The 72,089-nt window shown below is 49.3% G+C and overlaps 1 protein-coding gene across 1 annotated transcript; it reads left to right on the forward strand.

Annotated features, from left to right (window-relative positions):
- Positions 1 to 12,823: 12,823 nt before the first annotated feature.
- On the forward strand, positions 12,824 to 50,287 carry LOC138663097 (axin-2-like). Its single transcript, XM_069749188.1, has 6 exons — positions 12,824 to 13,172; positions 14,355 to 14,791; positions 14,892 to 15,032; positions 26,032 to 26,244; positions 33,124 to 33,291; positions 49,287 to 50,287. Exons 1-6 carry the CDS (start codon positions 13,056 to 13,058, stop codon positions 49,411 to 49,413), a joined length of 1,203 nt encoding a protein of 400 aa, XP_069605289.1. The 5' UTR covers positions 12,824 to 13,055; the 3' UTR covers positions 49,414 to 50,287.
- The last annotated feature ends 21,802 nt before the right edge of the window (positions 50,288 to 72,089 follow it).

Genomic DNA, 72,089 nt, shown 5'->3' on the forward strand with positions numbered 1-72,089 from the left:
AGTTTGAACCAGCCTTTGTCTGACTCTCTTATCCGGTACCAATGCTCTTATTCTGATTTGGAATGACTGGTGAAGGAAGGGTATTGTCGTGACGACCCCGACAATTTGGCGCAACCAACGTGGGGCGTGGCCCGCGATCCGAGACCCCCTGGACCCATGCCTGGACGTCCGTGGATGACACACGTAGTGGCTGACCTCGAGGACTGATCACCCTCTAAACACGGTAAGTGGAGATCACATACTATGTATGTGTCACACTTGCTAGTGTTTCAGCCGTTATTGGTTGGTCTGTGGTCTCCTTGGGTCTGGGGAGTGACCGGTCGAGTGGTGAGACCGTGAGCGATCCCGTGCCACGCTTCGAACCAGCAACTGAGAGACGTCGCATTCTGCGCGTCCTCGTGTACACCACACCTCCTCCACCGGTCATTGTACTCCATTCAACCACCCTACCCGTGACTATTGTCTAGTAGTGATAGAGTGAAAGATTGAAGAAGTTGTAGATTGGGGGCGGCTTAGAGAAAGGGATAGGAGACGCAGCCTCTGTGATATTGCACACATTGGTAATTAAGACGTCCCAAGAGGGGGACCACCAGAATCACTTGCACACATTGGTAATTAAGACGTCCCAAGAGGGGGACCACCAGAATCACTTGCACACATTGGTAATTAAGACGTCCCAAGAGGGGGACCACCAAAATCACTTGCACACATTGGTAATTAAGACGTCCCAAGAGGGGGACCACCAGAATCACTTGCACACATTGGTAATTAAGACGTCCCAAGAGGGGGACCACCAGAATCACTTGCACACATTGGTAATTAAGACGTCCCAAGAGGGGGACCACCAGAATCACTTGCACACATTGGTAATTAAGACGTCCCAAGAGGGGGACCACCAGAATCACAGTGGAGGGGTCTCACTAGGAGACCGCCTCCCAACGTTTAGAATATCGTGACAGGACAGACTGTAATCACTGGTGTTCAGGTTAGGGACAGGATATCGAGCGCGAGGCTCTTTATTCATAGCACGTTGAACGAGAAGCTCCGTGTTTAGGACCCAGTGTTGTTGTCGCTGTCAGCGGCCTGCTGCAGAAGGGCGTAGTATTCTGTGAGTCATGTTGCATCTCTTATAGAAGAAGTCCGTGCCCCACGAGTTAAGTGAGGATGCTGTGGAAGTCAAGACAATAGTAGAGTCACGGGAGGGCAAGAAGGCAGTCAAGAATGTTGAGAGGTTGTACGAGCATGTAGGATTGCCCTCGACAGGGAGATTGCAGCCGTCTACATGGCGCCATCTCATAGAGAACAAAAAGGGCATGTTGAAAGATAAAGGATTGTTAGAACAAGCGCAAGCTCATCTGCGAGTTGCGCGAGGCTTAAAGAACGAGGGATGGAAAGAGGTTGATGGAGAGGGAGGATGAGAGGATGCAGAGCCCGTGTTTGGTTATAAAATGTCTCAATTATTGGTTTTTCTAAGGTGTTCTGGCATATGAATTGTGTGAAGGTTTTGTAAAAATTAATTGAGTCTGAGAACTACTGTATTCTGTTTCTGTGTAGATTTCCAAGATGGGAGGGGTAGGTTAAACAGCTGCGCTGTGCCTTTCTTCTTTTGTGTTGAGGAATGCTGTAAATTCTTATCTCTGTGTTTCTGGTATGGAGGGGGCGAGTCGCTGCGTCCTCTCGGAATTTTCTATCCTTGTGTAGTATGTGCAATAGTACAAGATTTCCACTCCGGACGATGCATTGAAAAAAAAAAAAAAGTAGTACAAAGTTTTCAGAAGAACTTAACCCATTCTGTATCAGCAGTGAGATTAGAGGTTAAATCAGCAGCTGCGCTCTCTAGCCCCCACCGCAGCTTCAAGGAGCAGGAACAGCAGTTTCAAGGACGCAGCTCCATTCCTTATCAGTGGCCCACTAGACTCCAGCTCCAGCCCACCTCCCTTACACAAATCCAGTCTCATACTCCAATATTCGTTTTAACCCTGTCTCTGGAAATCTCCCTGGCTATGTTAATTCTCAGATCAAGAGCTTGTTTTAATTAGAGTAGATGGCAGACCCAATAAATATACTCTTACAAAACCCATCCCTGTGGGACCTTTCCCTGAAGTTACTGCTCAGTTCGTAATCTCTCCCTCATGTCCGGTAAATTTACTGGGGGCAGATTTATTATCACAGTTCCGCTCCAGAATATAATTCCAAGATGATGGTCAAATGGTGTTTCTGTTATATAACCCCTATGCAGATGAATATAATGAGATGTGTATCTTACACGCCCTTTCCCAATCAGTTTGAAAAAAAAAATGGGCAAGTGTCTTTAACCCTGGCAGTTAGAATATCCCTATGTCACGTTGCTTCAGTATGTGGGTAATCTTTTCTTGTGTGCACAGACAGAGCAGGAAGCCATTGTTGCCACTGTTAGTTTTCGCAAGTATCTGGCAGATCTGAACTGTCGGGTTTCGGCCTCGAAACTTCGGTTCTGCCTTGGTCAAGTGATATTTTTGGGTCACTGTCTCCTTCAGGGTGCCAGACACCTCACAGAAGAAAGAAAAATAGCCGTCAGCTCCCTTCCATTCCCAAAAGATGAGACTGAACTCCAGCGTTTTCTTGGACTATGTACTTGTTGTCAGTGGATACCGGACGCATCCCGCATAATGCAACCTCTCTACAAGGCCCTGAAAGACTGTTCAAGATATGGTGATGATTTTAGCAGATTCCACACCGGATACGCTGTTACTACGGAAGACACTGTAGTGCACGCAGCTGCACTCCCTCCCTCACTGTCAGGACAAGAAGCAGAATTTCGGGATCTGTCTACTGCATGTGTTCTGGCCAAAGACAGGCGGGCTAATATATACATGGACTCACAGTATGCATTTGGTATTGCTCATGATTTCGGAGCCCTATGGACCAATCGAGGGTTTGTTACTACCGCCGGGACTCAGTGAAGAATGTTGAAGCTGTTAAAGCCCTCATGGACTCAATCAAATTACCTACTCAGGTGGCCATTATCAAAGTTAAGGAGCACGGTCCTAGGAACAGTCTACAGACTGTTGGTAACGCCTTTACGGATATGCAAGCAAAAGCCGCTGCTCTTCTGCCTGTTGAACTAACCATACCAGCTATGGTGACCACACGCTCTCAGCGTAAACAGTTACAAGAAACACTGACTCTACAGGAACCTGATGATCCACGAAAGACTGAGGTTTTCTGCCGGACCCCGCGAGACCGCTTAATGACGATGCAGAGAATGTCTCCAAAGGAAGAAGTGAAGCACTGGAAAGCTGATGGAGCACATATGGACATGGTCTCTGGAAAAAGGACCAACTTGTGTGTCTCCCTAAGTGGATGTACCCTGCTATTGCCACGTGGGCGCGTGGGCCCACACATCGAGGTATCTGTCAGACCTGCAATCCCGGTCAACTTCAACGTGTACCCCAAAGCATCTTGCTAAGCCCGACTATCCTTTCCAAAGGCTCCAGGTGGACCACATCATGTTGCCTAAGTCTGGAAGGTATGAATATTGTCTGGTGGTTGTCGACATGTTCTCCAGTTGGCCAGAAGCATTCCCTGTTACCAACGTGACTGCAAAGACCACAGCAAAGAAACTGGTGATGGTTATATGCAGATATGGTGTTCCAGAAGTTGTTGAAAGTGACCAAGGCCCGGCCTTTTCTTCTCATGTGCATCAGGAGGTTCTGACAATGCTTGGATCCACTGTAGCTCTCCATACTCTGTACCATCCACAATCTAGTAGGAAAATTAAGAGGCTGAACGACACACTGAAGGGACAATTGACCAAATTGATGCAGGAGACTACGGCTCCATGGCCAGGGCTCTTACACATTCGTACTACCCCTATTGCAAAACATGGCCTGTCCCCATATGAGATATTGTTTGGTGCTAGGTTCTCAGTTGTAAATTTTCAGTCTCAGTAGTTGTCAGAAGAAACTGACCGTGCTGTTCAGTATGTTATTCAGTTTAGTAGAAATGTTGCTAACACCCATGTTTTAGTTTCTTCTTCCCTTCCAGATTTAGCAGAAACCGACACTTGTCACAATTTGAAGCCTGGTGGTTTTATGGTCGTGAAAAGCTATGTCAGAAAACACGGACTATAACCCTTGTATGACGGTCCCTACCAAGTCCTCCTCATTATTCCTATGTCAGTAAAGCTGGAAGGAAGGCCGACATGGATCCACGTTTCGCAGTGCAAGCTGGTCAAACAGACTAGTAGCAAATAAGGGGATATAATGTTTTTTTTTTTGTATTTCCATATAATAATATTGGTAACCGCATAGGACAGCCTAAATTCCACAATATCCTTGAATAATAAGTTTGTACAATATCATGAAAGATTAGTAGTACAGATGGGTATAGCCAATAAAATTGTCAGTTATACAAATGTGGGATAAATTGGTTAGGGCCACAGATTATCCAGATGATCAAATTTGGAATATATTGGATATACTTAATACTACTGCCTGTGTTATGAATCTGTTGAAGGGTCTAAAGTCCACTGATTGCTCAGATTATGTCCCACTAATTCATGAAGAACCCAAACTAAAGGTCCCAGGAGGGATAACCGTATTAGCTGATAATTATACCTGCTATAATTCCCACGACACTACAGGTACACCAGTAGGGGTCTTCGAGACAGGTTTCTGCAAAGAGAACAGTTCCCTAGATACTGACTTGCTAGTTAATCATACACAGTATATGTACGACATTTATTGATTATGTGGAGATGGTAAGCTCCGTCCTAGGTTGCCTAATGCCTGGACAGGTCAATGCACCCTTGTTAAACTAGCTGTGCAGTTCAAGATTTTACCTTGGGATCCAGAGACACCTGATGACTATACCAGAAAGAGGAGAAGTCTCGATCAGCTCCATATGAGTTATGAAGAAGATCCATTGGTATATGTCAATGGCATTGGAGTGCCAAGGGGGGTGCCTGACCAATTTAAAGCCCAGAACCAGATCTATGATAGCTTTGCTTCTTTAATCCACAAGTGCAGATTAATAAAAATGTTGATTGGATCAATTACATATATTACAGTGAACAAAGGTTTGTCAATTTTATCTGTGATGCTTTCCAGGGTATAGTTGAGGAATTGGGCCCTAATACTAGAATGACCCTCCAAAACCAACTAGCCCTTGATATGATCTTAGCTGAGAAAGGAGGAGTTTGTGGGATGGTGGGAGAGGAATGTTGTACCTATATCCCTCAGAACTCTGGGGTAAATGGAAAGACCATTATAGCTCTTAAAAAGATAAATGGGTTAGCAGCAGAATTAAAAACTAATGTTGGAGTAGATACATCTTTCTTTTCCGGATGATTGGGTGGGCTCAAAGGATTTCTTCAACAAGCTTGTCTAGTACTGATTGCTCTCCTTGTTGTTGGATCGATAATTCTCTGTTGTTATTCCCCTGTATAAAAAGATTATCACTGAAGCAACTCCGACTGGCACCTTCCTCAACCAAGTAGACCCACCAGAGTGCGATGGCACTGATCCAGGGGAGATCCCTAAGTATGCCCCCCCCTCAAGAAGTTAGACCATACCCCTTATTCTCAGATGACGCTAAGAGATTTAGTCTAGGGACAGTAGGAGAACTCCATGTGAAGCTAGTGAAGAGTTCAGCTGCCTGGAGGCGTCTCAAAAGGGGAGAGCTTCTGAGGTGTCTGGATGAAGAAATCCACCTCCCCTTTCCCCATCACATGGACAGTCTCGAAGGATCTTTCTTTTTAGGGAAAAACTTAGTGTTTAGGGGGGATTGTCAAGGTGAAAATATATTTTCTTTATACTCTTTTGTACTTTATGTATTCTTATGCTGTGAAACAATAAGTTTTTCCCCTTTATGCTTGCTAATGCAAATTTAACTGTATTTAACATGGCTGCCAGTATTCACCTTTGCCCTAAATTCTGATTCTGCTAAAGAAGCAAGTTACACATTTCTCTTGAAATGGAAACTTAAAGTGACGTGGAGGAAGGAGGATCCATCAGATGACGTCAGACCAACCAGAGGGACTGAATACTAGACATATTGCTTAAACCCCACCCTCTGCACACCTTCCCCCAATAGATCATATAATGTTGTGTATTAGAAAATAAAGTCAGTTGCTGTGACGTTGCTACACTATGTAGACACACGAGCATGCAATGAGTTTGAACCAGCCTTTGTCTGACTCATTCTTATCCGGTACCAATGCTCTTATTCTGATTTGGAATGACTGGTGAAGGAAGGGTATTGTCGTGACGACCCCGACAGCAGTCTCTTCCTCCGCCGTCTCTTCCTCTGCCGTCTCTAGCAGTCTCTTCCTCTGCCATCTCTTGCAGTCTCTTCCTCCGCCGTCTGTTGCAGTCTCTTCCTCCGCCGTCTTTTGCAGTCTCTTCCTCCGCCGTCTCTTGCAGTCTCTTCCTCCGCCGTCTCTAGCAGTCCCTTCCTCCGCCGTCTCTAGCAGTCTCTTCCTCTCCGCCATCTCTTGCAGCCTCTTCCTCCGCCGTCTCTAGCAGTCTCTTCCTCCGCCGTTTCTTCCTCCGCCATTTCTTGCAGTCTCTTCCTCCGCCGTCTCTTGTAGTCTCTTCCTCCGCCGTCTCTTGCAGTCCCTTCCTCCGCCGTCTCTAGCAGTCTCTTCCTCTCCGCCATCTCTTGCAGTTTCTTCCTCCGCTGTCTCTTCCTCTGCCGTCTCTTGCAGCCTCTTCCTCCGCCGTCTCTAGCAGTCTCTTCCTCCGCCGTTTCTTCCTCCGCCATTTCTTGCAGTCTCTTCCTCCGCCGTCTCTTGTAGTCTCTTCCTCCGCCGTCTCTAGCAGTCTCTTACTCCGCCGTCTCTTGCAGTCTCTTCCTCCGCCGTCTCTAGCAGTCTCTTCCTCCGCCGTCTCTTGCAGTCTCTTCCTCCGCCGTCTCTTGCAGTCTCTTCCTCTGCCGACTCTTACAGTCTCTTCCTCTGCCGTCTCTTGCAGTCTATTCCTCCGCCGTCTCTAGCAGTCTCTTCCTCCGCCGTCTCTAGCAGTCTCTTCCTCTCCGCCATCTCTTGCAGTCTCTTCCTCCGCCGTCTCTTCCTCTGCCGTCTCTAGCAGTCTCTTCCTTTGCCATCTCTTGCAGTCTCTTCCTCCGCCGTCTCATCCTCTGCCGTCTCTAGCAGTCTCTTCCTCTGCCATCTCTTGCAGTCTCTTCCTCCGCCGTCTCTTGCAGTCTCTTCCTCCGCCGTCTCTTGCAGTCTCTTCCTCCGCCGTCTCTTGCAGTCTCTTCCTCCGCCGTCTCTAGCAGTCTCTTCCTCTCCGCCATCTCTTGCAGTCTCTTCCTCCGCCGTCTCTTCCTCTGCCGTCTCTAGCAGTCTCTTCCTCTGCCATCTCTTGCAGTCTCTTCCTCCGCTGTCTCTTGCAGTCTCTTCCTCTGCCGTCTTTTGCAGTCTCTTCCTCCGCCGTCTCTTGCAGACTCTTCCTCCGCCGTCTCTTCCTCCGCCGTCTCTTGCAGCCTCTTCCTCCGCCGTCTCTTGCAGTCTCTTCCTCCGCCGTCTCTTGCAGTCTCTTCCTCTCCGCCGTCTCTTGCAGCCTCTTCCTCCGCCGTCTCTTGCAGTCTCTTCCTCCGCCGTCTCTTGCAGTCTCTTCCTCTCTGCCGTCTCTTGCAGCCTCTTCCTCCGCCGTCTCTTGCAGTCTCTTCCTCCGCCGTCTCTTGCAGTCTCTTCCTCCGCCGTCTCTTGCAGTCTCTTCCTCCGCCGTCTCTTACAGCCTCTTCCTCTCCGCCGTCTCTTGCAGCCTCTTCCTCCGCCGTCTCTAGCAGTCTCTTCCTCTCCGCCGTCTCTTGCAGTCTCTTCCTCCGCCGTCTCTTGCTGTCTCTTCCTCTCCGCCGTCTCTTGCAGTCTCTTCCTCCGCCGTCTCTTGCTGTCTCTTCCTCTCCGCCGTCTCTTGCAGTCTCTTCCTCCGCCGTCTCTTGCAGTCTCTTCCTCTCCGCCGTCTCTTGCAGCCTCTTCCTCCGCCGTCTCTTGCAGTCTCTTCCTTTGCCGTCTTATGCAGTCTCTTCCTCCGTCTCTTGCAGTCTCTTCCTCCGCCGTCTCTTGCAGCCTCTTCCTCCGCCGTCTCTAGCAGTCTCTTCCTCTCCGCCGTCCCTAGCAGTCTCTTCCTCCGCCGTCTCTTGCAGTCTCTTCCTCCGCCGTCTCTTCCTCCGCCGTCTCTTGCAGTCTCTTCCTCCGCCGTCTCTAGCAGTCTCTTCCTCCGCCGTCTCTAGAAGTCTCTTCCTCCGCCGTCTCTAGCAGTCTCTTCCTCCGCCGTCTCTAGCAGTCTCTTCCTCCGCCGTCTCTTGCAGTCTCTTCCTCTCCGCCGTCTCTTGCAGTCTCTTCCTCCGCCGTCTCTAGCAGTCTCTTCCTCCGCCGTCTCTAGCAGTCTCTTCCTCCGCCGTCTCTAGCAGTCTCTTCCTCCGCCGTCTCTTGCAGCCTCTTCCTCCGCCGTCTCTAGCAGTCTCTTCCTCCGCCGTCTCTTGCAGTCTCTTCCTCTCCGCCGTCTCTTGCAGTCTCTTCCTCCGCCGTCTCTAGCAGTCTCTTCCTCCGCCGTCTCTAGCAGTCTCTTCCTCCGCCGTCTCTAGCAGCCTCTTCCTCCGCCGTCTCTTGCAGCCTCTTCCTCCGCCGTCTCTAGCAGTCTCTTCCTCTCCGCCGTCTCTTGCAGCCTCTTCCTCCGCCGTCTCTAGCAGTCTCTTCCTCCGCCGTCTCTAGCAGTCTCTTCCTCCGCCGTCTCTTGCAGCCTCTTTCTCCGCCGTCTCTAGCGGTCTCTTCCTCTCCGCCGTCTCTTGCAGCCTCTTCCTCCGCCGTCTCTTGCAGCCTCTTCCTCCGCCGTCTCTTGCAGTCTCTTCCTCCGCCGTCTCTAGCAGTCTCTTCCTCCGCCGTCTCTAGCAGTCTCTTCCTCCGCCGTCTCTAGCAGTCTCTTCCTCTCCGCCGTCTCTAGCAGTCTCTTCCTCTCCGCCGTCTCTAGCAGTCTCTTCCTCTCCGCCGTCTCTTGCAGCCTCTTCCTCCGCCGTCTCTAGCAGTCTCTTCCTCTCCGCCGTCTCTAGCAGTCTCTTCCTCTCCGCCGTCTCTTGCAGCCTCTTCCTCCGCCGTCTCTTGCAGCCTCTTCCTCCGCCGTCTCTTGCAGACTCTTCCTCCGCCGTCTCTTCCTCCGCCGTCTCTTGCAGCCTCTTCCTCCGCCGTCTCTTGCAGTCTCTTCCTCCGCCGTCTCTTGCAGTCTCTTCCTCTCCGCCGTCTCTTGCAGCCTCTTCCTCCGCCGTCTCTTGCAGTCTCTTCCTCCGCCGTCTCTTGCAGTCTCTTCCTCTCTGCCGTCTCTTGCAGCCTCTTCCTCCGCCGTCTCTTGCAGTCTCTTCCTCCGCCGTCTCTTGCAGTCTCTTCCTCCGCCGTCTCTTGCAGTCTCTTCCTCCGCCGTCTCTTACAGCCTCTTCCTCTCCGCCGTCTCTTGCAGCCTCTTCCTCCGCCGTCTCTAGCAATCTCTTCCTCTCCGCCGTCTCTTGCAGTCTCTTCCTCCGCCGTCTCTTGCTGTCTCTTCCTCTCCGCCGTCTCTTGCAGTCTCTTCCTCCGCCGTCTCTTGCTGTCTCTTCCTCTCCGCCGTCTCTTGCAGTCTCTTCCTCCGCCGTCTCTTGCAGTCTCTTCCTCTCCGCCGTCTCTTGCAGCCTCTTCCTCCGCCGTCTCTTGCAGTCTCTTCCTTTGCCGTCTTATGCAGTCTCTTCCTCCGCCGTCTCTTGCAGTCTCTTCCTCCGCCGTCTCTTGCAGCCTCTTCCTCCGCCGTCTCTAGCAGTCTCTTCCTCTCCGCCGTCTCTAGCAGTCTCTTCCTCCGCCGTCTCTTGCAGTCTCTTCCTCCGCCGTCTCTTCCTCCGCCGTCTCTTGCAGTCTCTTCCTCCGCCGTCTCTAGCAGTCTCTTCCTCCGCCGTCTCTAGAAGTCTCTTCCTCCGCCGTCTCTAGCAGTCTCTTCCTCCGCCGTCTCTAGCAGTCTCTTCCTCCGTCGTCTCTTGCAGTCTCTTCCTCTCCGCCGTCTCTTGCAGTCTCTTCCTCCGCCGTCTCTAGCAGTCTCTTCCTCCGCCGTCTCTAGCAGTCTCTTCCTCCGCCGTCTCTAGCAGTCTCTTCCTCCGCCGTCTCTTGCAGCCTCTTCCTCCGCCGTCTCTAGCAGTCTCTTCCTCCGCCGTCTCTTGCAGTCTCTTCCTCTCCGCCGTCTCTTGCAGTCTCTTCCTCCGCCGTCTCTAGCAGTCTCTTCCTCCGCCGTCTCTAGCAGTCTCTTCCTCCGCCGTCTCTAGCAGTCTCTTCCTCCGCCGTCTCTTGCAGCCTCTTCCTCCGCCGTCTCTAGCAGTCTCTTCCTCTCCGCCGTCTCTTGCAGCCTCTTCCTCCGCCGTCTCTAGCAGTCTCTTCCTCCGCCGTCTCTAGCAGTCTCTTCCTCCGCCGTCTCTTGCAGTCTCTTCCTCTCCGCCGTCTCTTCCTCCGCCGTCTCTAGCAGTCTCTTCCTCCGCCGTCTCTAGCAGTCTCTTCCTCTGCCGTCTCTAGCAGTCTCTTCCTCCGCCGTCTCTTGCAGCCTCTTCCTCCGCCGTCTCTAGCAGTCTCTTCCTCCGCCGTCTCTTGCAGTCTCTTCCTCTCCGCCGTCTCTTGCAGTCTCTTCCTCCGCCGTCTCTAGCAGTCTCTTCCTCCGCCGTCTCTAGCAGTCTCTTCCTCCGCCGTCTCTAGCAGTCTCTTCCTCCGCCGTCTCTTGCAGCCTCTTCCTCCGCCGTCTCTAGCAGTCTCTTCCTCTCCGCCGTCTCTTGCAGCCTCTTCCTCCGCCGTCTCTTGCAGCCTCTTCCTCCGCCGTCTCTAGCAGTCTCTTCCTCCGCCGTCTCTTGCAGTCTCTTCCTCTCCGCCGTCTCTTGCAGTCTCTTCCTCCGCCGTCTCTAGCAGTCTCTTCCTCCGCCGTCTCTAGCAGTCTCTTCCTCCGCCGTCTCTAGCAGTCTCTTCCTCCGCCGTCTCTTGCAGCCTCTTCCTCCGCCGTCTCTAGCGGTCTCTTCCTCTCCGCCGTCTCTTGCAGCCTCTTCCTCCGCCGTCTCTTGCAGCCTCTTCCTCCGCCGTCTCTTGCAGTCTCTTCCTCCGCCGTCTCTAGCAGTCTCTTCCTCCGCCGTCTCTAGCAGTCTCTTCCTCCGCCGTCTCTTGCAGTCTCTTCCTCTCCGCCGTCTCTAGCAGTCTCTTCCTCTCCGCCGTCTCTTGCAGCCTCTTCCTCCGCCGTCTCTTGCAGTCTCTTCCTCCGCCGTCTCTAGCAGTCTCTTCCTCTCCGCCGTCTCTTGCAGCCTCTTCCTCCGCCGTCTCTTGCAGTCTCTTCCTCCGCCGTCTCTAGCAGTCTCTTCCTCCGCCGTCTCTAGCAGTCTCTTCCTCCGCCGTCTCTTGCAGTCTCTTCCTCTCCGCCGTCTCTAGCAGTCTCTTCCTCTCCGCCGTCTCTTGCAGTCTCTTCCTCTCCGCCGTCTCTAGCAGTCTCTTCCTCTCCGCCGTCTCTTGCAGTCTCTTCCTCTCCGCCGTCTCTTGCAGTCTCTTCCTCCGCCGTCTCTTGCAGTCTCTTCCTCTCCGCCGTCTCTAGCAGTCTCTTCCTCTCCGCCGTCTCTTGCAGTCTCTTCCTCTCCGCCGTCTCTAGCAGTCTCTTCCTCTCCGCCGTCTCTTGCAGCCTCTTCCTCCGCCGTCTCTAGCAGTCTCTTCCTCTCCGCCGTCTCTTGCAGCCTCTTCCTCCGCCGTCTCTAGCAGTCTCTTCCTCTCCGCCGTCTCTTGCAGTCTCTTCCTCCGCCGTCTCTAGCAGTCTCTTCCTCTCCGCCGTCTCTTGCAGCCTCTTCCTCCGCCGTCTCTAGCAGTCTCTTCCTCTCCGCCGTCTCTTGCAGTCTCTTCCTCCGCCGTCTCTTGCAGTCTCTTCCTCCGCCGTCTCTAGCAGTCTCTTCCTCTCCGCCGTCTCTTGCAGTCTCTTCCTCCGCCGTCTCTAGCAGTCTCTTCCTCCGCCGTCTCTTGCAGTCTCTTCCTCCGCCGTCTCTAGCAGTCTCTTCCTCTCCGCCGTCTCTTGCAGTCTCTTCCTCCGCCGTCTCTTGCAGCCTCTTCCTCCGCCGTCTCTAGCAGTCTCTTCCTCTCCGCCGTCTCTTGCAGCCTCTTCCTCCGCCGTCTCTAGCAGTCTCTTCCTCTCCGCCGTCTCTTGCAGTCTCTTCCTCCGCCGTCTCTAGCAGTCTCTTCCTCTCCGCCGTCTCTTGCAGCCTCTTCCTCCGCCGTCTCTAGCAGTCTCTTCCTCTCCGCCGTCTCTTGCAGTCTCTTCCTCCGCCGTCTCTTGCAGTCTCTTCCTCCGCCGTCTCTAGCAGTCTCTTCCTCCGCCGTCTCTAGCAGTCTCTTCCTCCGCCGTCTCTTGCAGTCTCTTCCTCCGCCGTCTCTAGCAGTCTCTTCCTCTCCGCCGTCTCTTGCAGTCTCTTCCTCCGCCGTCTCTAGCAGTCTCTTCCTCTCCGCCGTCTCTTGCAGTCTCTTCCTCCGCCGTCTCTTGCTGTCTCTTCCTCTCCGCCGTCTCTTGCAGTCTCTTCCTCCGCCGTCTCTAGCAGTCTCTTCCTCTCCGCCGTCTCTTGCAGTCTCTTCCTCTCCGCCGTCTCTTGCAGTCTCTTCCTCCGCCGTCTCTTGCAGTCTCTTCCTCCGTCGTCTCTTGCAGCCTCTTCCTCCGCCGTCTCTTGCAGTCTCTTCCTCTCCGCCGTCTCTTGCAGTCTCTTCCTCCGCCGTCCCCCGTGCTCCCGCAGTTTTGATGTCTGACAGGCGGCTTTGAAGCTCTGCGGCGGCGGCGGCTGATTGGCGGCGGCGGCTGATTGGCGGCGCGCAGTACAGAGGAGTCGCGGGGTTCCGCCGAGTGTAACCAACTGCTGGAGCCGCGGGCGAGGGCTGCCGGCCGCAGGATGCCGCTCCGTGACACCGCCGCTCCGGCTGATAAATATCCCGAGCAGTCACATCGCGACTGCGCTTCTCTCTACCTCTGTCGGAGATGGCACACATCGGACGCGGCTCCCGATAAACCTCGGCCGTCTCTCCTCCCCGCGCTTCCTAGAGGACACACCGGCTGCCCAGAGAGATGACCCCCGTGGAACCGGCGGCGTTCGCGGCTGAGCTCATCGCCCGGCTGCAGAGGGTTAAACAGGAGCAAGATACGCTGCAGACGCTGGAGGAGAGACTGCAGCAGATCACAGAGGTACCGGCGGCCAAGTCTGCCCCCTCCGCGGGGATCAGCCAGTCACCGGCCCTCCTCTGATCTCTCCACACTGTCTGTTCATCTGCCTCTTCTCTCCACACCTGTCTGTTCCTCCATCTTTCCCCTCTCCCCTCCATCTCTCTCCATCTCCCTCCCACCCTCTTGTCTCTCCCCTATCTGTAACCTCATCTGCCCCTCCGTCTCTTTCCCCCGTCTGTCCCTCCGTCCCTTTCCCCCCGTCTGTCCCTCCGTCTCTTTCCCCCCCGTCTGTCCCTCCGTCTCTTTCCCCCCCCGTCTGTCCCTCCGTCTCTTTCCCCCCCGTCTGTCCCTCCGTCTCTTTCCCCCGTCTGTCCCTCCGTCTCTTTCCCCCCGTCTGTCCCTACGTCTCTTTCCCCTCGTCTGTCTCTCCGTCACTTCCACCTGTCTGTCCCTCGTCTCTTCCCTGTCTGTCCCTCCGTCTCTTTCCCCCCGTCTGTCCCACCGTCTCTTTCCCCCCCGTCTGTCCCTCCGTCTCTTTCCCCCCGTCTGTCCCTACGTCTCTTTCCCCTCGTCTGTCTCTCCGTCACTTCCACCTGTCTGTCCCTCGTCTCTTTCCCCCCGTCTGTCCCTCCGTCTCTTTCCCCCCCGTCTGTCCCTCCGTCTCTTTCCCCCCCGTCTGTCCCTCCGTCTCTTTCCCCCCCGTCTGTCCCTCCGTCTCTTTCCCCCCCGTCTGTCCCTCCGTTTCTCCCCCCCCGTCTGTCCCTCCGTCTCTTTCCCCCCGTCTGTCTCTCCCCCGTCTGTCCCTCCGTTTCTCCCCCTCCCCGTCTGTCCCTCCGTTTTTCCCCCCTGTCTGTCCCTCCGTTTCTCCCCCCCCCCGTCTGTCCCACCGTTTCTCCCCCCCCCCGTCTGTCCCACCGTTTCTCCCCCCCGTCTGTCCCTCCGTTTCTCCCCCCCCCCCCCGTCTGTCCCTCCGTTTCTCCCCCCCCCCCGTCTGTCCCTCCGTCTCCAACCCCCCTTCCCCCGATCTCCCCCAGTCTCCTTCCCCCTGGATTTTCTCCCTCAGTCTCTTCCCAGCACTCACCTCCTCAGGCATTCTGTGCCCCCTTACACTGGCCAGAGATCTCCAGGAGACATTAACCCCTCATTGGCTGCCAGACCTCACCATTCTCACTTGTCTTTACCTTTTCCCATGTTTGTTCCCAGGAAGAACGAGATGAATGTGAGACCCCCATCTGCTTCCAGACGCCCTGTGAGCCCCTCACCTCCAACCACCAGCACATGACTCTGGGGTCTTGTGACTACGACGACCCCCAGGCCATACTAGACGACTACTTATCTCGGGTCCTGAAGACGCGCTGTCAGTCTCCGCCCGGTCTGGGGAGGTCTCGCTCTCGCGTGCGGCCCGCAGTGCTGGGGGTCCAGTCAGTGTCCTGCCCTCTGCTTGCCAAGAACTTTTTCATCAAGAAGATGACCAAACATGTCCACCACCACTACATCCACCACCACCGCACTGCGCCCCGGAGCATGGAGGAGGTCGAGGCAGAGGCTGTGCGCCGGGTGCAGTGTCTGTGCATCGGTCCTGCTGACTACTGCTGCTACCTACGGACCAGACCCCGCTGCCGAGGCGTGGACAATGCAGGGTAAGGTCTGGTGTCCGCAGTGAGTGCCGCCCGTAGCGTGTGCCGACACCAGTGATGGCGGCTGATGTGGCTCCTGATATCTCCCGTCTGTCTTGTCCAGGAGGATGGTGATATCTGAGCACCCGGGGGATGGCGGAGTGGAGCCCCCCACAGCTCTGTACCAGCTGCCTGTGGACCAGTTCTTACCCACAGTCTGGCAGAGGATGGCAGCGTGTGAGAACAAGTGGCCGAGCAAGCACAGGTACCGGGGGTCCAGCTGCTGGGATTGGGGTCCCTCCACCAGTGTCTGCAGGGGGCTGAGGACGGATGGAATATAAAACTGCACGAAAATATCCACTAGGGTGTGATTGTTGTGTGTGATCATCCCTGGTGGTCTGCGGCAGGGAAAGGGTTAGTGCCTGCATCCCTGGAGGTCTGCAGCAGTGAAGAGGTTAGTGCCTGCATCCCTGGAGGTGTGCGGCAGTGAAGAGGTTAGTGCCTGCATCCTTGGAGGTCTGCGGCAGTGATGAGTTTAGTGCCTGCATCCTTGGAGGTGTGCGGCAGTGATGAGTTTAGTGCCTGCATCCTTGGAGGTCTGTGGCAGTGAAGAGTTTAGTGCCTGCATCCCTGGTGGTCTGCGGCAGTGAAGAGGTTAGTGCCTGCATCCCTGGAGGTCTGCGGCAGTGAAGAGGTTAGTACCTACATCCTTGGAGGTCTGCGGCAGTGATGAGTTTAGTGCCTGCATCCCTGGAGGTCTGCGGCAGTGAAGAGGTTAGTGCCTGCATCCCTGGTGGTCTGCGGCAGTGAAGAGGTTAGTGCCTGCATCCCTGGTGGTCTGCGGCAGTGAAGAGGTTAGTGCCTGCATCCCTGGAGGTCTGCGGCAGTGAAGAGGTTAGTACCTACATCCTTGGAGGTCTGCGGCAGTGATGAGTTTAGTGCCTGCATCCCTGGAGGTCTGCGGCAGTGAAGAGGTTAGTGCCTGCATCCCTGGTGGTCTGCGGCAGTGAAGAGGTTAGTGCCTGCATCCCTGGAGGTCTGCGGCAGTGAAGAGGTTAGTACCTACATCCTTGGAGGTCTGCGGCAGTGATGAGTTTAGTGCCTGCATCCCTGGAGGTCTGCGGCAGTGAAGAGGTTAGTGCCTGCATCCCTGGTGGTCTGCGGCAGTGAAGAGGTTAGTGCCTGCATCCCTGGTGGTCTGCGGCAGTGAAGAGGTTATTGCCTGCATCCCTGGAGGTCTGCGGTAGTGGAGAGGTTAGTTCCTGCATCCCTGGTGGTCTGCGGCAGTGAAGAGGTTAGTGCCTGCATCCCTGGAGGTCTGCGGTAGTGGAGAGGTTAGTGCCTGCATCCCTGGAGGTCTGCGGCAGGGAAAGGGTTAGTGCCTGCATCCCTGGAGGTCTGCGGCAGTGAAGAGGTTAGTGCCTGCATCCCTGGAGGTCTGCGGCAGTGAAGAGGTTAGTGCCTGCATCCCTGGTGGTCTGCGGCAGTGAAGAGGTTAGTGCCTGCATCCCTGGAGGTCTGCGGCAGTGGAGAGGTTAGTGCCTGCATCCCTGGTGGTCTGCGGCAGTGGAGAGGTTAGTGCCTGCATCCCTGGTGGTCTGCGGCAGTGAAGAGGTTAGTGCCTGCATCCCTGGAGGTCTGCGGCAGTGAAGAGTTTAGTGCCTGCATCCCTGGTGGTCTGCGGCAGTGAAGAGTTTAGTGCCTGCATCCTTGGAGGTCTGCGGCAGTGAAGAGGTTAGTGTCTGCATCCCTGGTGGTCTGCGGCAGTGAAGAGTTTAGTGCCTGCATCCCTGGAGGTCTGCGGCAGTGAAGAGGTTAGTGCCTGCATCCCTGGAGGTCTGCGGTAGTGGAGAGGTTAGTGCCTGCATCCCTGGTGGTCTGCGGCAGTGAAGAGGTTGGTGCCTGCATCCCTGGTGGTCTGCGGCAGTGAAGAGGTTAGTGCCTGCATCCCTGGAGGTCTGCGGCAGTGAAGAGTTTAGTGCCTGCATCCTTGGAGGTCTGCGGCAGTGAAGAGGTTAGTGTCTGCATCCCTGGTGGTCTGCAGCAGTGAAGAGTTTAGTGCCTGCATCCCTGGAGGTCTGCAGCAGTGAAGAGGTTAGTGCCTGCATCCCTGGTGGTCTGCGGCAGTGAAGAGGTTAGTGCCTGCATCCCTGGAGGTCTGCGGTAGTGGAGAGGTTAGTTCCTGCATCCCTGGTGGTCTGCGGCAGTGAAGAGGTTAGTGCCTGCATCCCTGGAGGTCTGCGGTAGTGGAGAAGTTAGTGCCTGCATCCCTGGAGGTCTGCGGCAGGGAAAGGGTTAGTGCCTGCATCCCTGGAGGTCTGCGGCAGTGAAGAGGTTAGTGCCTGCATCCCTGGAGGTCTGCGGCAGTGAAGAGGTTAGTGCCTGCATCCCTGGAGGTCTGCGGTAGTGGAGAGGTTAGTGCCTGCATCCCTGGTGGTCTGCGGCAGTGAAGAGGTTAGTGCCTGCATCCCTGGTGGTCTGCGGCAGTGAAGAGGTTAGTGCCTGCATCCCTGGAGGTCTGCGGCAGTGAAGAGTTTAGTGACTGCATCCCTGGTGGTCTGCGGCAGTGAAGAGTTTAGTGCCTGCATCCTTGGAGGTCTGCGGCAGTGAAGAGGTTAGTGTCTGCATCCCTGGTGGTCTGCGGCAGTGAAGAGTTTAGTGCCTGCATCCCTGGAGGTCTGCGGCAGTGAAGAGGTTAGTGCCTGCATCCCTGGTGGTCTGCGGCAGTGAAGAGGTTAGTGCCTGCATCCCTGGTGGTCTGCGGCAGTGAAGAGGTTAGTGCCTGCATCCCTGGAGGTCTGCGGTAGTGGAGAGGTTAGTTCCTGCATCCCTGGTGGTCTGCGGCAGTGAAGAGGTTAGTGCCTGCATCCCTGGAGGTCTGCGGTAGTGGAGAGGTTAGTGCCTGCATCCCTGGAGGTCTGCGGCAGGGAAAGGGTTAGTGCCTGCATCCCTGGAGGTCTGCGGCAGTGAAGAGGTTAGTGCCTGCATCCCTGGAGGTCTGCGGCAGTGAAGAGGTTAGTGCCTGCATCCCTGGTGGTCTGCGGCAGTGAAGAGGTTAGTGCCTGCATCCCTGGAGGTCTGCGGTAGTGGAGAGGTTAGTGCCTGCATCCCTGGAGGTCTGCGGCAGTGAAGAGGTTAGTGCCTGCATCCCTGGAGGTCTGCGGCAGTGATGAGTTTAGTGCCTGCATCCCTGGAGGTCTGCGGCAGTGAAGAGGTTAGTGCCTGTGTTATAGGAAATTTTAGAATCTCTGGGCACTCAGCCCTCTCCCTCCTTCCCTCTCCCACAGATTGTCAGTTGTTTCCTGTCTCTGAATGGCGGACTGGTAACACTGACATACAGGAGGAGGATAGTGGAGATAGTGAAGGGACAATCTGAATTAACATGCAGGCAGCTCCTTTTTGGAGTAAGTGATCCTGGCAATACCAAGGAGGATGTCTGTTGTGCGTAAGACAAAGGTATATAGATTGAACAGATCATTAAGGCAGGAAAGGTTTATTCAGAGGGCTGGATAACAAAGGTACAGTGCCTTGCAAAAGTATTCGCCCCCTGGAACTTTTCAACCTTTTCCCACATACCATGCTTCAAACATAAAGATACCAAATGTAAATTTTTGGTGAAGAATCAACATGTGGAACACAATTGTGAAGTTGAACGAAATTTATTGGTTATTTTACATTTTTGTGGAAATTCAAAAACTGAGAAGTGGGGCGTGCAATATTATTGGCCCCCTTTATCTTAATACTTTGTTGCGTCACTTTTTGCTGCGATTACAAGTCACTTGGGGTTTGTCTCTATCAGTTTTGTACATCGAGAGACTGAAATTTTTGCCCACTCTTCCTTGGCAAACAGCTCGAGCTCAGTGAGGTTTGATGGAGATCGTTTGTGAACAGCAGTTTTCAGCTCTTTCCACAGATTCTCGATTGGATTGAGGTCTGGACTCTGACTTGGTCATTCTAACACCTGGATACATTTATTTGTGAACCATTCCATTGTAGATTTTGCTTTATGTTTGGGATCGTTGTTTTGTTGGAAGACAAATCTCCATCCCAGTCTCAGGTGTTTTGCAGACTCCAACACGTTTTCTTCAAGAATGGTCCTGTATTTGGCTCCATCCATCTTCCCATCAATTTTAACCATCTTCCCTGTCCCTGCTGAAGAAAAGCAGGCTCAAACCATGATGCTGCCACCATGTTTGACAGTGGGGATGGTGTGTTCAGGGTGATGAGCTGTGTTGCATTTACGCCAAATATATGGTTTGTCATTGTTGCCAAAAAGTTCGATTTTGGTTTCATCTGACCAGAGCACCTTCTTCCACATGTTTGGTGTCTCCCAGGTGGCTTGTTGCAAACTTTAAACACTTTTTATGGATTTCTTTGAGAAATGGCTTTCTTCTTGCCACTCACAGTTTTTGAATTTCCACAAAAATTAATAAATTTCATTCAGCCTCACAATTGTGTTCCACTTGTTGTTGATTCTTCACCAAAAATTTACATTTGGTATTTGTCACAACCGCTGATACCTGTCCGGCCGGCGTGGTCCCTACGTCCCTCCTCGTTCTTTTCTGCACGGCTTCTCTGGCTCCCGGCGCATGTGCCGTAGCGTCTCTTCCGCCGCTCGGGTTTCTGGGAGGTTGTGACCCGGTGGCCCCGCCTCCAATATGGCGGTGCCCACCGGGTAGTTCTGCTCGGCGCTTACCCAGGTAAGCGCCTGTGTATCTTCGCTGCTGCGATTCTGCTTAGTAGCTGATCCTGCATAGTTCTCAGGCCTTCTTCTGCCTTCTCACTTGCTAGTTCCAAGTGTTCCTTCCCTCCTGTGCTTGTCTCGTCTATTCCTGGCTCTTTTGTCTCTCTCTGTCTCTGGCCGCGACCCAGAGGGTCCACTCTCGGGTTCACCATTCCCTCTGTCTCACTCCCATCTAGCGTGATAGTATACACAGGCCATTGATCCCGCTGGAGCTGCTCAGAAAGAGCTACTCTTTTTACGAGAGAATCAGTCCCGTATGATGGCCTTTATGAAGTCCATGGACTCTCGTCTGTCCTCACTTCAGTCCTCCAACCCCGGGAATGCTTCCCAATTGGCCAGTTTGCAGCAAGAGCTGGTGAAACAGCGAGACACCCAAGCCCATATTTTAAGTTACATGGCCTCTGTAGACACTCGGCTTCTCTCCTTGCAATCTACTGCCGCTCCTGTCCCGGCTTCTCACGCATCTCCTCGTCTGGCTAAACCACCACGCTATAACGGAGATCCCAAATTATGTCGGGGATTCTTAAATCAGTGTCGCCTTCATTTCGAGCTTTTGCCTTTACTGCCCCACTGATCGGGCCAAGATAGCTTTTATAATTTCTCACCTGGAGGCAGATGCGTTGGCGTGGGTAAATCCTCTCTGGGAGCGTGATGACCCTGTGATTTCACAATTAGCGGATTTCTTTGAGACTTTCCGTTGATTATTCGACGAACCAGGTCGCCTGGCCTCTACTATGGAGTCCCTATTTAATTTACAACAGGGGTCCTTAACTGTTGGTCAGTATGCCATTCAGTTCCGCACTCTATCTTCCGACTTGAGTTGGAATAATGAGGCTTTGGTGGGGGCATTTTGGCGAGATGTACCCGGGTGTATTAAAGATGAGTTAGCGGGTCGCGATACTCCAACCAATTTGGAGGATCTGATCTCTTTGGCTACCCGTATAGACCTTTCGATTTCAGGAGCGAGCCCGTGAGAGAAGGATTCCTCGGTCTTCCCTGTCTTCACATAGACCACTTAGTCCTAGACCCAGGGTGTCCGCCACCGTGCCTGTGCCAGAGCCGATGCAAGTTGACCGGCTCAAAAGGTCTGAGCAACGGTGCCAGGAGAGACGCACCCAAGGTCTTTGTTTCTACTGTGGCAGTGCCTCCCATCTCCTTCGTGCCTGTCCGGATCGTCCGGAAAACTCCTCCGCCTAGGCCAGGTAAGAGAGGCCTCCCTAGGTGCATGTGATACCTCTCTACCCCTCACTCTTTCTGTCTTATTGCACGTTTCTGGTAAATGCTTCTCCTTACTAGCCTATATTGACTCAGGTGCTGCGGGGAATTTTAAGGCTAGGTTCACATTGCGTTCAGTGTCTCCATTTAACGGACTACGTTACCCACGGCATAACGCGGTGTAACGTAGTCCGTTAACGGCGCCATTGAATGCAATGTCGGACGCATCGCTAGCGCACGCCCACAATGGGCGTGCACTAGTGATGCATCCGACATTGAGTGACGGACCCGAGACCCGGGCTGCAGCATTTCTGGGTCCGTCACCGCGAGCGCAGATGGAGCTAGCAGATGCTCCATCTGCGCTAGCGCTGTGCAAAGTCGGCACTTGCGTCAGCGCAGTCCGTTTAACATATGCATTGAACGGACTGTACTAACGCAATGTGATCCTAGCCTTAGGCTAGAGGAGGTTATTACATTTTCTGTTCCCGTTAGGACCTTAGAAAATCCCCTTTTCCTCGCCTCGGTGGATGGCAAGCCCCTGCAAGAGACTAACCCAGGTCACGCAGGTAGTAGAACTTCAAGTAGGGGTTCTGAATAAAGAGAAAATTGCGTTTTATCTTCTGGCCAATATTTCGCATTCTGTTCTCCTAGGTCTACCATGGTTGCGGACCCACGAGCCCGCTTTAGATTGGTATAATGGCAATGTTCTTCATTGGGGGGATTCCTGTCAGGCTCGGTGTCTGCTGCCGGTGCGTCCTGTTGGTGTTTCTCGCTCTTCCCTTGATCCTTCTTGCCTGCCTTCTGTTTACTCTTCTTTTTCTGTCTTCAAAAAAAGGGAAGCAGAGACTCTTCCTCCACATCGATCCTATGACTGCCCAATAGACCTTGTTCCTGGTACCATGCCTCCGAGAGGAAGAATCTATCCCCTCTCGCCTGCAGAGACTCAAGCCATGTCAGAGTATGTTCAAGAAAATCTGGCCAGAGGCTTCATTCGGAAATCCTCTTCCCCCGCCGATGCTGGTTTCTTTTTCGTAAAAAAAAAGATGGCTCTTTGTCCTTGCATAGATTACAGAGGTTTGAACAACATTACGGTAAAAAAAAAATACCCATTGCCACTAATCTCCGAGCTCTTTGACCGTCTTAGAGGGGCACGAGTGTTGACTAAGCTGGATCTTCGAAGAGCCTACAACCTGGTTCGTATTCGTGCAGGAGACGAGTGGAAGACCGCATTCAATACCCGTGACGATCACTACGAATACTTAGTTATGCCTTTCGGCCTCTGCAATGCACCTGCTGTATTTCAAGAGTTTGGAAACGACGTCTTCAGAGATTGCCTTTAAGCTAGTGTCGTAGTCTATCTTGACGACATTATCATCTTCTCTCCGGATCTCTCCACCCATCCGGAGACGTCCGTCTAGTTTTACAGCGTCTCCGGGAGAATCATATTTTCCCCAAGATTGAAAAATGTGTTTTTGAACAGTCCAGTCTACCTTTTCTTGGATATATTATCTCTGATGCCGGACTAAAGATGGACCCAGCTGAGGTGTCTGCTGTTCTGGATTGGCCACGGCCCGTCGGGGTAAAAGCCATTCAGTGTTTTCTTGGCTTTGCCAATTATTATAGGCAATTTATTCCTCATTTTTCCTCCTTAACCAAACCCATCTCAGCTCTCACTCGCAAAGGAGTCGATTCCAACTATTGGTCCCCGGAAGCACAGAACGCATTTCTAACTTTGACACAGAGGTTTGCTGCTGCCCCTGTGCTGCACCGTCCAGATGCCAACAGACCCTTTGTTCTTGAGGTGGATGCATCTTCCATAGGAGTTGGAGCAGTCCTTTTACAAAGATCTGTTTCTGGACGTATCGTCACGTGTGACTTCTTCTCTAAATCGTTCTCCTCAGAACGTAATTATTCCATTGGTGACAAAGAACTGTTAGCCATTACGTTGGCCTTAGAGGAGTGGCGTTATCTCCTCGAGGGGGCTGTTCATCCCTACATTATTTTTACGGATCATAAGAATCTGGCCTATGTTCAGTCTGCCCAAAGACTAAATCCTCGACAAGCCAGATAGCCCTTGTTTTTTGGACATTTTGATTTTGAGCTCCACTTCCGTCCAGGTGATATAAACGTCAGAGCCGATGCTCTCTCCGGATCCTTTCAACCTTTGGATGAAGTAGGGAGTCCTGCACATATTATTGATCCGGCTAGGATCATTTCCATGGCTCCTTTGGATGTAATTTCTCCGCCTCTTGGGAAGACCTTCGTGGCAAGCGGTGACAGAATGAGGGTTCTGCAGTGGGATCACTCCTCCAAGTTTGCCGGGCACGCAGGAAGCAAGAAGACTACCTCTCTTATTTCACGCCACTATTGGTGGCTGCCTCTTTGTCAAGATGTGCTGGATTTCACCGCTTTGTGCTCCTCTTGCGCTAAGAACAAAGTTCCTCAGCAATTACCTCCTGGACTCTTGCATCTCCTTCCAGTGCCTTCAAGTCCTTGGAGTCATATTGCTATGGATTTTATCACGGATCTCCCTCGCTCTTCGAATTGTTCCGTCATTTTGGTAGTTGTGGATCGATTTTCCAAGGTGGCCCACTTCGTACCCTTATCTGGATTACCATCTGCTCCCGAATTAGCGAAGATCTTCATTCATCATATCTTGCGACTTCATGGTTTTCCTCTACATATTGTATCGGATCGAGGAGTCCAGTTCACCGCCCGATTTTGGAGGGCTCTGTGCGGTTTAATGAAAGTGACTCTAGATTTCTCCTCCGCTCATCATCCTCAGTCTAATGGCCAGGTTGAGCATGTTAATCAAGTTCTCACGTCTTATCTACGACATTTCTCCAATGCTCATCAGAATGATTGGGTTTCCTTGCTTCCATGGGCTGAATTGGCCTATAACAATCCTAGTGAATCTTCTTCTAAGTCTTCATTCTTTGTAGTCTTTGGGCAACACCCTGGCATTCCTCTTCCCATTTCCTGCACTTCAGGCGTACCGGCGGCGGATTCTCTGTCCTTGGAGTTCTCCAAAATTTGGCAGGAGACTAAAGAGGCTCTTATGAAGGCTACTAATTGAATTAAAAGGTATGCAGATAAGAGACGTCTTGATGCTCCTCCATATCAACCAGGAGATAAGGTCTGGCTCTCCTCTCGTTAAATTAGACTTAAAATCCCCTCACATAAACTGGGCCGTCGTTACATTGGTCCCTTTGAAATTTCTAGTTGAATCAATTATGTAGCTTATAAGAAAAAACTGCTTGCCTCTTTGCGTATTCCTAATACTTTTCATGTCTCGCTTCTTAAACCCGCAGTATTTAAGAGTTTTCACTCGTCTCCATCTTTTGTCCCTTCTTTCTCCACTTCTGATGATCTATTCGAAGTTAAGGATATTCTAGCCCAAAAGACTGTTAGGGGTCGGATGTTATTTTTAATTGACTGGAAGGGATTTGGTCCTGAGAAGAGATCGTGGGAACCTCGAGAAAACATCAGTGCACCCCATATTTTAAAGAGGTTTCTTTCCAGCTTTAAAAAGAAGGGGAGTAAGAGAGGGGGTACTGTCACAACTGCTGATACTTACCTGTCTGGCCGGCGCGCTCCCGATGTCCCTCCTCGTTCTTTTCTGCCCGGCTTCTCTGGCTCCCGACGCGTCGGCGGTTCGCGCATGCGCCGTAGCGTCTCTTCCGCCGCTCGGGTTTCTGGGAGGTTGTTACCCGGTGGCCCCGCCTCCAATATGGCGGCGCCCACCGGGTATTCCTGCTCGGCTTCACGGAGGAAGTCCGCAGCCCTCCGCAGATCAGGTAAACGCTAGTGTGAAACTAGCCTAATATTGCACGCCCCACTTTTCAGTTTTTGAATTTCCACAAAAATTAATAAATTTCATTCAACTTCACAATTGTGTTCCACTTGTTGTTGATTCTTCACCAAAAATTTACATTTGGTATCTGTCACAACCGCTGATACTTACCTGTCTGGCCGGCGCGCTCCTGACGTCCCTCGTCGTTCTTTTCTGCCCGGCTTCTCTGGCTCCCGGCACGTCGGCGGTCCGTGCATGTGCCGTAGCGTCTCTTCCGCCGCTCGGGTTTCTGGGAGGTTGTGACCCGGTGGCCCCACCTCCAATATGGCGGCGCCCACCAGGTATTTCTGCTCGGCGCTTACCCAGATAAGCGCCTGTGTATCTTCGCTGCTGCGATTCTGCTTAGTAGCTGCTCCTGCATTGTTCTCAGGCCTTCTTCTGCTTTCTCACTTGCTAGTTCCAAGTGCTCCTTCCCTCCCGTGCTTGTCTCGTCTATTCCTGGCTCTTTTGTCTCTCTCTGTCTCCATACTCTCCAGTATGGCCGTCACTTACTGTTTTTGTTTCTTTTTCAGCTCACCGCCTCCAGTCATCTTCTTATCCCCTGTGTTCCTGCTTTTCATCTTCGCCCAGTCATCCCTTTGGCTCCGGCAGTTGCGGTTCCATCCTCCTTGGGCCTGCTCCTAACACTCCCTGTATAGGGGGTGTGTCCATCATGTTTGCTCGCCCTTGGGGGCTCTGGGGCCGCGACCCAGAGGGTCCACTCTCTGGTTCACCATTCCCTCTGTCTCACTCCCATCTAGCGTGATAATATCTTTATGTTTGAAGCATGATATGTGAGAAAAGGTTGAAAAGTTCAAGGGGGCCGAATACTTTCGCAAGGCACTGTTTATTCCATGCTTGGTATCGGAGGTGTATATACTACATGTTGACTGCGAGTTCCCCGATAACCGGCCTAGTACTGGAGACAGCCTGAGACCTTTTCCTCCATGTAATTGTCCAGACAATAGGGAGCAACAGAGCTGTTTGCTCCAAGGATCGCAGCGGGTGGATCTGCGTGACCTCCCAGGCTGCCATGTTTGACAAATTGGTGACAGCGGTGGGATTCTGGATGGTCAACCCAGTGTCGTACATCGACAGCCTGCATCACTGGTGGTCTGTGGCAGGCAAAGGGTTAAAGTTGCAGACCTGGTGGGTGACATGTCCCTGCAGGCTCCAGTGTTGACCTCTCCCTCTCACACCGACTCACTCTCCCCCTCACACCGACCCCCCCCTCTCGCATACACCTTCCAGTGACCCCATTGATCACCTAACTCCTCGTTTTCCTGCTTCTGCACTGTCCTCCATGATTGGACCGAGCGCTTCATCAGCCCCTGATCATTTCTGTAAGTTGTGCCACCATAAAGGGGTCCGTGCTCAGAAGGATGGGGGGGCTCGCTGGGTGCAGCTGCTGCGTCTCCGTGTTGCCCCCTTCTGTTCGTGGTCTGTATGACAGTCGCCTTCTTCTTTCCTCAGTGCACAGAACATTAGTAGCAATGTGACCTGTGAGAACGCCCCAGCCTCATCAGCGGAGAGCCCGGCAAGACCTCATCAGTGGAGCGCCCCCACTAGGTCCAAACAGCTCCCGCACCCGCCTGTCCAGGACACAACACTGCTGTCCGTCAGCACACTGGCTCAGCTGGAAGAGGCCTGCAGGAGGCTGGCGGAGGCGTCCAGACCAAAACCCAGGTGAGGACCCCCTATAGAGGCCATCAGACAGGAGATGGCGCACTGCCCACAGGGCACAGACACCCCCGGCCCTGGAACAGAGATGATCTGACACCTCAATCCTCGAGACTGTAAGGCCCTCTTTTTGTCCTCTATGTGCCCACCATGTGCCCTCGTCTTGTGCTCGCTATGTGGCCACCATGTATCCGCATGGTCCCAGTGGGGGGGTGGAGAGTGCAGATAACGCTGGAGGCCACATCGGAGCCCCCTCCCCACCTGTTTACCCCGCATTGTGTCCTGTCCCCCTCGGCTCTTTCCTCTTTATCGCCCGCCCAGTCTCCAACTGTGGACGCTGCCTGCTGCTAGAGAAATTCAAGACATGAAACGCGCAGCTGGAGCCGCTCCGACTCTGCCACCGCTTCCCATCTGCTGCTCCGCAACGTCTGCTTTGTTTTATTCATTGCCATTTTAACTCCGAGACTTGTTGCATGAGGGCGGCGCAATATATACAGTGTGTGTGTATATATATATATATATATATATATATATATATATATATATATATATGTATATACAGTGGGGCAAAAAAGTATTTAGTCAGTCAGCAATAGTGCAAGTTCCACCACTTAAAAAGATGAGAGGCGTCTGTAATTTACATCATAGGTAGACCTCAACTATGGGAGATAAACTGAGAAAAAAAAATCCAGAAAATCACATTGTCTGTTTTTTTAACATTTTATTTGCATATTATGGTGGAAAATAAGTATTTGGTCAGAAACAAAATTTCATCTCAATACTTTGTAATATATCCTTTGTTGGCAATGACAGAGGTCAAACGTTTTCTGTAAGTCTTCACAAGGTTGCCACACACTGTTGTTGGTATGTTGGCCCATTCCTCCATGCAGATCTCCTCTAGAGCAGTGATGTTTTTGGCTTTTCCCTTGGCAACACGGACTTTCAACTCCCTCCAAAGGTTTTCTATAGGGTTGAGATCTGGAGACTGGCTAGGCCACTCCAGGACCTTGAAATGCTTCTTACGAAGCCACTCCTTCGTTGCCCTGGCGGTGTGCTTTGGATCATCGTCATGTTGAAAGACCCAGCCACGTTTCATCTTCAATGCCCTTGCTGATGGAAGGAGGTTTGCACTCAAAATCTCACGATACATGGCCCCATTCATTCTTTCATGTACCCGGATCAGTCGTCCTGGCCCCTTTGCAGAGAAACAGCCCCAAAGCATGATGTTTCCACCACCATGCTTTACAGTAGGTATGGTGTTTGATGGATGCAACTCAGTATTCTTTTTCCTCCAAACACGACAAGTTGTGTTTCTACCAAACAGTTCCAGTTTGGTTTCATCAGACCATAGGACATTCTCCCAAAACTCCTCTGGATCATCCAAATGCTCTCTAGCAAACTTCAGACAGGCCCGGACATGTACTGGCTTAAGCATTGGGACACGTCTGGCACTGCAGGATCTGAGTCCATGGTGGCGTAGTGTGTTACTTATGGTAGGCCTTGTTACATTGGTCCCAGCTCTCTGCAGTTCATTCACTAGGTCCCCCCGCGTGGTTCTGGGATTTTTGCTCACCGTTCTTGTGATCATTCTGACCCCACGGGGTGGGATTTTGCGTGGAGCCCCAGATCGAGGGAGATTATCAGTGGTCTTGTATGTCTTCCATTTTCTAATTATTGCTCCCACTGTTGATTTCTTCACTCCAAGCTGGTTGGCTATTGCAGATTCAGTCTTCCCAGCCTGGTGCAGGGCTACAATTTTGTTTCTGGTGTCCTTTGACAGCTCTTTGGGCTTCACCATAGTGGAGTTTGGAGTCAGACTGTTTGACGGTGTGCACAGGTGTCTTTTTCTACTGATAACAAGTTTAAACAGGTGCCATTACTACAGGTAATGAGTGGAGGAAAGAGGAGACTCTTAAAGAAGAAGTTACAGGTCTGTGAGAGCCAGAAATCTTCATTGTTTGTTTCTGACCAAATACTTATTTTCCACCATAATATGCAAATAAATTGTTAAAAAAAACAGACAATGTGATTTTCTGGATTTTTATTTCTCAGTTTGTCTCCCATAGTTGAGGTCTTCCTATGATGTAAATTACAGACGCCTCTCATCTTTTTAAGTGGTGGAACTTGCACTATTGCTGACTGACTAAATACTTTTTTGCCCCACTGTATATATATATATATATGTATATATATATATATATATATATATATATATATATATATATATACTGTGTGTGTATGTAAATATAGTGTGTGTATATATATAGTGCATGTGTATTCTGTATGTGTATATATATTTAGTGCGTGTGTATATACTGTGTGTATAATGTGTGTGTTTATTCAGTGTATGTATATATAGTGCATGTGTATACTGAATGTGTATATATAGTGTGTGTGTATATACAGTGTGTATGTATATATAGTGTGTGTGTGTATATATATATATATATATATAACGGTTGTATACTATGTGTGTATATATGTAGTGCGCGTGTGTATATACTGTGTATATATATGTATATAGTGCGTGTGTATACTGTATGTGTTTATATAGTGTGTGTATATTGTGTGTGTATACTGTGTGTGTATTTTTTATATATTAGTGTGATTGTATACTATATGTGTGTGTGTGTGTGTATACTGTATGTGTATATACAGTGGGGCAAAAAAGTATTTAGTCAGTCAGCAATAGTGCAAGTTCCACCACTTAAAAAGATGAGAGGCGTCTGTAATTTACATCATAGGTAGACCTCAACTATGGGAGACAAACTGAGAAAAAAAAATCCAGAAAATCACATTGTCTGTTTTTTTAACATTTTATTTGCATATTATGGTGGAAAATAAGTATTTGGTCAGAAACAAAATTTCATCTCAATACTTTGTAATATATCCTTTGTTGGCAATGACAGAGGTCAAACGTTTTCTGTAAGTCTTCACAAGGTTGCCACACACTGTTGTTGGTATGTTGGCCCATTCCTCCATGTAGATCTCCTCTAGAGCAGTGATGTTTTTGGCTTTTCGCTTGGCAACACGGACTTTTAACTCCCTCCAAAGGTTTTCTATAGGGTTGAGATCTGGAGAATGGCTAGGCCACTCCAGGACCTTGAAATGCTTCTTACGAAGCCACTCCTTCGTTGCCCTGGCGGTGTGCTTTGGATCATTGTCATGTTGAAAGACCCAGCCATGTTTCATCTTCAATGCCCTTGCTGATGGAAGGAGGTTTGCACTCAAAATCTCACGATACATGGCCCCATTCATTCTTTGATGTACCCGGATCAGTCGTCCTGGCCCCTTTGCAGAGAAACAGCCCCAAAGCATGATGTTTCCACCACCATGCTTTACAGTAGGTATGGTGTTTGATGGATGCAACTCAGTATTCTTTTTCCTCCAAACACGACAAGTTGTGTTTCTACCAAACAGTTCCAGTTTGGTTTCATCAGACCATAGGACATTCTCCCAAAACTCCTCTGGATCATCCAAATGCTCTCTAGCAAACTTCAGACGGGCCCGGACATGTACTGGCTTAAGCAGTGGGACACGTCTGGCACTGCAGGATCTGAGTCCATGGTGGCGTAGTGTGTTACTTATGGTAGGCCTTGTTACATTAGTCCCAGCTCTCTGCAGTTCATTCACTAGGTCCCCCCGCATGGTTCTGGGATTTTTGCTCACCGTTCTTGTGATCATTCTGACCCCACGGGGTGGGATTTTGCGTGGAGCCCCAGATCGAGGGAGATTATCAGTGGTCTTGTATGTCTTCCATTTTCTAATTATTGCTCCCACTGTTGATTTCTTCACTCCAAGCTGATTGGCTATTGCAGATTCAGTCTTCCCAGCCTGGTGCAGGGCTACAATTTTGTTTCTGGTGTCCTTTGACAGCTCTTTGGTCTTCACCATAGTGGAGTTTGGAGTCAGACTGTTTGAGGGTGTGCACAGGTGTCTTTTTATACTGATAACAAGTTTAAACAGGTGCCATTACTACAGGTAATGAGTGGAGGAAAGAGGAGACTCTTAAAGAAGAAGTTACAGGTCTGTGAGAGCCAGAAATCTTGATTGTTTGTTTCTGACCAAATACTTATTTTCCACCATAATATGCAAATAAAATGTTAAAAAAACAGACAATGTGATTTTCTGGATTTTTTTTTCTCAGTTTGTCTCCCATAGTTGAGGTCTACCTATGATGTAAATTACAGACGCCTCTCATCTTTTTAAGTGGTGGAACTTGCACTATTGCTGACTGACTAAATACTTTTTTGCCCCACTGTATATTTAGTGCGTGTGTGTGTATATATAGTGCGGTTGTATACTATATGTGTGTGTGTATATATAGTGCGTGTATACAGTGTGTGTGTGTGTATATAGTGTGATGCAGGAATTGATGCACAAGGAGCCCGACCTAGTATTGAGTGCATTTACTGAACACACATTTCAGTAGGACATGTCAGATTTTACAATCATTTTTCAAGCTGGTGTTATAAAGTATTCTAATTTACTGAGATAATGACTTTTGGGTTTTCATTGGCTGTAAGCTATAATCATCAACATTAACAGAAATAAACACGTGAAATAGATCACTCTGTGTGTAATGTCTATAGAATATATGAGCTTCACTATTAGTATTTAAGAAATGAAATAAATTCACTTTTTGGTATTCTAATTTTTTTGAGAAGCATCTGTGTGTATACATGTGTACAGTATATGTGTATAGTGTATGTGGAGACACAGGGGGTCGGTGGGCATCCCCATCTGCCAGCTGGAACCACATGGACCAGAGATCACACCACTGAATGCCTGCTCTCTATCCCTGTTGGCAGAACACTAAGACAACACAGGGTGAGGGTAACACAGTGTGGCAATGCTTTATTGAACCACAACACGCAATAGCAAACAGAACAGTCCCAGCACAATAACCAAGATGGCGCACATTAGAGTCTCACCCTTCCGCTGACTCGTCGGGATAATGGCAGCTGTGACTTAGATCTTCCAGGGTCGCTACCCCACCTGTGGCACGCACACAGAGAGGAGGTAACGACAAGCGTAGGAAAGCCCATTGAGTCCATACAAGGTACACAGCCAGTTGATCAAATGATCACAACCTGGCATCTCTAAACATGTCCATGGAGCCAGGTGACCGGCAGGTCCCAATCTTGGCTTTCTCCAAACGTATCCATGGTCCAGTGATGGTCAAATGTGGCGGCTCTGTATTTCTTCAGTTGGAGTGATGATGCTATGACTTCTGTAATGTAGACTCCCTGAACATGGGCAGATCCTCCTTTTTATAGGTCACAACTTCTCATTCAGTCATTCCTCCACAGTCTTGGGGGAAGGTGGAAGGAGACCATCCCTCACTGCTGGAGTGTTCAAACAACATGCATAGATTGTCCTTCATATTGCAGAGAACCAATGGGTCATCAACATATTAACATTCAGACATTGTGCCTTTATTTCCCAAAGGCAGTAGAAAAATACAAGGACAGACACAATAGGTAATCAGCAGCCAGTGAATTCATTACAATAAGGGCCAACAGTCCTTCTCACGAACTCCAGCTCCTGTCCCTGGCCTGCTGACATAATATGTCTGGGTAATTCAGATTAAATGTGATGTCGCCACAGTGTGTGTGTGTGTGTGTGATGGATGGATGTATGTATGTACAGTGTATATATGTGTACAGTATGTGTGATCTGTATATACAGTGTGTATGTATATATACTGTGTGTATATACAGTGTGTACAGTACAGACCAAAAGTTTGGACACACCTTCTCATTGAAAGATTTTTCTGTATTTTCATGACTATGAAAATTGTACATTCACACTGAAGGCATCAAAACTATGAATTAACACATGTGGAATTATATACTTAACAAGAAAGTGTGAAACAACTGAAATTATGTCTTACTAGATGGCAGAATCGGGAGTCTAGAATCCATATATACTTTATTTATTCAAATGTAAGAATAATACCAATATACCCAATGTGGCAAAGAAGAGGTTAATAAACAGCAGTCTCTCAGTATAACAGTCAGTGAATAATAGGCAGTATATGGAGAAAACACCAAACAAAAGTTCAAAATTGGTGTGAAAATGTCACTGAACCACTTCACAACTAAATATATATAGTTTTGGTAAATGGTATTATCATTTTTTTTGACGAAATTCGGCAGGAGCTTGAAGAGCAACGTCACTGGGCCCGCCTCCACGCAGTAGAAACTTGCTGTGAGGTAAAAATTCAAAAATCACACCAAAATGGCGGGCGGAGTGTGTCACAGTACGGCACGTTTCTGATTGGTCGCTCGCAGCAGGCAGCAACCAATCAGACACTGGACACTGTTGACGTCACTTATCTCCGGACATTAGCTCCGGACATTAGCTCCGGACAGGAAGTTGGCACAAATTGCAGGAAGTAGTATTCTAGGCAATTATATATTAGATATTCTAGGTTCTTCAAAGTAGCCACCTTTTGCTTTGATGACTGCTTTGCTTTTGCTACTTTGAAGAACCTAGAATATAAGACATAATTTCAGTTGTATCACACTTTTTTTGTTAAGTATATAATTCCACATGTGTTAATTCATAGTTTTGATGCCTTCAGTGTGAATTTACAATTTTCATAGTCATGAAAATACAGAAAAATCTTTCAATGAGAAGGTGTGTCCAAACTCTTGGTCTGTACTGTATGTGTGCAGTATGTGTGATCTGTATATAGTGTGTATATAACCTTCGAGTGTCTGAACTGGACATTTGAGGGTCTGGTGCGCTCAAGCCCCCCCCCTCCCCCCCTGCGTCACTGCTGGTTATTTTTGCATTTGTATACAGTCCTATTACTCTCTGTTATCAGCCTCCTTTTTCTGAACATATCATAGCAAGTCTCTTCTATTTTTGTTCAAGACATAAAGAACCAAAAATCCTGCAGAGCGCCCCCTGTCCTGCGTCCTCCGAGCTCACGGTCACCTACTTCTTCTGCGGGGAGGCGATCCCGTACCGGCGGATGCTGCGGGCGCACAGCCTGACCCTCGGCCACTTCAAGGACCAGCTCAGCAAGAAAGGCAATTACAGGTACGAGGCCAGAAGTATTCCTGTAAGGACAGACCGCCTGCGTGAGCCAACCATCACATGAATGTCACCCGCCATCATCGGTCCTCCATGACCATCATGGAAGGACGGCATTGGGGTTACAAGCCCGCACTGCTCCAGATCATACAGAAGTGAGGGCCATGTGTCCTCCGTGTAGGAAGCCGGGTGGGGCGGTGAGCCATCATGGCTGAATGAGCAGATGTGACCAATCCATCACTGATTCCGTCTATAGTGAGCAGACATGACCAATCCATCACTGATCCCATCTATACTGAGCAGACATGACCAATCCATCACTGATCCCATCTATACTGAGCAGACATGACCAATCCCGTCTTTAGTGAGCAGACCTGACCAATACATCACAGATCTCCATCTATACTGAGCAGACGTGGCCAATCCATCACAATCTAATCTATAGTGAGCAGACGCGTCCAATCCATCACAGATCCCATCTATACTGAGCAGACGTGACCAGTCCATCACCGATCTATAGTGAACAGACATGACCAATCCATCAATATGCTGAAAAAGCTCAAAACTCAGCACACGCGACCAATCCATCACCTATCCCCTCTACAAAGAGAAGACATGATCAATCCATCACAGATCCTATCTATAGTGAGCAAATGCCACCAATCCATCACCGCTCATCTATAGTGAACAAACAGGAGCAATCCATCACCCATCCTGTCTATAGTGAGTAGACGCGATCAATCCATCACCGACCGCGTCTAAAGTGAGCAGACGCAACCAATCCATTACCAATCCCGCCTACAGAAAGCAGATCCGACCAATCCATCATCAATCCTATCTGTAGTAAGCAGACACATTACCATTACCAATCGTATCTATAGAGAGCAGACCTAGCCAATCCATTACCAATCCTGTCTATACTGAGCAGACCCGACCAATCCATCACCAATCGCGTCTATAAAGAGCAGACCCGACCAATCTATCACCAATCGTGTCTATAGAGAGCAGATGCTACCAATTCATCACCAATCCGCTCCATCTATAGTGAGAAGATGTGACCCACCCATCGCCAATCCTGTCTATACTCAGAAGACTGTTGTGAATTCTGTGGTCAAGCTCCCTCCTGTGGTCATGAGTGGTACTTCGGCTGGTTCTGTCTATGAGCTTCCTTTGGTGGATGTGAGTGGGGCTGCGGCTTCTGAGTTTCCTTCCTCAGGTGATGAGGTTAAGTCGTTAGGTGCTGCTCTATTTAACTCCACCTAGTTCTTTGTTCCTGGCCTCCAGTCAATGTTCCAGTGTTGGTCTTGTTCTCTCCTGGATAGTTCTTGTGGCCTGTCTACCCTGCATAAGCTAAGTTTTGCTGGTGTTACTTTTGTTTGCTATTTTTTCTGTCCAGCTTGCTATATTGGTTTTTCTTGCTTGCTGGAAGCTCTGAGACGCAGAGGGAGCACCTCCGTACCGTTAGTCGGTGCGGAGGGTCTTTTTGCGCCCTCTGCGTGGTTGTTTGTAGGTTTTTGTGCTGACTGCAAAGCTATCTTTCCTATCCTCGGTCTATTCAGTAAGTCGGGCCTCACTTTGCTAAAATCTATTTCATCTCTGTGTTTGTATTTTCATCTTTACTCACAGTCATTATATGTGGGGGGCTGCCTTTTCCTTTGGGGAATTTCTCTGAGGAAAGGTAGGCTTATCTTTCTATCTCCAGGGCTAGCTAGTTTCTCAGGCTGTGCCCGAGGCGCCTAGGTCTGGTCAGGAGCGCTCCACGGCTACCTCTAGTGTGGTATGATAGGATTAGGGATTGCGGTCAGCAGAGTTCCCACGTCTCAGAGCTCGTCCTATGTTATTAGTAACTATCAGGTCACCTTGTGTGCTCTTAACCACTAGGTCCATTGTGGTTCTGAATCACCAGTTCATAACAGTACTGGAGGCCCAAAGTACTAATGCTTCTCAATAGAGGGAAAAGAGAAGTTCTGAGACCATTTTATTTTCTTTGCACTGTGTTTTGTCTTTCTTTTACCCTAGACATTTGGGTGGTTCAGGACACAGGTGTAGTGATGGACATTAAAGGTCTGTCTTCTTGTGTGGATCATCTCACTGCAAGAGTACAAAATATTCAAGACTTTGTGGTTCAGAATTCTATGTTAGAACCAAGAATTCCTATTCCTGATTTGTTTTCTGGAGATAGAGCTAAGTTTCTGAGTTTTAAAAATAATTGTAAACTGTTTCTGGCTTTGAAACCCCGCTCCTCTGGCGACCCAGTTCAACAAGTTAAGATCATTATTTCTTTATTACGTGGCGACCCTCAAGACTGGGCATTTTCCCTTGCGCCAGGAGATCCTGCATTATGTAATATTGATGCGTTTTTTCTGGCGCTCGGATTGCTTTATGATGAACCTAATTCAGTGAATCAGGCAGAGAAAAATTTGCTGGCTCTGTGTCAGGGTCAGGATGAGGTAGAGATATATTGTCAGAAGTTTAGGAAGTGGTCTGTGCTCACTCAATGGAATGAATGTGCGCTGGCAGCAATTTTCAGAAAGGGTCTCTCTGAAGCCCTTAAGGATGTCATGGTGGGATTTCCTATGCCTGCTGGTCTGAATGAGTCTATGTCTTTGGCCATTCAGATCGGTCGACGCTTGCGTGAGCGTAAAACTATGCACCATTTGGTGGTATTATCTGAGCATAAACCTGAGCCTATGCAGTGCGATAGGACTTTGACCAGAGCTGAACGGCAAGAACACAGACGTCAGAATGGGCTGTGTTTTTACTGTGGTGATTCCACTCATGCTATCTCCGATTGTCCTAAGCGCACTAAGCGGTTCGCTAGGTCTGCCACCATTGGTATGGTACAGTTGAAATTTCTTTTGTCCGTTACTTTGATCTGCTCTTTGTCATCCTATTCTGTCATGGCATTTGTGGATTCAGGCGCTGCCCTGAATTTGATGGACTTGGAGTTTGCTAGGCGTTGTGGGTTTTTCTTGGAGCCCTTGCAGTGTCCTATTCCATTGAGAGGAATTGATGCTACGCCTTTGGCCAAGAATAAGCCTCAGTACTGGACCCAGCTGACCATGTGCATGGCTCCTGCGCATCAGGAGGATATTCGCTTTTTGGTGTTGCATAATCTGCATGATGTGGTCGTGTTGGGGTTGCCATGGCTACAGGTCCATAACCCAGTATTGGATTGGAAATCAATGTCTGTGTCCAGCTGGGGTTGTCAGGGGGTACATGGTGATGTTCCATTTCTGTCTATTTCATCATCCACCCCTTCTGAGGTCCCAGAGTTCTTGTCAGATTACCGGGATGTATTTGATGAGCCCAAGTCAAATGCCCTACCTCCGCATAGGGATTGCGATTGTGCTATCGATTTGATTCCTGGTAGTAAGTTTCCTAAAGGTCGACTGTTTAATTTGTCTGTGCCTGAGCACGCCGCTATGCGGAGTTACGTAAAGGAATCCTTGGAGAAGGGTCATATTCGCCCGTCGTCATCGCCATTGGGAGCAGGGTTCTTTTTTGTGGCCAAGAAGGATGGTTCGCTGAGACCTTGTATTGATTACCGCCTTCTAAATAAAATCACGGTCAAATTTCAGTACCCCTTGCCGCTGCTGTCTGATTTGTTTGCTCGGATTAAGGGGGCTAGTTGGTTCACCAAGATAGATCTTCGTGGTGCGTATAATCTTGTGCGTATTAAACAGGGCGATGAATGGAAAACAGCATTTAATACGCCCGAGGGCCATTTTGAGTGCCTGGTTATGCCATTCGGGCTTTCTAATGCTCCATCAGTGTTTCAGTCCTTTATGCATGACATCTTCCGAGAGTACCTTGATAAATTCCTGATTGTATACTTGGATGACATTTTGGTCTTCTCGGATGATTGGGAGTCTCACGTGAAGCAGGTCAGAATGGTGTTCCAGGTCCTGCGTGCGAATTCTTTGTTTGTGAAGGGGTCAAAGTGTCTCTTTGGTGTTCAGAAGGTTTCATTTTTGGGTTTAATTTTTTCCCCTTCTACTATCGAGATGGACCCTGTTAAAGTTCAGGCCATTTATGATTGGACTCAGCCGACATCTCTGAAGAGTCTGCAAAAGTTCCTGGGCTTTGCTAATTTTTATCGTCGCTTCATCAATAATTTTTCTAGTATTGCTAAACCGTTGACTGATTTAACCAAGAAGGGTGCTGATGTGGTCAATTGGTCTTCTGCTGCTGTGGAAGCTTTTCAAGAGTTGAAGCATCGTTTTTCTTCTGCCCCTGTGTTGTGCCAACCAGATGTTTCGCTCCCGTTCCAGGTCGAGGTTGATGCTTCTGAGATTGGAGCAGGGGCTGTTTTGTCGCAAAGAAGTTCTGATGGCTCGGTGATGAAACCATGCGCCTTCTTTTCCAGGAAGTTTTCGCCTGCTGAGCGTAATTATGATGTTGGCAATCGAGAGTTGCTGGCCATGAAGTGGGCATTCGAGGAGTGGCGTCATTGGCTTGAAGGAGCTAAGCATCGCGTGGTGGTCTTGACTGATCACAAAAACTTGACTTATCTCGAGTCTGCCAAACGGTTGAATCCTAGACAGGCTCGTTGGTCGCTGCTTTTCTCCCGTTTTGACTTTGTGGTTTCGTACCTTCCGGGCTCTAAAAATGTGAAGGCGGATGCCCTGTCTAGGAGTTTTGTGCCCGACTCTCCGGGTTTGCCTGAGCCGGCGGGTATTCTCAAAGAGGGGGTAATTTTGTCTGCCATCTCCCCTGATTTGCGGCGGGTGCTGCAAAAGTTTCAGGCTAATAGACCTGACCGTTGCCCAGCGGAGAAACTGTTTGTCCCTGATAAATGGACGAGTAGAGTTATCTCTGAGGTTCATTGTTCAGTGTTGGCTGGTCATCCTGGAATCTTTGGTACCAGAGATTTGGTGGCTAGATCCTTTTGGTGGCCGTCTCTGTCGCGGGATGTGCGTTCTTTTGTGCAGTCCTGTGGGATTTGTGCTCGGGCTAAGCCCTGCTGTTCTCGTGCCAGTGGGTTGCTTTTGCCCTTGCCGGTCCCGAAGAGGCCTTGGACACATATCTCTATGGATTTTATTTCGGATCTCCCCGTCTCTCAAAAAATGGCGGTCATTTGGGTGGTTTGTGATCGCTTCTCTAAGATGGTCCATTTGGTACCCTTGTCTAAATTGCCTTCCTCCTCTGATTTGGTGCCATTGTTCTTCCAGCATGTGGTTCGTTTACATGGCATTCCGGAGAACATCGTTTCTGACAGAGGTTCCCAGTTTGTTTCGAGGTTTTGGCGAGCCTTTTGTGCTAGGATGGGCATTGATTTGTCTTTTTCCTCGGCTTTCCATCCTCAGACAAATGGCCAGACTGAACGAACCAATCAGACCTTGGAAACATATCTGAGATGTTTTGTTTCTGCTGATCAGGATGATTGGGTGTCCTTTTTGCCTTTGGCTGAGTTCGCCCTTAATAATCGGGCCAGCTCGGCTACTTTGGTTTTGCCGTTTTTCTGCAATTCTGGTTTCCATCCTCGTTTCTCTTCAGGGCAGGTTGAGTCTTCAGACTGTCCTGGTGTGGATACGGTGGTGGATAGGTTGCAGCAGATTTGGACTCATGTAGTGGACAATTTGACATTGTCCCAGGAGAAGGCTCAACGTTTCGCTAACCGCAGGCGCTGTGTGGGTCCCCGACTTCGTGTTGGGGATTTGGTTTGGTTGTCATCTCGTTATATTCCTATGAAAGTTTCCTCTCCTAAGTTTAAGCCTCGTTTCATTGGTCCGTATAGGATTTCTGAGGTTCTTAATCCTGTGTCTTTTCGTTTGACCCTTCCAGCTTCTTTTTCCATCCATAAAGTATTCCATAGGTCATTGTTGCGGAGATACGTGGCACCTGTGGTTCCATCTGTTGATCCTCCTGCCCCGGTGTTGGTTGAGGGGGAGTTGGAGTATATAGTGGAGTAGATTTTGGATTCTCGTGTTTCGAGACGGAAACTCCAGTATCTGGTTAAGTGGAAGGGTTATGGTCAGGAAGATAATTCCTGGGTCTTTGCCTCTGATGTCCATGCTGCCGATCTGGTTCGTGCCTTTCATATGGCTCATCCTGGTCAGCCTGGGGGCTCTGGTGAGGGTTCGGTGACCTCTCCTCAAGGGGGGGGGGGGGTACTGTTGTGAATTCTGTGGTCAAGCTCCCTCCTGTGGTCATGAGTGGTACTTCGGCTGGTTCTGTCTATGAGCTTCCTTTGGTGGCTGTGAGTGGGGCTGCGGCTTCTGAGTTTCCTTCCTCAGGTGATGAGGTTAAGTCGTTAGGTGCTGCTCTATTTAACTCCACCTAGTTCTTTGTTCCTGGCCTCCAGTCAATGTTCCAGTGTTGGTCTTGTTCTCTCCTGGATCGTTCTTGTGGCCTGTCTACCCTGCATAAGCTAAGTTTTGCTGGTGTTACTTTTGTTTGCTATTTTTTCTGTCCAGCTTGCTATATTGGTTTTTCTTGCTTGCTGGAAGCTCTGAGACGCAGAGGGAGCACCTCCGTACCGTTAGTCGGTGCGGAGGGTCTTTTTGCGCCCTCTGCGTGGTTGTTTGTAGGTTTTTGTGCTGACTGCAAAGCTATCTTTCCTATCCTCGGTCTATCCAGTAAGTCGGGCCTCACTTTGCTAAAATCTATTTCATCTCTGTGTTTGTATTTTCATCTTTACTCACAGTCATTATATGTGGGGGGCTGCCTTTTCCTTTGGGGAATTTCTCTGAGGCAAGGTAGGCTTATCTTTCTATCTCCAGGGCTAGCTAGTTTCTCAGGCTGTGCCCGAGGCGCCTAGGTCTGGTCAGGAGCGCTCCACGGCTACCTCTAGTGTGGTATGATAGGATTAGGGATTGCGGTCAGCAGAGTTCCCACGTCTCAGAGCTCGTCCTATGTTATTAGTAACTATCAGGTCACCTTGTGTGCTCTTAACCACTAGGTCCATTGTGGTTCTGAATCACCAGTTCATAACAGGAGACCCATTTATACTGAGCAGATGCAACCAGTTCAACACTGATCCCGTGTACAATGAGCAGACATGACCAATCCATCATCGATCAGCCATCTAGAGAGCAGACATGACCAAACCATCGCCGCTCTCATCTATAGTGAGTGAACAACCAATCCATCACAGATCCTGTCTATAGTGAGCAGACACTACCAATCCATCACTGTTCCCATCCCACCTTGTCTATAGTTAACAGATTAAATCAATCCATCACTGATGCTCCATCTAGAGTGATCAGACGCGACTAATCCATCACCGATCCCATCCATGAAGAGCAGACGCGACCAGTCTATCACTGATTCCAATTTATAGAGAGCAGACATGACCAATCCATCACTGAAACCGTCTATAGTGAGCAGGCATGACCAATCCATCATGCCTCACAACTTTTTTGAGGAAAGGAAAGAGGGACAAAGTTAGCTGCGCGCGCAGCGCGCTGCGTCATATTTTAACCACACCTCTGACCACACCCATTTCATAACTAGTCACGCCCCAACCTCACCCATTTAGCACTTCTGATCACAATGTTTCGTAAACAATAATTATAAACAAACAAATATGGCCATACAGTGCTCCATACTGTATAATGGCCCCACATGATGCTGCGTACAGTGCACTGGCCCCACGTGATGCTCCATACTGTATAATGGCCACACATGATGCTCCATACTGTATAATGGCCACACGATGCTCCATACTGTATAATGGCCACACATGATGCTCCATACTGTATAATGGCCACAAATGATGCTGCGTACAGTGTACTGGCCCCAAGTGATGCTCCATACAGTATAATGGGCCCACATGATGCTCCATACTGTATAATGGCTCCACACAGTGCTCCATACTGTATAATGGCCACACAGTATGCTTCATCTACTATATAATTGTCTAAGGGTCACTTCCTTCTGTCTGTCTGTCCTTCTGTCACGGATATTCATTGGTCGCGGCCTCTGTCTGTCATGGAAATCGAAGTCGCTGATTGTTTTGCCACGACCAATCAGCGACGGGCACAGTCCGGAAGAAAATGGCCGCTCCTTACTCCCCGCAGTCAGTGCCCGGCGCCCGCATACTCCCCTCCGGTCAGCGCTTACACAGGGTTAATGGCATCATTGACCGCGGTGTAACGCACTCAGTTAATGCCGCTATTAACCCTGTGTGACCAACTTTTTACTATTCATGCTGCCTATGCAGCATGAATAGTAAAAAGATCTAACGTTAAAAATAATTTAAAAAAATTAAAAATAGTCATATACTCACCCTCCAGTGGCCCCCCCTGGATCGAAGCGGTTACCGACGCTCCTCGCGACGCCCCGGTGACCGCTCCATGCATTGCGGTCTCGCGAGATGATGACGTGCGGTCTCGCGCGACCACTACGTCATCATCTCGCGAGACCGCAATGCACTCTTCAGATCAGAGCGCACGAGAAGCATCGGTAACAGCTTCGATCCGGGGGGGCCACCGGAGTGTGAGTATATAATTTTTTTTTATTTTAATTCTTTTTTTTTAACAGGGATGTGGTGCTCACATTGCTATAGACTGCGTGGACTGTGCTATATACTACATGGACTGTGCAATATACTACGAGGGCTGCGCATTATACAACGTAGGCTGCGCAATATACAACGTGGGCTGCGCAATATACTACGTGGGCTGCGCAATATACTACGTGGGCTGCGCAATATACTACCTGGGCTGCACAATATACTACGTAGGCTGCGCAATATACCACGTGGGCTGCGCAGTGTACAACGTGGGCTGCGCAATGTACTACATGGGCTGGGAAATATACTATGTGGGCTGCGCAATATACAACGTGGGCTGCACAATATACAACGTGGGCTGCGCAATGTACTGCGTGGGCTGCACAATGTACTGCGTGGGCTGTGCTATACACTACGCATACATATTCTAGAATACCCGATGCGTTAGAATCTGGCCACCATCTAGTACTGTATAATGGCCACATGATGCTCCATACTGTATAATAGCCCCACATGATGCTTCGTACTGTATAATGGCCACACATGATGCTCCATACTGTATAATGGCCACACATGATGCTCCATACTGTATAATAGCCACACATGATGCTCCATACTGTATAATGACCACATGATGCTCCATACTGTATAATTCCTACACATGATGCTCCATACTGTATAATGGCCACACATGATGCTCCATACTGTATAATGGCTCCACATGGTGCTCCATACTGTATAATGGCCACACAGTGCCCCATACTGTATAATGGCCACACATAATGCTCCATACTGTATTAATGGCTCCACATGGTGCTCCATACTGTATAATGGCCACACAGTGCCCCATACTGTATAATGGCCACACATAATGCTCCATACTGTATTAATGGCCATATTATGCTCCATACTGTATAATGGCCCCACATGATGCTGCGTATAGTATACTTGCCCCACGTGATGGTCCATACAGTATAATGGCCCCACACGATGCTCCATACAGTATAATGGCCCCACACGATGCTGGGTACAGTATATTGGCCACACATGGTTACCCCCACCCCCATCATTGCCTTCTCCATCACTACACACACACCTTTCACCGCGCTCCCTCGCAGTAGTCGGCAGCTTCCACTCCCACGGCGCTGAATGGTGTCATCCAGCTGCGCCGCTGACTGCTCACGTCGCTGCAGCTGTGATACGCCACTGATAAAGACCTCTCCGTGTCTCCTGTGCCAGTCAATGTCAGAGCGAGGAGCAATATCTGCTCCTATCTGACTCAGCCAGCGTGTTAAATATGCTTATTTCGCACATTTATTTAATCAGGACTATTCACCAGGTGCTTACTCTTAAAGAAAAATGTCATGATATTCTCATGAAAAATATAGTGGTTTATTGAATTGTCCACAGAAAAACCACATTGCAACAAAACATAAAAGTAGATGAAATAGTTACGAACAGATTGTCTATTTGTAAATATCAGCGCTTGTTACTCATCTTTCCCAAAGTTCTGAATGGTAAAAATCGTCTGTCTGTGTGAAGCGTGAAGTCATCCTGGCTATCAGCTGTTCCTTCCTTCTGTGACTTGTTTACGTCCATGGAGAATGATGGTGAAGGCAGGAGGTGACAACTCCCACGTGACAAACCCCTTCACCTCCTAAGAGACGTTATTTATATGTCCCGCAGACCACGTGTTCCCTGTATATGGTGTTGACTTATACTCTGAGCTATATATATACAGAAATAGCTTTTGTAATGTCAGCAAGAAGCAATGTGCTCAGTACCGAATTGAGAATAATTCAATTAATTATTAATATTTAACACAGCGTCCGCTCCATACACCTCGTACACACACGACTCCGCTCCATACACATTACACATGTGGCTCCGCTCCGTACACCTCGTACACACACGGCTCTGTTCCGTACACTCCACACACACACACGGCTCCTCCCCATACACCTCATACACACACGGCTCCACTCCGTACACCTCGTACACACACGGCTCCACTCCGTACACCTCGTACACACACGGCTCCTCCCCATACACCTCATACACACACGGCTCCACTCCGTACACTTCGTACACACACGGCTCCACTCCGTACACCTCGTATACACGTCTCCGCTCCGTACACCTCGTACACACACGGCTCCGCTCCGTACACCTCGTACACACACGGCTCCACTCCATACACCTCGTACACACACACAACTGCGCTCCATACACCTTGCACATGCGGCTCTGCTCCGTACACCTCGTACACACACGGATCCGCTCCGTACACCTCGTACACACACACGGCTCCGCTCCATACACCTTGCACATGCGGCTCCGCTCCGTACACCTCGTACAAACACGGCTCTGTTCCGTACACTCCACACACACACACGGCTCCTCCCCATACGCCTCATACACACACGGCTCCGCTCCGTACACCTCATACACGGCTCCACTCCGTACACCTCATACACACAGACGGCTCCGCTCCGTACACCTCGTACACACACGGCTCCGCTCCGTACACCTCGTACACACACGGCTCCGCTCCGTACACCTCGTACACACACGGCTCCGCTCCGTACACCTCGTACACACACGGCTCCGCTCCGTACACCTCGTACACACACGGCTCCGCTCCGTACACCTCGTACACACACGGCTCCGCTCCGTACACCTCGTACACACGGCTCCGTTCCGTACACCTCGTACACACACGGCTCCGCTCCGTACACCTCGTACACACACGGCTCCGTTCCGTACACCTCGTACACACACAGCTCCCCTCCGTACACCTCGTACACACACAGCTCCCCTCCGTACACCTCGTACACACACGGCTCCGCTCCATACACCTCGTACACACACACACACAACTGCGCTCTATACACCTTGCACATGCGGCTCTGCTCCGTACACCTTTCACACTCTGCTCCGATCCGCACACCTCTTACACACATGGCTCTGCTCCATACACCTTTCACACGCTGCTCCGCTCCGTACACACGCGGCTGTGCTCCGTACACCTCATGCACACGGCTCCGGCCACCTCTTACACACACAACTCCGCTCCATACACCTTTCACACGCTGCTCCGATCCATACACCTCGTACACACACGGCTCTGCTACATCCACACTGTAAACACCTCCTGACCTCACACTTGCGCTTACCCTCGTCCGGCGCCATGACAACCAGCAGAGTCCTGTACATGGAGGTCCTCCCGATCATATGACCCCCTGACTCCTCCCATCCTGTGACCTCATCACAGGTCCTGTGCGCACAGAGCAGCCAATATGTGTTGTGCTGCTCTGCGGGTGCAGGGACTCAGGGAGTTAACCGGGTGATATTACACACCTCCCAACCAGTGCAGGACAACTAATGTCCCGCCCGGGATCGCGGGTCTGACTGTCAAAATCGGGACAGTCCCGCTGGATACGGGACGGTTGGGAGGTATGAATCCATCACTGATCCCGTCTATAGTGAGCAGACATGACCAATCCATCACTGATCCCGTCTATACTGAGCAGACATGACCAATCCATCACTGATCCCGTCTGTACTGAGCAGAAGAGACCAATCCATCACTGATCCCATCTATACTGAGCAGACATGACCAATCCATCACTGATCCCGTCTATAGTGAGCAGACATGATCAATCCATCACTGAAACGTCTAGTGAACAGACATGACCAATCCATCACTGATCCCCCATCTATACTGAGCAGACGTAACCAATCCATCACTGATCCCGTCTATAGTGAGCAGAGACATGACCAATCCATCACTATCCCATCTATACTGAGCAGATGTGACCAATCCATCACTGATCCCATCTATAGTGAGCAGACATGACCAATCCATCACTGATCCCATCTATACTGAGCAGACATGACCAATCCATCACTAATCCCATCTATACTGAGCAGATGTGACCAGTCCATCACTGATCCCGTCTATAGTGAGCAGACATGACCAATCCATCACTAATCCCATCTATACCGAGCAGACGTGACCAATCCATCACTGATCCTGTCTATAGTGAGGAGACGAGACCAATCCATCACAGATCACCAGCTATACTGAGCAGACATGACCAATCCATCACCGATCCCCCATCTATACTGAGCAGACGTGACCAATCCATCACTGATCCCGTCTATGGGGAGCAGACATGAGCAATCCATCACAGATCACCATCTATACTGAGCAGACATGACCAATCCTTCACCGATCCCCATCTATACTGAGCAAACGTGACAAATCCAGCACTGATCCCGTCTATAGTGAGCAGACATGACCAATCCATCACTGATCCCATCTATACCGAGCAGACGTGACCAATCCATCACTGATCCTGTCTATAGTGAGGAGACGAGACCAATCCATCACAGATCACCATCTATACCGAGCAGACATGACCAATCCATCACCGATCCCCATCTATACTGAGCAGACGTGACAAATCCATCACTGATCCCGTCTATAGGGAGCAGACATGACCAATCTATCACAATCTAATCTATAGTGAGCTGACGCGTCCAATCCATCACAGATCCCCCATGTATACTGAGCAGATGTGACCAGTCCATCACCGATCTAATCTGTCGGAGTCCCACAAGGTTCAATCCTAGGACCCCTGCTCTTCTCCATTTACACCTTTGGCCTGGGACAGCTCATAGAATCTCCTGGCTTTCAGTGTCACCTCTATGCTGATGACACACAGATCTACATCTCTGGACCAGATATCACCTCCCTACTAACCAGAATCCCTCAATGTCTGTCCACTATTTCATCCTTCTTCTCCGCTAGATTTCTGGAACTTATCTTTCCCCCATCTCACGCGACCCCCCCCAACGAACCTATCCATTACAGTAAATGGCTGCCCACTCTCCCCAGTCCCACAAGCTCGCTGTCTCGGGGTAATCCTTGACGCTGATCTCTCCTTCAAACCACATATAAGCCCTTTCCACTTTCTGCCGCCTTCAGCACAAAAATATTTCACGGATCCGTACATTCCTCAACCAAGAATCTGCAAAAACCCTAGTCCATGCCCTCATCATCTCTCGCCTCGACTACTGTAACCTCCTGCTCTGTGGCCTCTCCTCGAACACTCTCGCACCCCTCCAATCTATTCTAAACTCTGCTGCCTGACTAATCCACCTGTCCCCCCAGCTATTCCCCAGCTTCTCCCCTCTGTCAATCCCTTCGCTGGCTCCCCATTGCCCAGAGACTCCAGTACAAAACCCTAACCATGACGTACAAAGCCATCCACAACCTGTCTCCTCCATACATCTGTGACATGGTCTCCCGGTACTTACCTACACGCAACCTCCGATCCTCACAAGATCTCCTTCTCTACTCCCTTCTTATCTCCTCTTCCCACAATCGTATACAAGATTTCTCTCCGCATCCCCCCTACTCTGGAACCCTCTACCCCAACATATCAGACTCTCACCTACCGTTGAAACCTTCAAAAAGAGCCTGAAGACCCACCTCTTCCGACAAGCCTACAACTTGCAATAACCACCGATCGACCAAACCGCTGCACGACCAGCTCTATCCTCATCTACTGTATCCTCACCCATCCCTTGTAGATTGTGAGCCTTCGCGGGCAGGGTCCTCATTCCTCCTGTACCAGTTATGACTTGTATTGTTTAAGATTATTGTACCTGTTTTTATTATGTATACCCCTCCTCACACGTAAAGCGCCATGGAATAAATGGCGCTATAATAATAAATAATAATAATGAACAGACATGACCAATCCATCAGTATGCTGAAAAAGAGAATGGACAGCACCTACAAAAATCATACAATGATCTATTGCAGCTAGGCAAAAAAAAATTATATATATATATATATATATATATATATATATATCTCTGAACATGGGGTTCTTAGTTTAACCTTCTGATCAGACTGTATGAAGCCCACTGCCAGGTCACGGCAAACCTCGTAGTGGGTCCTACCACCCTAACGGCGCGGAGCTGTGCGGCGCCCACTGCCACAGCGGCCATGCACCAGCAGGGCAGATGGCCTGTTCCCCCACAGCACCCATGCTGCAAGGCAGAGTCCCCATGACTCCAGACCGCACCGCCCCACCAGCACAAAGCCACAGCTACAATGGCCGCCACACAGCACCCACACCAACTGAAAGGAGCATGAAAACCCCTTCCTCAGGCTCTCCAGTGAGCGCAGAAATGGGCTACACCCCTTTCTTTGCAGTCTCCTGATAATTAAAATCACCTGTGCCACCGCCGTTGGTCAGCGCATAGCTCCGCTCCGTTAGGGACCCACTACGATGTTTGCCGTGGCAGTGGGCCTCATACAGTCTGATCAGAATGTTAAACTAAGAACCTCATGTTCAGTTATATATAAATTTTTTCCTGGCGGCAATAGATCAATGTACGATTTTTGGAGGTGCTGTCCATTCTCTTTATCATCATATTGCACGACCAGTCCATCACCGATCCCGTCTATAGTGAGCAGACGCAACCAATCCATCACCGGTCTCATCCATAGTGAGCAGACGAGACCAATCCATCACCCATCCCATCTATAGTGAGCAGAAGCGACCAATCCATCACCGATCTCATCCATAGTGAGCAGACGAGACCAATCCATCACCCATCCTGTCTATAGTGAGTAGACGCGACCAATCCATCACCGACCGCGTCTAAAGTGAGCAGACGCAACCAATCCATTACCAATCCCGCCTATAGAAAGCAGATGCGACCAATCCATCATCGATCCCGTCTGTAGTGAGCAGACACAACCAATCCATTACCGATCGTATCTATAGAGAGCAGACCCAGCCAATCCATCACCGATCGGGTCTATAGAGAGCAGACCTTGCCAATCCACCGATCGCGTCTATAGAGAGCAGACCCGACCAATTCATCACCAATCGTGTCTATAGTGAGCAGATGCTACCAATTCATCACCAATCCTCCCCATCTATAGTGAGAAGACCCATCGCCAATCCTGTATATACTCAGGAGACCCAGTTATACTGAGCAGATGCGACCAGTTCATCACCGATCAGCCATCTAGAGAGCAGACATGACCAAACCATCACCGGTCTCATCTATAGTGAGTAAACAACCAATCCATCACAGATCCTGTCTATAGTGAGCAGACACTACCAATCCATCACTGTTCCCATCCTATCTTGTCTATAGTTAACAGATTAAATCAATCCATCACCGATGCCCCATCTAGAGTGATCAAACGCGACTAATCCATCACCGATCCCATCCATGAAGAGCAGACGCAACCGGTCCATCACTGATTCCAATTTATAGAGAGCAGACATGACCAATCCATCACTGATTCTCATTTATAGAGAGCAGACGCGACCAATCCATCACGGATTCCCATTTACAGTGAGCAGACATGACCGATCCATCACCAATCCCGTTACAGGGCAGATATGCGTAATAGACCCTCGAGTCCATGTGGAGCCGTGGTTCTCAGTTCTGTTCTTAGATTTCTGGACTTTCCCTTTAAGCTCACCATCTGCTTTCTCTCCTTCAGGTACTACTTTAAGAAGGCCAGCCGGGAGATTGGCTGCGGCGCGGTATTTGAGGAGATCTGCGATGATGCTGCGTTTCTTCCGCAGTATGAGGGGCGGGTTCTCGGAAAGGTGGAGCGCATCGACTGAAGCACGGTGACTGAATCTTCTGCCACCCATTTGGCGCACTCGCGTCCGTCAGTGCCAGCCCCACTAGCGCTCCTGTGCACCCATCACAGTGGGAGGAGCCAGCCATGCTCGAGTATTTATTGGAGGAATGAACATAACCCGGGGGACAGCGATGGGCACGGACACTGCCCCTGTCAGAGAGGGAGACATGTTCTGAACTAACCTGGAGCCGTGGACGGAATGTGCATTCTGCGGCCATCTTCATGCTGCTTGTGCGACTTTGGCGCTTGCATTGGTGTCGCTCAGTGACTTTTGTTGTTTTTTTTCTTTAGAGACCCTGCCCACTAATTATAATATAGTCCCCTCCCCCACTACATGCAAATGATTCAGTGTTAAATATTCTAATTTAAATTTATTCATATGGAACGTTCACACCCCCAAAGTCATGTCCGTCGGCCCCAGAAGTGTTGGCAGCTCCCCGCCATTCCTAATAATCAGGCGTAGCCCCCTACTGGGCAGCGCCATATAGGCAGAGGCAGCTATCCAGCACAATATGCAAACAAGCCCCTCCCCAAGCGTCCAGTGCCCCTCCCCCTACAGAGGTATTGGGGTCAGTGCTATCTTCCATACACTGCGCTGCTGCTTACAATGTGGCAGAACAGGAGCTGCGATGCTCTGCGCGGGGCGGAGCCTCATGTCACATGAATAGTGCGCACATAATAGTATCCAGTGTGACATCAGCGGATAGAGCCCTCTTATTGTAGCCCCACCTTTCTGTCATGACCACGCCCTCACTGTGGCTCCACCCCCTGTATATTATGTAAAGAAAATTAAATAATGACCAAAAGGATTGTAATTAAAGAGACAACGCATTTATTAAAAATTTATATTTTTCAAATCACCTGTGTATGCGTCTAAATAAGGGGCGGGGAGTAGTACCGAGCATATCCACATACTGACTACTACCCCGTATGCAGTACAGGAGCAGCGGTACCGAGTATATCCACATACTGACTACTACCCCGTATACAGTACAGAGCAGCGGTACCGTGTATATCCACATGTGGCACCCCTAGGGGTATTTGCCACAAAAATAGTTACTGACAGTAAGTACAAATACTAAAATAGCAAGACTGCACTACCACCTCCGGCCAGAAGGGGGAGCTCCAGAGACTCCCCTTGATCCATTCTGGTCTGAGAGAAGAAATGGCAGTTGGGCCAAGGAGCTGATGGTGAGAGGTCATACAGTTGAATCTCTAACAGCCCTGTGACTGTTACCAGGCCTAAATCACCGGCCTGAGGAGAAGAGGGATAGAGAAAAAGGACATTGTGAGAACCGGGTAGCATTAATCACTACCCAGAACAGGCGCAAAGACGGATACCGGATCCGTGGTTGTATTCATTATATATAATACAGCAACCGGAAAAACGTGAGGTGATATCAGCTTCACTAGGGTCGGATGCAGCAACAGACACAGAGCTCAGCGGTACTCCCAGAGGGGGTAAACCGATAAAAGGACTCGGGTTGCCCGTCGAACCAGGACCCGGAGGGGACAGATTGGGCCGGCAGCCAGTTCACATACAGCAGCAGGGCCACACAGAAATTGCGCACAATAAGAGGCGAAGACCCCGGCAGGGTCAAAGTAACTCAGAGTTCCCATACAGACTCCGGTGACAGGACTGGTTGTAAATCCTTTTATGTTAAAGTAAACTGGTTAAACGTTTCAGTGCCTCAGTCTTTCATTTGGACAATAGCCATCTATCCAGGATCGGGATCGTCACCGCTGGGAGAACCTGCTGCTGATCAAGTAAGTGCCTGTCCCCTCATGATACCCCTTACACTGTGCATTGCCTGAGGCCACAGCACCGAGTCAAGCCACCCGTGACATCCCCCTCAAGAGACAGACTCCATTGGTCCGGTGCTGGGTATCCCGGTCTCCTGGGCATCACAATTGGCGTCACGAACAGGATCTAGCCAGCCCTTATACCGGGTATTGTGTGCCGTGATTGGAGCCCAAAACTGTGAAAACTGGGATGAAAAATCTTGAAAATTGACTTTATTAAAGAAAAATCCATTCCCCATTGAAAACTATTGAAAGTGACTTTTCCCCATTGGTTATAATGGAGTAAAGATGGCCGCCATCCCCTGAGGTAATCACTTCATAACCGTTAGGCACGAGACTGTTAATTGAGCTACGCCATCACCTGAGCCCCAGTCTAACTGAAAAACTTCAGAATCCGCCATTACAGAGTGCGGTGGGTGGGAGCAGCAGGGGGCGTGTCATTGTGGGCGGCACCAAGCTGAGCGCTCTGACATCAGAGCAAGGGGAAAATCGATCCTGCTGCACAGCGGAACGAATCTACACTATCCCGACGGAAGCGGAGGACCGGAAGGGTCCGGATTAACTAAGGGGGCACAGTATGTCGCAGCACGGAGACGCCGCAGCACCCGGCGGCGCTAATGCAGCTGAAAGACAGAATGTCAATAGAGAGTCCGGCAGCGGTGCAAGGAGTGGCGCCCATCATGCCGGTGCTGATGCCATATACCCCGGGTGGCCCATGGCTTCCAATGTATGAAGGTGAGCCTAATACCCTTGACGATTTCAGAGAAAAGATGCTGGCCCATTTTGACATGTTCCCTGTGGGTGAAGTTCAGCGTGTTAGTCTCCTGATGATGCAGTTAAGTGGCCATGCTAAGCGAGAAGTCACAGCATGGGCAGCTGATCTAAAAGGCACTGTTGAACGCATATTTGCTGGATTAAAAGCTACATTTGAAACCACGCACAGCAGCAAAGCTAAAATACGATTCTTTAGTTGCAAACAAAAACCTAATGAGGGCGTGAGAGACTTTGCCTTAAACCTGCAGGAAGCCCTTAAATCACTTACACTGGCTGAACCCATTTTTAACACCGGAGCGGATAAACTGCTAAGAGATCAATTTATTGAGGGACTCTACACCCCTTCTCACCGGGGGCATGTGAGCATGCTTGTTTTTAAGAACCCTGAATTGACATTTGCCCAATTAAAGGAGAGCGCTATACGTCTCCAGCTGGCAGAGGCACCTCGGGATCAGGATCCTGCGCAACCCATGGCAGAGGCACCTCAACAACAGGGAGTGCCAGTGACATCAGCTATGTCTGGGGCCATTGCTAAGCCCCTGGGGCCCAGTACTAATGAGGCTCTTCAACAAAAGCTTGACTCTTTAGCTGATGTTGTTGCTTCAATGGCTAAAACCATGCAGGAGATGAGAGGACACAAGATGGAGTTGGCAAACTGTAGAGAGGATGTTCCATGGATGAGACCCCGGAGATACCCGACATGGAGAGGACGACCCCGCGACCGCTACCAACCGGATGGACAGCCCATTTGCCGCCGTTGCCAGCAGCCGGGCCACTTTGCACGAGATTGTGATTTAAACGGGAATCCCCTGGGAATGCGGGCCGCTTCGCAGGAATGAACTTTCAAGGCCCAACACCCTGGCACGACAGGTACATCGGAGGACGACCCATTATCCCTATCGTGCTGGACGGAATTCCCCTCAACGCTTTGCTGGACACAGGTTCCCAGATTTCATCTATACCGTATATCCTTTATAAGAGGTACTGGGCTGATGCAGATATTGATAAAGGGCCCTCTGATGTTGAACTAGATATATGGGCCAGTAATGGTAAGTTGGTACCGAAACTAGGATTCAGGGAGATGACCATAAAGATTGGTAAAGTAGAACTGAAGAAACAGGGTATAATTGTTGTTGATGTTGACCGGCGGAACTGTGAACCAACTGTATTGATAGGAATGAATGTGTTAGAGAACTGCTTTTCCGAAGTCATTTCTGTCTTACAGCAAATTGCTGAAACTGCCCAATCCTGCCAGCAGAGAGTTCTCCGGAGGGAAATAAAAGTATTGATTTTAAGGCAACAGGTAGAAGTTGCAGGTGGAGAAATCGGCAGTGTGAGGGTAAGTGATCCAACGTCTATTGTAATCCCACCAAAAACAGAAATGCTGGTATGGTGTAGAGCAGCCATTGGTACTAAGGGACGAGATTATCAAGCCTTAATAGAACCAGTGTACACCGACAGCAGGCCCACTATACTCACAGCACGAGGGATAGTCGAGGTACACCGGGGACGAGTGCCGGTACGACTTTTGAACTGTGGAGAGGAAGAGGTCACTTTGCCAAGGTATGCTACAATGGCAAAGCTATATACTGTTGACAACAATGCCATCACAACCATTGAGCCCTTAGAACCAACCTGTCAGGTGGAAGGCAATGGCTCAGATGGAGAAATGGAGGATTGGTGCCAACAGCTACACGTGGGCATAAATTCAACACCTACCCATCAAAAACAAGGGGTGTATAGGCTAGTGACGGAATATGAACAAGTCTTCAGTAAACACCCATTGGACTTCGGACGGATAGAAGGGGTAGAACACACAATCCCCACAGGTGACCATCCCCCAATAAAAGAAAGATATAGACCCATACCGCCCGCTCACTATCAATGTGCAAAAGATATGCTGAGGGAAATGAAACAGGCCGGGGTAATAAGAGACAGCTGTAGCCCCTGGGCGGCCCCTCTAGTGATTGTCAAAAAAAAGGACGGAACCATGAGAATGTGCGTAGACTACCAGAAGATTAATAACATCACCCATAAAGACGCCTACCCCTTGCCTAGGATAGAAGAGTCCTTAACTGCTTTGAAATCTGCTAATTATTTTTCCACCTTAGACTTAACAAGCGGGTATTGGCAAGTCCCTGTGGCTGAGAGAGATAAGGAAAAGACGGCATTCACCACACCAATGGGTCTATGTGAATTTAATCGCATGCCGTTCGGACTCTGCAACGCATCCGGTACCTTCCAGCGGCTGATGGAATGCTGCCTCGGACACAAGAACTTCGAGACCGTCCTCCTGTACCTAGATGATGTGATCGTCTACTCAAAGACTTACGAACAACACTTAATAGACCTGGCAGAAGTGTTCGAAGCCTTATCCAGGTATGGCATGAAAGTCAAGCCATCCAAATGTCACCTTCTCAAGCCAAAGGAACAGTACCTGGAACACATCGTGAGTTCGGAGGGAGTAGCACCAGATCCCGAGAAAATAAGCGCCATAAGGGATTGGCCAAGACCTACCAGCGCAAAAGAAGTGAGACAATTCCTGGGATTGGTGGGTTACTATCGCAGATTTATAAAAGGATTTACCAAGTTGGCAGCACCCTTGCAAGACACCTTCGTAGGGCAGACGAAGAAACCTTCAAACCGAAACCCTCCTTTTCAGTGGAACGACGAAAGGGAAGACTCCTTTGAACAACTAAAGAAGGCACTAACCGGAGAAGAGGTTCTGGCATACCCAGATTACCATAAACCTTTCATCCTCTACACCGATGCCAGTAATGTGGGACTAGGAGCGGTGCTGTCACAAAAGCAAGAAGGTCGGGAGAAAGTCATCGCCTTTGCAAGTAGAAAGCTCCGGCCTACTGAAAGAAATTCAGAAAATTACAGCTCCTTCAAATTGGAACTACTGGCAGTAGTTTGGGCTTTGACGGAGCGTTTCAAACACTATCTGGCCGCTGCAGAATTTATTGTCTATACTGACAACAATCCGTTGACCCACCTGGACACAGCCAAATTAGGTGCGTTAGAACAGCGATGGATAGCCCGGTTATCTAATTACAACTTCATAATCAAGTATCGAGCAGGTCGCAAGAATGGAAATGCCGATGCCCTATCCCGGATGCCACACTTGAGAGATGTAGAAGAGGAAACGGGGGAGCTTGAAGAAATTGAACTACCAGCCTTCCATCGTCCCAAGGCAAAACATCATCAGTCAAGTACCTATCAGAAACAACAAGAGGTGAATTTTAATCCGTTAGCACACCATAGATGGGCTGACACCCAAGACAGCAATCCGGCTGTGAAGTTGGTGAAGGAACTGTTGACTGAGCAAAATGCATATCCCTATGAGGATGCCCCAGAAGAGACACATCAACTCTGGAAAGAGAGAGGCAAAATGTTCCTGTATCAAGGGAAGCTCTGTAGAAGATACACCAATCCGAAAACACATGAATTGGTTTGGCAGATTATTGTGCCTAAACAAGATGTGAAGATGGTCCTCGAAGCTTACCATAATGGTGCTGGTCACTTCGGTTGGAAAAAGTTAGAAGTACTTCTAAGAGAAAGATTTTATTGGGTCGGGATGAGAAAATCAATCGAACAGTGGTGCAGAAATTGTGGCCCGTGTAACCTCAAAAGAAACGATCAAAAGAACCAAAGAGCACCACTGCAGCCCATAATCACCAAACAACCACTTGAACTTGTAGCCATGGACCACGTGAAGTTGACACCAAGCCGGTCCGGCTATGTCTATGCCTTGACCATCGTGGACCATTATTCACGTTTCTTGGTAGTAGTACCCGTAAAAGATCTGACAGCAAAAACAGCAGCCAAAGCATTCCAAACGTACTTTTGTAGACCCCATGGATATCCGGAACAGGTTCTCACCGACCAAGGTACAGCCTTTGAATCAGAGATCTTCAGAGAATTCTGTAATATGTATGGTTGCAAAAAGATCCGGACGACGGCCTATCATCCACAAACAAACGGCTTATGCGAGAAGATGAACCATATTGTAATAGACCTACTAAAGACTTTACCTGAGACAGAAAGGAATCAATGGCCAGAGAAATTGCCTGACTTGGTGGATCTGTATAATCATGTCCCGGTGAGCTCCACCAACTGCACCCCAGCTTACCTTATGCGTGCAAGACCCGGCCAATTACCAATCGATCTAGAAATGGGAATTCTGAAACCAGACGCAGAAGTTCAAGACTCCAATTGGGATATCATACGGCAAAAGCAGTATCGCCAAGTGCAAGAGAGTGTGGAAAGAAGCCTTCAGCAAACTAGAGAAAGACAAGAGCGAACTTTCAACCAGAATGCTCTAGCGACCCCATTAAGACCGGGTGACCAAGTGCTCAAGAGAAATCTTCGAACCAATAAACTGGACAATCAGTGGGAAGCCGTACCCTACACAGTTTTACCAACAAGAGTGGATAATCCTAAAATGTGTCTCATTAGCAAAAACGGAGGCTTAACATCTGTACTAGTGTCACGAGACAATCTTAAATTATGTCCGGAAGCATTGAAAGAGCCAGACGTTGTCCAGCCAGAACCAGAAGTTATTCAACCCATACAGGTTCAACCAGTAAAGGAAAAAGAAGAGGAAGTGTATCACACCTGTATAGGAGACTTTCCCAAAACCCTACTAACATACCATGGTGCAGTAGTGGTTCCCATGGTGGCCTTTTACCCAACACCGAACCCAATACCAGAAGTCCCAAGACAGGAAGAGGCTGACCCCGTACTACAGGAGGTTCCAGGCCAGGAAGAACAGATTCCTGGTCAGAGTAATCCCATTCACGGTGGACTTGCCAACTCCATAGTCGTGGAATTATCTTTAGCAGAGCGGGCAGATACATCCGCAGTAGACAGTAGTACACCACATGAAGAGACACCGCTATTACGTAGATCACAGCGTAGTACCCAGGGTCAATTACCGGCCAGGTATGCAGATTACCAACTATAAAGCTCATAATGTGAATTGTATATATGTTATGCCGTATATAGTTAAACAGAAAATGTAGTATAGTCATTGCTATCAGTCTGCAACGTTTAAGCCCAGTGCCTACAGAGACTTGTCTGTATGAACTTATTGCATATTCTTGAACTTTTTATCAGCCCGGAGGCACTAAATCAAAGCTCCGGAAAGACTGCTTTTTGAACTTTGCTTTTTGCTCTTTTTGAACTTTCTTTAGACTTTATATTGATAACTCCGTTGGAAAAATGGAACTAAATTCCTGGACACTAAGTACAGTGCCGTTCCTAATACCTTCAAGGATAGAACTGTATTAATGGACGCTATTTGAAGTGACTTTTTACAGAACTCTATTTTTGTTTCCTTGAGTGGTTTTTGTAACTTTTCATTTTTAAGACTCTGTACATATTAATTGTTATTTCAAAATGTTATTGTCCCACAGTCCCGGAGTACTGTTCTTAACTAAGGGGGAATGTGGCACCCCTAGGGGTATTTGCCACAAAAATAGTTACTGACAGTAAGTACAAATACTAAAATAGCAAGACTGCACTACCACCTCCGGCCAGAAGGGGGAGCTCCAGAGACTCCCCTTGATCCATTCTGGTCTGAGAGAAGAAATGGCAGTTGGGCCAAGGAGCTGATGGTGAGAGGTCATACAGTTGAATCTCTAACAGCCCTGTGACTGTTACCAGGCCTAAATCACCGGCCTGAGGAGAAGAGGGATAGAGAAAAAGGACATTGTGAGAACCGGGTAGCATTAATCACTACCCAGAACAGGCGCAAAGACGGATACCGGATCCGTGGCTGTATTCATTATATATAATACAGCAACCGGAAAAACGTGAGGTGATATCAGCTTCACTAGGGTCGGATGCAGCAACAGACACAGAGTTCAGCGGTACTCCCAGAGGGGGTAAACCGATAAAAGGACTCGGGTTGCCCGTCGAACCAGGACCCGGAGGGGACAGATTGGGCCGGCAGCCAGTTCACATACAGCAGCAGGGCCACACAGAAATTGCGCACAATAAGAGGCGAAGACCCCGGCAGGGTCAAAGTAACTCAGAGTTCCCATACAGACTCCGGTGACAGGACTGGTTGTAAATCCTTTTATGTTAAAGTAAACTGGTTAAACATTTCAGTGCCTCAGTCTTTCATTTGGACAATAGCCATCTATCCAGGATCAGGATCGTCACCGCTGGGAGAACCTGCTGCTGATCAAGTAAGTGCCTGTCCCCTCATGATACCCCTTACACTGTGCATTGCCTGAGGCCACAGCACCGGGTCAAGCCACCCGTGACATCCCCCTCAAGAGACAGACTCCATTGGTCCGGTGCTGGGTATCCCGGTCTCCTGGGCGTCACACACATACTGACTACTACCCCGTATGCAGTACAGAGCAGCGGTACCGTGTATATCCACATACTGACTACTACCCCATATGCAGTACAGGAGCAGCGGTACCGAGCATATCCACATACTGACTACTACCCCGTATACAGTACAGAGCAGCGGTACCGTGTATATCCACATACTGACTACTACCCCGTATGCAGTACAGAGCAGCGGTACCGTGTATATCCACATACTGACTACTACCCCGTATGCAGTACAGGAGCAGCGGTACCGAGCATATCCACATACTGACTACTACCCCGTATACAGTACAGGAGCAGCGGTACCGAGCATATCCACATACTGACTACTACCCCGTATACAGTACAGAGCAGCGGTACCGTGTATATCCACATACTGACTACTACCCCGTATGCAGTACAGGAGCAGCGGTACCGAGCATATCCACATACTACTACCCTGTATACAGTACAGGAGCAGCGGTACCGTGTATATCCACATACTACTACCCCGTATACAGTACAGGAGCAGCGGTACCGTGTATATCCACATACTACTACCCCGTATACAGTACAGGAGCAGCGGTACCGTGTATATCCACATCCTGCATACACATACAAGCACCCTGAATGGTATGCAGTGAATTTCCCCAGCTCTCCCTGGATCCTGAATATGTCTTTGTATTTTGTCATGATTTTTTGTGTGTCAGCAAGCACCCTGAATGGTAATTTCATGTCATTCAACTCCTTTGCTAGAATTCATCATCAGTTACATGGTTTTCAATACTCACTGTTGTAGCTCCAGGGGGGGGGGTCTCTGTAGATGCTTATCACAGAAGAGATGTTAGTATAGAGATGTTATCAGGACTGCATCTTTGATCATCTATCCACACCAGGATGTCCCTAATTTATAACTAACCAGCTCCCATAATCCCGCTGTCCTCTCCCTGCACTGGCGGCCTATAAATTTAGATTCATTCTTAGGAGTGCATGTGTGGGGTCGCACGCATTCAGCAAAGCATCGCATTAGCTAAGCAATAAGTTATAGCAGTTATTCCATGGCAGTTAGTCAGGGCAGGAGTCAGGTAACCCACACTCTGCTCTCCCCTCTATCCATGTGCTTTATTCCTATCCTATGTTCCCTTGCAATCCACATCCACCGCCCAATCCCCCTCCATCACGACTCATATACATCAGCTCCCCTCTCCTTCCCTCTCCCATGTACAGCTCCCATGCACTTCTCACCTTCCTGAAAAACCTCAGTCCGTCTTGCCCAAACACTCTGCATAAAAAAACTTCTTACAATTCCAAAAACTTCTTTCTTTTTATCTTCCTACTCCTACTGATTTCGGGAGACATCTTCCCTAACCCTGGTCCGCCATCCCCCAACCTCAACTGCTACCCTACCTCACATCAAAACCATTCAAACCTTTATAATATTACTTGCACTCCCTCATCTCCTTCTTTTAATTGTGCCCTTTGGAATCCACAGTCTGTATGTAACATGTAACAAGCTTCCTTTCCTGCACAACTACTTTCTGAACAACTCTCTAAATCTATTGGCCCTCACTGAAACCTTGATCCAGGATTCTGACACGGTCTCCCCTGCTGCCCTTTCCCATGGTGGCCTACAATTCTCCCATTCCCCGAGACCCACAAACAGACCTGGTGGTGGAGTTGGCATACTCCTCTCCCCACAATGCACCTTCCAGGTCATCCCACCAACTCCATCACTTTCATTCCCTTCTTTTGAAGTCCACACTATCAGGCTCTTCCGTCCCCTCTCCCTCAGAATAGCTGTCATATACTGGCCCACAGGCTCACCCACCCACTTCCTGGACCATTTCTCTGCCTGGCTGCCGCACTTCATGTCCTCAGAACTCTCAACCCTTATCCTGGGAGACTTCAACATCCCCATAAACAATGTAAAGATGCAGGAAAAATTGGCAGAACTCACCAGTCTTCATAAAACAGGTACTTTATTATGACAAATCTTCACGGCACGGGGGGGTGTATAAACAACGTAGCAGCCGAACGACGGCCGTTTCGCGCCCACCTGGCGCTTCAACGGGTTCAATGGGAGTACAGATGTGACGCCTGAAGTAGCGCCCGACACTAGCGCCCCTCCCTGCTTCAACACCCGCCCACCCACGGTACACAATATGATTAAAAACATCTAAAATCAATACCCATGGTACGCGGCATGATCCATAAACTACATCAATAATGAGCATTGTAACATCTTAATATATTGAGATATTGTACAATACAGACATTGCAAAGTCGAACATGTGATTGTAATTAAGTCGTGCCGGGCCACTCGGATGCTAACCCAATCTTGGAGCCTGTGTAACTTCACCATCTTCTCAGGCTGAACGTGACACCACCTACCGCACCCAGGACATCGCTCGCCGACCTCCTGTGTCACGGGCTCACCTACGGTCTACGTTATACCCTTAAGCAATATATACCGTTCACAGAAAAATAGACATATCTACCTTATCATTGAGCCCCGCAGGGCCCATGGCCCCTGTCCGCATTATCCACATTGCCTCACATCGTAACAAGACATTGTGATGGTCACCCCCTCTTTTCGGGATCTTGACCTGTTCCACGCCAGCAAATGTCAATACCCCCGCGTTTCCTCCATGTTCCTCCCACAAGTGATTTATGAGTCTGGGTACCCCCTTCCCTGTGGTGACAGACCAACAATGCTCTCTGAAACGCACATATAGACACCTTATGGTTTTACCCAAATAGTATCGCCCACACGGGCACCACACTACATATACCACATTTTTTGTCTGGCATGTAATTAGCTGCATCACCTTATGTTCAACTGGCCCAATATACAGGACCCTATCCGTAACATGTTGTTTACAAAACGTACAGTGTCCGCATCGGTAATTTCCCATCGGGATACTCCTTTCCAACCAATTGTCGGTCCTGCTTTCTACCACTCGATTTTGCACCAATACATCTCGCAATCTAGTGCTCCTTCTGTTTGAAATAAGGGGGCCCCTGGCTACCACCTCAGTTAGCTCTTTATCTCTATCCAGCAGGTGCCAGTTTTTTCTTATGGCGGACCTGATCTGTTGGTCCATGGGGCCATATTGGAAGCAGAACGTGAATCTTTTACCCATGGAATGCTGGGCCCTACTTGTTATCTGATCCCTATTACTCATTTTATCACAAGCATCTAGCCAAACGCGATCCGGATACCCTCTATATTTTAATCTCTGTTCTAACTCCAAAGTTTGTACCTCCAAACCCTCTCGTGTGTTATTGGCCCTACTGGTTCGCACTAATTGGCCATAGGGCAGGGACCGCTTAGTATGCCCTGGATGATAACTGTGATAATGCATCAATGCATTGGTAGAGACTGGTTTCCGATATAGAGAGGTATTCACCTCCCCATCCACTATGTCGACTGACACATCCAGAAATTCTAAATGGGATCCCCCAAAAGTGGACGTGAAAGCCATACGCATACTGTTGTCATTTAGGTAAGAGACAAAATGTTCAAAAGAGTCCTGTGACCCATCCCACACAAAAAAACATATCATCGACGTACCGTAAGTACATCCTGATATGTACTCTTTACAGAATCCCTACCTCAAGCATATGTGTCTCCTCAAAATAACCCAAATACAAATTTATAAATTGGCGAAAGTACAAGCTGCCGGAGTCCCCATTGCCATGCCGACTGTCTGTAGGTACCAGAGGTCCAAGAACGTAAACGCATTATGCGTCAAAATAAAGCCCAGGCTGTCGCATACGAATTCTATAGTGTCGCGCCCCATGTCTGTGGTATCTAAAATATGGCGTACAGATGTGACCCCTAAATCTTGCAGTATCCGCGTGTAAAGATTAACTACATCTATTGATGACAACTGAAAAGTTGGTTGCCAAGTAACCGAACGGACATGCTGCAAGAAGGCACTAGTGTCCTTAATGTATGCTGGTATGTGAATTAATAGGGGGCGTAACAACCAGTCTATGTACCTCGAAAGGGGTTCTGTGAGTGATCCTACCCCCGACACTATCGGTCGACCCGGGGGTTCATTAGTAGCCTTATGTATTTTAGGGACATGGTACCAATGCGGCTTATTGGGGAACTCCGGAAGCAATTTTTCCGCTCTACCAATAGATAGGACATTAGTTTCCACCGCTTTTCTAAGTAGTGATCTTAATTCACTTTTAAATTTACTAGTGGGGTCACCCTGTAACTTCCTGTAAGTGCCTGTATCGGCCAATTGCCTATGGGCTTCTCTGATATACATGTCCTTAGGTATCAAAACCGTTTTGCCCCCCTTGTCCGCAGGCCGAACTACGGTGTCTCTCCACCCCCTTATTTCTTGCAAAGCTGTACGTTCTTCTGCCGTAAGGTTCGCCGGTGCTTTTGGAAAAATCTGGGACTCCACATCTTTAATAACCTGTGTTTCGGGAGCTGCCATGTCCTATGGGGGGGGCTGTCGTGTTCTGTCAGGGGGAGCTGCCGTGTCCTATAGGGTGGGGGGCTGCCGTGTCCTGTCAGGGGGAGCTGCCATGTCCTATGGGGGGGGGCTGCCGTGTACTGTCAGGGGGAGCTGCCGTGTCCTATAGGGTGGGGGGCTGCCGTGTCCTGTCGGTGGGAGCTGCCATGTCCCATGGGGGGGGGGGCTGCCGTGTTCTGTCAGGGGGAGCTGCCGTGTCCTATAGGGTGGGGGGCTGCCGTGTCCTGTCAAGGGGAGCTGCCATGTCCTATGGGGGGGGCTGCCGTGTCCTGTCAGGGGGAGCTGCCATGTCCTATGGGGGGGGGCTGCCGTGTACTGTCAGGGGGAGCTGCCGTGTCCTATAGGGTGGGGGGCTGCCGTGTCCTGTCGGTGGGAGCTGCCATGTCCCATGGGGGGGGGGCTGCCGTGTTCTGTCAGGGGGAGCTGCCGTGTCCTATAGGGTGGGGGGCTGCCGTGTCCTGTCAAGGGGAGCTGCCATGTCCTATGGGGGGGGCTGCCGTGTACTGTCAGGGGGAGCTGCTGTGTCCTATAGGGTGGGGGGCTGCCGTGTCCTGTCAGGGGGAGCTGCCGTGTCCTATAGGGTGGGGGGCTGCCGTGTCCTGTCAGGGGGAGCTGCTGTGTCCTGTCAGGGGGAGCTGCCGTGTCCTGTCAGGGGGAGCTGCCGTGTCCTATAGGGTGGTGGGCTGCCGTGTCCTGTCAGGGGGAGCTGCTGTGTCCTGTCAGGGGGAGCTGCCGTGTCCTATAGGGTGGGGGGCTGCCGTGTCCTGTCAGGGGGAGCTGCCGTGTCCTATAGGGTGGGGGGGGGCTGCCGTGTCCTGTCAGGGGGGGCTGCCGTGTCCTATGGGAGGGGGCTGCCATGTCCTGTCAGGGGGAGCTGCCGTGTCCTATAGGGTGGGGGGCTGCCGTGTCCTGTCAGGGGGAGCTGCTGTGTCCTGTCAGGGTGAGCTGCCGTGTCCTATAGGGTGGGGGAGCTGCCGTGTCCTGTCAGGGGGAGCTGCCGTGTCCTATAGGGTGGGGGGCTGCCGTGTCCTGTCAGGGGGAGCTGCTGTGTCCTGTCAGGGGGAGCTGCCGTGTCCTGTCAGGGGGAGCTGCCGTGTCCTATAGGGTGGTGGGCTGCCGTGTCCTGTCAGGGGGAGCTGCTGTGTCCTGTCAGGGGGAGCTGCCGTGTCCTATAGGGTGGGGGGCTGCCGTGTCCTGTCAGGGGGAGCTGCCGTGTCCTATAGGGTGGGGGGGGGGCTGCCGTGTCCTGTCAGGGGGGGCTGCCGTGTCCTATGGGAGGGGGCTGCCATGTCCTGTCAGGGGGAGCTGCCGTGTCCTATAGGGTGGGGGGCTGCCGTGTCCTGTCAGGGGGAGCTGCTGTGTCCTGTCAGGGTGAGCTGCCGTGTCCTATAGGGTGGGGGAGCTGCCGTGTCCTGTCAGGGGGCAGATTGGGCTCAGCAGCCTAAGCGTATGTGCACACGCTGCGGAAAACGCTGTGGGTCCGCAGCAGTTTCCCATGAGTTTACAGTTCAATGTAAACCTATGGGAAATAAAAAACACTGTGCACATGCTGTGGAAAAAAACGCGCGGAAACGCAGCAGTTTACATTCCGCAGCATGTCACTTCTTTCTGCGGATTCCACAGCGGTTTTACAGCTGCTCCAGATAGAAAACCGCAGTGAAATCCGCGATAAATCTGCAGCGGTTTTGCACTGCGGATTTATCAAATCCGCTGCGGAAAAATCCGCAGTGGACCAGAATACGTGTGCACATGGCCTTATGCTTCTCTGCAGGAGGGGTGACCAGCACAGACCGCTCTGCTCTAAGGATGTATAGCTGACACACACACAGCGTCTGCTGCAGGGAGCTGAGCCTGCCATCACACCGTCCACACCCCTCACACAGGCTCAGTCACACTCACCATGGCTGACTGACTGAGAATACTGCTGAGCCCGCGCTGAGCAGGGATTGGATGGTGGAAAGTCCCGCCCTCCTGGGGCTCAGCACTGGCTGCCTCTCCCAGCTGTCTGTCACAGTGAGGCTCCTCCTCCCTCCACACAGGGCTCGGGCTTATGAACACTCCGGGCCCCCAGATCACGGGCCCCATACAGGAGTCAGGGTAATAATGCCCTGTGGGCGGCTCCCAACCCTCCTGTGGGCGGCTCCCAGCCCTCCTGTGGGCGGCTCCCAGCCCTCCTGTGGGCGACTCCCAGCCCTCCTGTTGGCCGCGAATTACTGGCCTCTATGGCTCTTCTGGAGGCAGTGCCGCAAGACACGGGGGCTTCTCCAGAGCGGCCCCCGATAGTGGAACGTCAGTGACTGCGAACTTCTGGCTAATACTTCTCACAGCTGAGGGTCTGGCACAATGTATCACGAGGGTGAAGTTGGTTTCTTATTCCTCAGTTTCTTATTAGGCAATTTTTTCTTTTTTTCTTTTTTTATAGATTTAACAACACATTATCATCACAATAATAGCATACACAGCAGTGAGGCGCCCTGAATACAAAGCTAGATATCATAAAAGCTGGTAATTCAATTGCCGACTTTTCCTATCTCCTTATCAAACCCGACAGGATATGAGACCTGGTTGCATACAGTAAACCATTTCATATCCCTTATATTTTTACATATTCCTCACTAATAATGTTAGCAGAGTGTGTGTGCAAAATTCTGGGCTCTAGCTGTTAAAATTAAGGGTTAAATCACGGAAAAAACTGGTGTGGGATCCCGCGCAATTTTCTCCGCCAGAGTTGTAAAGCCAGTGACTTAGGGCTACAAACATCTGCCCCCAGCCACCCCAGAAAAGGCACATCTGTAAGATGTAAGATCTAGCCTCTCTCTTCCCACTCCCAAGTATCGGTGGGATATGGGGTAATAAGCGGTTAATGTCACCTTGCTATTGTAAGGTGACATTAAGCCTGGTTAATAATGGAGAGGAGTCAATAAGACACCTATCCATTATTAATCCAATATTAGTAATACACACACATATTATGAATAAAGTATTTTAATGAAATAAATACACACGTGGGGTTTTAAAATCTTTATTGTACGTTCAATCCACCCGAAGACCCTCGTTCTGTAAAAAAAAAAAAAACAATATCCCATACCTGTCGGTTGTACAGTCATGTCCCACACCGTAAATCCATCCGAAGGGGTTAAATAATTTTACAAGCAGGAGCTCTGCTAATGCAGCTGTTGCTCCTGGTTGTAAAAACTGGGGAATGAATGGAATGCAGGGGAACATAGCATCATAGACTTGCAGTGATGCGCCCCCTGCTGGCATAACCTCATATGAACTCTAGCGTGAGAAAATATTCAGAAAAATTCCCACGCTAGAGTTCATATGAGTTTATGCCAGCAGGGGGTGCATCACTGCAAGTCTACAATGCTACATTCCCCTGCATGTGCTGTTCCGTGTAAGTTGTGTTCTTTAGTTTTATGCATTTAACTCTGCTGCCACCCAATGGCCTTTTTCCGTATGGCAGCTTGTTATTCATTATTTCTTGTGGGCATGTCTTTCACTTCCGGTTCAGGGGTCAAGTCTTCTCTTCCTCTGGCAGCCATTTTCAGCTTACTTTCTGTTGTGAGAGGACACACTCTTGAACTGGGCTTAGGAAGGCATCAGTCTTTCGACCTCTTGCTGCTCTTTGTTGCTCACACTTGCAGTCATACTTGGTGCTATACCATACTGTACCTTGTCTACACCTGCATTTCTGGAGAAAATATTGTATTACCAGTTATACGCTGTATGTCCAGATAAAAAAAAAATAAACAAGTCTGGATTGCACAATCCCTGGAGTGCATCATCTCTCCGGACGCTGAGCAGCATTGGTCCTGTCTGCCTCACGTGGAAGAAAATACGAAGGTACTATTCTCTCTCACAATGCTTATTAATCAACCACATTTCCATTCGCTTCATGTGGGGACAGAACACTGCATTCCATTCATTTCCCAGTTTTTACAACCAGGAGCAAGAGCTGCATTAGCAGCAGCTCTCCTGGTTGTAAATGTATTTAACCCCTTTACCCCCAAGGGTGGTTTGCACGTTAATGACCTGGCCAATTTTTACAATTCTGACCACTGTCCCTTTATGAGGTTAAAACTCTGGAACGCTTCAACGGATCCCAGTGATTCTGACATTGTTTTCTCGTGACATATTGTACTTCATGATAGTGGTAAAATTTATTTGATATTACCTGTGTTTATTTGTGAAAAAAACAGAAATTTGGCAAAAATTTTGAAAATTTCGCAATTTTCCAACTTTGAATTTTTATGCAATTAAATCACAGAGATATGTCACACAAAATACTTAATAAGTAACATTTCCCACATGTCTACTTTACATCAGCACAATTTTGGAACCAAAATTTTTTTTTGTTAGGGAGTTATAAGGGTTAAAAGTTGACCAGCAATTTCTCATTTTTACAACACCATTTTTTTTAGGGACCACATCTCATTTGAAGTCATTTTGAGGGGTCTATATGATAGAAAATACCCAAGTGTGACACCATTCTAAAATCTGCACCCCTCAAGGTGCTCAAAACCATATTCAAGAATATTATTAACCCTTCTGGTGCTTCACAGTAATTTTTGGAATGTTTAAATAAAAATGAACATTTAACTTTTTTTCACAAAAAATTTACTTCAGCTCCAATTTGTTTTATTTTAGCAAGGGTAACAGGAGAAAATGGACCCCAAAAGTTGTACAATTTGTCCTGAGTACACCGATACCCCATATGTGGGGGTAAACCACTGTTTGGGAGCATGACAGAGCTCGGAAGCGAAGGAGCGCCATTTGACTTTTCAATGCAAAATTGACAGGAATTGAGATGGGACGCCATGTTGCGTTTGGAGAGCCCCTGATGTGCCTAAACATTGAAACCCCCCACAAGTGACACCATTTTGGAAAGTAGACCCCCTAAGGAACTTATCTAGAGGTGTGGTGAGCACTTTGACCCACCAAGTGCTTTACAGAAGTTTATAATGCAGAACCGTAAAAATAAAAAATCATATTTTTTCACAAAAATTATCTTTTCGCCCCCAATAGTTGTTGTACAATTTGTCCTGAGTACGCTGATACCCCATATATGGGGGTAAACCACTGTTTGGGCGCATGGGAGAGCTCGGAAGGGAAGGAGCGCCATTTGACTTTTCAATGCAAAATTGACAGGAATTGAGATGGGACGCCATGTTGCGTTTGGAGAGCCACTGATGTGCCTAAACATTGAAATCCCCCACAAGTGACACCATTTTGGAAAGTAGACCCCTAAGGAACTTATCTAGATGTGTGGTGAGCGCTTTGACCCACCAAGGGCTTCACAGAAGTTTATAATGCAGAACCGTAAAAATAAAACAAAAATTTTTTCCCACAAAAATTATTTTTTAGCCCCCAGTTTTGTATTTTCCCGAGGGTAACAAGAGAAATTGAACCCCAAAAGTTGTCCAATTTGTCCTGAGTGCGCTGATATGTGGGGGGGAACCACCGTTTGGGTGCATGGGAGGGCTCGGAAGGGAAGGAGCGCCATTTGGAATGCAGACTTAGATGGAATGGTCTGCAGGTGTCACATTGCGTTTGCAGAGCCCCTAATGTACCTAAACAGTAGAAACCCCCCACAAGTGACACCATTTTGGAAAGTAGACCCCCTAAGGAACTCATCTAGATGTGTTCTGAGAGCTTTGAACCCCCAAGTGTTTCACTACAGTTTATAACGCAGAGCCGTGCAAATAAAAAATATATTTTTTTTCCACAAAAATTATATTTTAGCCCCCAATTTTGTATTTTTCCAAGGGTAACAGGAGAAATTGGACCCTAAATATTGTTGTCCAATTTGTCCTGAGTTCGCTGATACCCGATATGTGGGGGGGAACCACCGTTTGAGCGCATGGCAGAGCTCGGAAGGGAAGGAGCATCATTTGGAATGCAGACTTAGATGGAATGGTTTGACTCTGCAGGCATCACATTGCGTTTGCAGAGCCCCTAATGTACCTAAACAGTAGAAACCCCCCACAAATGACCCCATATTGGAAACTAGACCCCCCAAGGAACTTATCTAGATGTGTTGTGAGAACTTTGAGCCCCCAAGTGTTTCACTACAATTTATAACGCAGAGCCGTGAAAATAAAAAATCTTGTTTTTTCCCACAAATTATTTTTTAGCCCCCAGTTTTGTATTTTTCCAAGGGTAACAAGAGAAATTAGACGCCAAAAGTTGTTGTCCTATTTGTCCTGAGTACGCCGATACCAAGATGTTGGGGTAAACCCCTGTTTGGGCACACAGGAGAGCTCGGAAGGGAAGGAGCACTATTTTACTTTTTCAACGCAGAATTAGCTGGAAATGAGATCGGACGCCATGTCGCGTTTGGAGAGCCCCTGATGTGCCTCAACAGTGGAAACCCCCTAATTATAACTGAAACCCTAATCCAAACACACCCCTAATCCTAATCCCAACGGTAACCCTAACCACACCTCTAACCCTGACACACCCCTAGCCCTAATCCCAACCCTATTCCCAACCGTAAATGTAATCTAAACCCTAACCCTAACTTTAGCCCCAACCCTAACCCTAACTTTAGCCCCAACCCTAACTGTAGCCTTAAAGGGACTCTGTCACCTGAATTTGCATGCTGGCTGCAATATTGGATTGAAGTTCATTCTCTGTCCTCCATAGTACATGCCTGCACAAGGCAATCAAACACCCGAAAACCCCGCCCCTATGGCTGAAGATTGTTCCCTCCAAATTCAGGTGACAGAGTCCCTTTAACCCTAGCCCCAACCCTAACCCTAGCCCTAACCCTAATGGGAAAATGGAAATACATTTTTTTTAATTTTTCCCTAACTAAGGGGGTGATGAAGGGGGGTTTGATTTACCTTTATAGCGGTTTTTTTAGCGGATTTTTATGATTGGCAGCCGTCACACACTGAAAGACGCTTTTTATTGCAAAAAATATTTTTTGCGTTACCACATTTTGAGAGCTATAATTTTTCCATATTTTGGTCCACAGAGTCATGTGAGGTCTTGTTTTTTGCGGGACGAGTTGTAGTTTTTATTGGTAACATTTTCGGGTATGTGACTTTTTTGATCGCTTTTTATTCCGATTTTTGTGGGGCAGAATGACCAAAAACCAGCTATTCATGAATTTCTTTTGGGGGAGGCGTTTATACCGTTCCACGTTTGGTAAAATTGATAAAGCAGTTTTATTCTTAGGGTCAGTACGATTACAGCGATACCTCATTTATATCTTTTTTTTATGTTTTGGCGCTGTTATACGATAAAAACTATTTTATAGAAAAAATAATTATTTTTCTCAGGACTATAACTTTTTTATTTTTTGCTGATGATGCTGTATGGCGTCTCGTTTTTTTGCGGGACAAGATGACGTTTTCAGCGGTACCATGGTTATTTATATCCGTCTTTTGATCGCGTGTTATTCCACTTTTTGTTCGGTGGTATGATAATAAAGCTTTGTTTTTTGCTCTTTTTTTTTTTTTTTCTTACGGTGTTTACTGAAGGGGTTAACTAGTGGGCCAGTTTTATAGGTCGGGTCGTTACGGACGTGGCGATACTAAATATGTGTACTTTTATTGTTTTTTTTATTTTATTTAGATAAAGAAACGTATTTATGGGAATAATATATATATATTTTTTTCATTATTTAGGTTTTTTGTTTTTTACACATTTGAAATTTTTTTTTTTTAACTTTCATACTTTGTCCCGGGGGGGATATCACAGATCGTTGATCTGACAGATTGCACAGCAGTCTGTCAGATCAGCGATCTGACTTACAACACTGCAGGCTTCACAGTGCCTGCTCTGAGCAGGCACTTGGTAAGCCACCTCCCTCCCTGCAGGACCCGGATGCCGCGGCCATCTTTGATTCGGGGCCTGCATCGAGGAATGAGGTAGGAGACCCTCGGAGCAACGCGATCACATCGCGTTGCTGCGGAGGTCTCAGGGAAGCCCGCAGGGAGCCCCCTCCCTGCGCGATGCTTCCCTGTACCGCCGGCACACCGCGATCATGTTTGATCGCGGTGTTCCGGGGGTTAATGTGCCGGGGGCGGTCCGTGACCACTCCTGGCACATAGTGCCGGATGTCAGCTGCGATAGGCAGCTGACACCCGGCCGCGCTCCCCCCGAGAGCGCGGCCGATCGCGTATGACGTACTATCCCGTCGGTGGGCATACGGGCCCACCCCACCTCGACGGGATAGTACGTCAGATGTCAGAAAGGGGTTAACCCCTTCACATGGATGTACAGCGTGGGATATGACTGTACGCCGGACATGTATGGGATACTAGATGGTGGCCCGATTCTAACGTATCGGGTATTCTAGAATATGTAGGTAGTATATAGCACAGGCTACGTACTATATTGCACAGTGACGTAGTATATAACACAACCGACGTCGTATATAACAGAGCTACGTAGTATGTAACAGCTTACATAGTATATAGCAGAGCTACGTAGTATATAACATAGCCACGTAGTGTATTGCACAGCTACGTAGTGTATTGAACAGATATGTAGTATATTGGTCAGCGATGTAGTATATAGCAGAGCCACTAGTATATAACATAGCCACGTAGTATATTGTAGAGGCACGTAGTATATTGCATAGCTACGTAGTATATAGCACAGAGCACATAGTATATTGCACAGTCACGTTGTATATTGCCCAGCTACATCGTATATAGCACAGAGATGTAGTATATAGCAGAGCCCACGCAGTATGTAACACTGCCCACGTAGTACATAGCAATATAAGCGTGGTTAAAGACTTTAAATAAAAAATAAACATATACTCACCTTCCGAAGACCCCTTGAAGTCCTGGCCCTGTGTGCGGTGCACGCGGCAGCTTCCGGTCCCAGGGTTGGTATGAGCGAAGGACCTGTGATGACATCGCGGTCACATGACCGCGACGTCATGGCAGGTTGTTCTCGCATAGCATCCTTGGCACCGGAACCTGCCGCTTGCACTGCCGAGGACAGCGCGTGACGGAGGAGGGTGAGAATAACTTTTTTTTTTTTTTTTACTATTATTATTATTTGTAACATTAGATCTTTTTACTATTGATGCTGCATCTGCATACGCAGCATCAATAGTAAAATGTTGGTCACACAGGGTTAATAGCAGTGTTAATGGAGTGCGCTACACCGCGGCATAACACGGTCCGTTAACGCTGCCATTAACCCTGTGTGAGGGCTGACTGGAGGGGATTATGGAGTGGGCACTGACTGCGGGGAGGAAGGAGCGGCCATTTTGCCACCGGACTGT

The sequence above is a fragment of the Ranitomeya imitator genome, chromosome 2 (assembly GCF_032444005.1).
Source record: "Ranitomeya imitator isolate aRanImi1 chromosome 2, aRanImi1.pri, whole genome shotgun sequence".
NCBI classification, from domain to species: domain Eukaryota; kingdom Metazoa; phylum Chordata; class Amphibia; order Anura; family Dendrobatidae; genus Ranitomeya; species Ranitomeya imitator.

Coding starts and splice junctions, on each gene's coding strand:
- LOC138663097 (XM_069749188.1), top strand. CDS start 13,056: ATGACCCCCGTGGAACCGGCGGCGTTCGCGGCTGAGCTCATCGCCCGG. Junction 13,173..14,354: donor GACTGCAGCAGATCACAGAG/GTACCGGCGGCC, acceptor GTTTGTTCCCAG/GAAGAACGAGATGAATGTGA. Junction 15,033..26,031: donor AAGTGGCCGAGCAAGCACAG/GTACCGGGGGTC, acceptor TTCTTTCCTCAG/TGCACAGAACATTAGTAGCA.